Raw genomic sequence first — 72,089 nt, 5'->3', positions numbered from 1 at the left:
GCAAGCTTTTGTACCAGCCTTGACTGACCCTCAAAGCACAGAATTCAAAACACTATCAGTAACCATTACTACAATTGTAAGTCCTCGAAATCCAGATATGACCATTCATTTGTGTCTATATTGATGTGGTTATTGACTTTACCTAAGGCTCAAGTGACAATGACTTTATGCTTAATGATCGGTGAGCTACGGGAATAAGGGATTGTTAAAATATATAGGCCTAATAATGTTATATATATATATATTATGTTTGTAAGATCTCTCATACTATTTGATAGTCTATTAAAGTTGACTCTTCTCTCCCCTACTTCTTACAGTGTGACACAATCTTCCGAGAAAGATATGGGCTTAGTTTCGTTCAGACGACTGTTACTCAATTCAGGTAATATTGTATTCTATTTTTAAACCATTTTCTTTAATTTAAACAATAAAGTCTTTAGAACCTAAAAAGCCTTATTTTTAGCACAACTTTACTTTTTCAGTCACCTTTTGAATTGACCCTGACCTATGAACTTTTTGACCCTCTGCAGACCTGTGCCTCGTCTCGGTCAGGATCCTAACACAGAGGTGGATTTGGAACTGGAGTTCAATGCGACCTCCACAGTACCTATCCCCAAGGGCAGTGACATTGTTGAAACATTGAAAGAGGCTGTGACCAATCCAAACTCTAACTTCAACTTATCTTTGGATCTGAACTCCATCACTGTGATAAGTAAGCAAACCCAATCAATAGGTGCTCCAATAATATCCATTGACAAGTAATGTTCAGTTGTAGAACCTTTGAAGTTAAATCCCGTTGCGGAACTGATCAACCAATTGCGGCTAAATCAGCAAAATCTCACTGTCCTCCCTCCAACATCCCACGTTATCAAGTTGTACACACTAGTACATCACCAGTACAGTTTAAGCACACGTTGCATTTGGAGCACATTTCGAATTCTAAAAGAGTGCAATGTTTTATTAATTTCAGATGCCCCTGCTACAACAACTGTTCCTGCTACAACTGCCATAACAACGGCACCTCCTCCAGTGGTGGAATTACAGGTCACCTTGCAGCAAGCTTTTGTACCAGCCTTGACTGACCCTCAAAGCACAGAATTCAAAACACTATCAGTAACCATTACTACAATTGTAAGTCCTCGAAATCCAGATATGACCATTCATTTGTGTCTATGTTGATGTGGTTATTGACTTTACCTAAGGCTCAAGTGACAATGACTTTATGCTTAATGATCGGTGAGCTACGGGAATAAGGGATTGTTAAAATATATAGGCCTAATAATGTTATATATATATATATATTATGTTTGTAAGATCTCTCATACTATTTGATAGTCTATTAAAGTTGACTCTTCTCTCCCCTACTTCTTACAGTGTGACACAATCTTCCGAGAAAGATATGGGCTTAGTTTCGTTCAGACGACTGTTACTCAATTCAGGTAATATTGTATTCTATTTTTAAACCATTTTCTTTAATTTAAACAATAAAGTCTTTAGAACCTAAAAAGCCTTATTTTTAGCACAACTTTACTTTTTCAGTCACCTTTTGAATTGACCCTGACCTATGAACTTTTTGACCCTCTGCAGACCTGTGCCTCGTCTCGGTCAGGATCCTAACACAGAGGTGGATTTGGAACTGGAGTTCAATGCGACCTCCACAGTACCTATCCCCAAGGGCAGTGGCATTGTTGAAACATTGAAAGAGGCTGTGACCAATCCAAACTCTAACTTCAACTTATCTTTGGATCTGAACTCCATCACTGTGATAAGTAAGCAAACCAAATCAATAGGTGCTCCAATAATATCCATTGACAAGTAATGTTTAGTTGTAGAACCTTTGAAGATAAATCCCGTTGCGGAATTGATCAACCAATTGCGGCTACATCAGCAACATTTCACTGTCCTCCCTCCAACATCCCACGTTATCAAGTTGTACACACTAGTACATCACCAGTACAGTTTAAGCACACGTTGCATTTGGAGCACCTTTCAAATTCTAAAAGAGTGCAATGTTTTATTAATTTCAGATGCCCCTGCTACAACAACTGTTCCTGCTACAACTGCCATAACAACGGCACCTCCTCCAGTGGTGGAATTACAAGTCACCTTGCAGCAAGCTTTTGTACCAGCCTTGACTGACCCTCAAAGCACAGAATTCAAAACACTATCAGTTACCATTACTACAATTGTAAGTCCTCGAAATCCAGATATGACCATTAATTTGTGTCTATGTTGATGTGGTTATTGACTTTACCTAAGGCTCAAGTGACAATGACTTTAGGCTTAATGATCGGTGAGCTACGGGAATAAGGGATTGTTAAAATATATAGGCCTAATAATGTTATATATATATTATGTTTGTAAAATCTCTCATACTATTTGATAGTCTATTAAAGTTGACTCTTCTCTCCCCTACTTCTTACAGTGTGACACAATCTTCCGAGAAAGATATGGGCTTAGTTTCGTTCAGACGACTGTTACTCAATTCAGGTAATATTGTATTCTACTTTTAAACCATTTTCTTTAATTTAGACAATAAAGTCTTTAGAACCTAAAAAGCCTTATTTTTAGCACAACTTTACTTTTTCAGTCACCTTTTGACTTGACCCTGACCTATGAACTTTTTGACCCTCTGCAGACCTGTGCCTCGTCTCGGTCAGGATCCTAACACAGAGGTGGATTTGGAACTGGAGTTCAATGCGACCTCCACAGTACCTATCCCCAAGGGCAGTGACATTGTTGAAACATTGAAAGAGGCTGTGACCAATCCAAACTCTAACTTCAACTTATCTTTGGATCTGAACTCCATCACTGTGATAAGTAAGCAAACCCAATCAATAGGTGCTCCAATAATATCCATTGACAAGTAATGTTCAGTTGTAGAACCTTTGAAGTTAAATCCCGTTGCGGAATTGATCAACCAATTGCGGCTAAATGAGCAACATTTCATTGTCCTCCCTCCAACATCCCACGTTATCAAGTTGTACACCCTAGTACATCACCAGTACAGTTTAAGCACACGTTGCATTTGGAGCACATTTCAAATTCTAAAAGATTGCAATGTTTTATTAATTTCAGATGCCCCTGCTACAACAACTGTTCCTGCTACAACTGCCATAACAACGGCACCTCCTCCAGTGGTGGAATTACAAGTCACCTTGCAGCAAGCTTTTGTACAAGCCTTGACTGACCCTCAAAGCACAGAATTCAAAACACTATCAGTAACCATTACTACAATTGTAAGTCCTCGAAATCCAGATATGACCATTCATTTGTGTCTATGTTGATGTGGTTATTGACTTTACCTAAGGCTCAAGTGACAATGACTTTAGGCTTAATGATCGGTGAGCTACGGGAATAAGGGATTGTTAAAATATATAGGCCTAATAATGTTATATATATATTATGTTTGTAAGATCTCTCATACTATTTGATAGTCTATTAAAGTTGACTCTTCTCTCCTATACTCCTTACAGTGTGACACAATATTCCGAGAAAGATATGGACTTAGTTTCGTTCAGACGACTGTTACTCAATTCAGGTAATATTGTATTCTACTTTTAAACCATTTTCTTTAATTTAGACAATAAAGTCTTTAGAACCTAAAAAGCCTTATTTTTAGTACAACTTTACTTTTTCAGTCACCTTTTGACTTGACCCTGACCTATGAACTTTTTGACCCTCTGCAGACCTGTGCCTCGTCTCGGTCAGGATCCTAACACAGAGGTGGACTTGGAACTGGAGTTCAATGCGACCTCCACAGTACCTATCCCCAAGGGCAGTGACATTGTTGAAACATTGAAAGAGGCTGTGACCAATCCAAACTCTAACTTCAACTTATCTTTGGATCTGAACTCCATCACTGTGATAAGTAAGCAAACCCAATCAATAGGTGCTCCAATAATATCCATTGACAAGTAATGTTCAGTTGTAGAACCTTTGAAGTTAAATCCCGTTGCGGAATTGATCAACCAATTGCGGCTACATCAGCAACATTTCACTGTCCTCCCTCCAACATCCCACGTTATCAAGTTGTACACACTAGTACATCACCAGTACAGTTTAAGCACACGTTGCATTTGGAGCACATTTCGAATTCTAAAAGAGTGCAATGTTTTATTAATTTCAGATGCCCCTGCTACAACAACTGTTCCTGCTACAACTGCCATAACAACGGCACCTCCTCCAGTGGTGGAATTACAAGTCACCTTGCAGCAAGCTTTTGTACCAGCCTTGACTGACCCTCAAAGCACAGAATTCAAAACACTATCAGTAACCATTACTACAATTGTAAGTCCTCGAAATCCAGATATGACCATTCATTTGTGTCTATGTTGATGTGGTTATTGACTTTACCTAAGGCTCAAGTGACAATGACTTTATGCTTAATGATCGGTGAGCTACGGGAATAAGGGATTGTTAAAATATATAGGCCTAATAATGTTATATATATATATATTATGTTTGTAAGATCTCTCATACTATTTGATAGTCTATTAAAGTTGACTCTTCTCTCCCCTACTTCTTACAGTGTGACACAATCTTCCGAGAAAGATATGGGCTTAGTTTCGTTCAGACGACTGTTACTCAATTCAGGTAATATTGTATTCTACTTTTAAACCATTTTCTTTAATTTAGACAATAAAGTCTTTAGAACCTAAAAAGCCTTATTTTTAGCACAACTTTACTTGTTCAGTCACCTTTTGACTTGACCCTGACCTATGAACTTTTTGACCCTCTGCAGACCTGTGCCTCGTCTCGGTCAGGATCCTAACACAGAGGTGGATTTGGAACTGGAGTTCAATGCGACCTCCACAGTACCTATCCCCAAGGGCAGTGACATTGTTGAAACATTGAAAGAGGCTGTGACCAATCCAAACTCTAACTTCAACTTATCTTTGGATCTGAACTCCATCACTGTGATAAGTAAGCAAACCCAATCAATAGGTGCTCCAATAATATCCATTGACAAGTAATGTTCAGTTGTAGAACCTTTGAAGTTAAATCCCGTTGCGGAACTGATCAACCAATTGCGGCTAAATCAGCAAAATCTCACTGTCCTCCCTCCAACATCCCACGTTATCAAGTTGTACACACTAGTACATCACCAGTACAGTTTAAGCACACGTTGCATTTGGAGCACATTTCGAATTCTAAAAGAGTGCAATGTTTTATTAATTTCAGATGCCCCTGCTACAACAACTGTTCCTGCTACAACTGCCATAACAACGGCACCTCCTCCAGTGGTGGAATTACAAGTCACCTTGCAGCAAGCTTTTGTACCAGCCTTGACTGACCCTCAAAGCACAGAATTCAAAACACTATCAGTAACCATTACTACAATTGTAAGTCCTCGAAATCCAGATATGACCATTCATTTGTGTCTATGTTGATGTGGTTATTGACTTTACCTAAGGCTCAAGTGACAATGACTTTATGCTTAATGATCGGTGAGCTACGGGAATAAGGGATTGTTAAAATATATAGGCCTAATAATGTTATATATATATATATTATGTTTGTAAGATCTCTCATACTATTTGATAGTCTATTAAAGTTGACTCTTCTCTCCCCTACTTCTTACAGTGTGACACAATCTTCCGAGAAAGATATGGGCTTAGTTTCGTTCAGACGACTGTTACTCAATTCAGGTAATATTGTATTCTATTTTTAAACCATTTTCTTTAATTTAAACAATAAAGTCTTTAGAACCTAAAAAGCCTTATTTTTAGCACAACTTTACTTTTTCAGTCACCTTTTGAATTGACCCTGACCTATGAACTTTTTGACCCTCTGCAGACCTGTGCCTCGTCTCGGTCAGGATCCTAACACAGAGGTGGATTTGGAACTGGAGTTCAATGCGACCTCCACAGTACCTATCCCCAAGGGCAGTGACATTGTTGAAACATTGAAAGAGGCTGTGACCAATCCAAACTCTAACTTCAACTTATCTTTGGATCTGAACTCCATCACTGTGATAAGTAAGCAAACCAAATCAATAGGTGCTCCAATAATATCCATTGACAAGTAATGTTTAGTTGTAGAACCTTTGAAGATAAATCCCGTTGCGGAATTGATCAACCAATTGCGGCTACATCAGCAACATTTCACTGTCCTCCCTCCAACATCCCACGTTATCAAGTTGTACACACTAGTACATCACCAGTACAGTTTAAGCACACGTTGCATTTGGAGCACCTTTCAAATTCTAAAAGAGTGCAATGTTTTATTAATTTCAGATGCCCCTGCTACAACAACTGTTCCTGCTACAACTGCCATAACAACGGCACCTCCTCCAGTGGTGGAATTACAAGTCACCTTGCAGCAAGCTTTTGTACCAGCCTTGACTGACCCTCAAAGCACAGAATTCAAAACACTATCAGTTACCATTACTACAATTGTAAGTCCTCGAAATCCAGATATGACCATTAATTTGTGTCTATGTTGATGTGGTTATTGACTTTACCTAAGGCTCAAGTGACAATGACTTTAGGCTTAATGATCGGTGAGCTACGGGAATAAGGGATTGTTAAAATATATAGGCCTAATAATGTTATATATATATTATGTTTGTAAAATCTCTCATACTATTTGATAGTCTATTAAAGTTGACTCTTCTCTCCCCTACTTCTTACAGTGTGACACAATCTTCCGAGAAAGATATGGGCTTAGTTTCGTTCAGACGACTGTTACTCAATTCAGGTAATATTGTATTCTACTTTTAAACCATTTTCTTTAATTTAGACAATAAAGTCTTTAGAACCTAAAAAGCCTTATTTTTAGCACAACTTTACTTTTTCAGTCACCTTTTGACTTGACCCTGACCTATGAACTTTTTGACCCTCTGCAGACCTGTGCCTCGTCTCGGTCAGGATCCTAACACAGAGGTGGATTTGGAACTGGAGTTCAATGCGACCTCCACAGTACCTATCCCCAAGGGCAGTGACATTGTTGAAACATTGAAAGAGGCTGTGACCAATCCAAACTCTAACTTCAACTTATCTTTGGATCTGAACTCCATCACTGTGATAAGTAAGCAAACCCAATCAATAGGTGCTCCAATAATATCCATTGACAAGTAATGTTCAGTTGTAGAACCTTTGAAGTTAAATCCCGTTGCGGAATTGATCAACCAATTGCGGCTAAATGAGCAACATTTCATTGTCCTCCCTCCAACATCCCACGTTATCAAGTTGTACACACTAGTACATCACCAGTACAGTTTAAGCACACGTTGCATTTGGAGCACATTTCAAATTCTAAAAGATTGCAATGTTTTATTAATTTCAGATGCCCCTGCTACAACAACTGTTCCTGCTACAACTGCCATAACAACGGCACCTCCTCCAGTGGTGGAATTACAAGTCACCTTGCAGCAAGCTTTTGTACAAGCCTTGACTGACCCTCAAAGCACAGAATTCAAAACACTATCAGTAACCATTACTACAATTGTAAGTCCTCGAAATCCAGATATGACCATTCATTTGTGTCTATGTTGATGTGGTTATTGACTTTACCTAAGGCTCAAGTGACAATGACTTTAGGCTTAATGATCGGTGAGCTACGGGAATAAGGGATTGTTAAAATATATAGGCCTAATAATGTTATATATATATTATGTTTGTAAGATCTCTCATACTATTTGATAGTCTATTAAAGTTGACTCTTCTCTCCTATACTCCTTACAGTGTGACACAATATTCCGAGAAAGATATGGACTTAGTTTCGTTCAGACGACTGTTACTCAATTCAGGTAATATTGTATTCTACTTTTAAACCATTTTCTTTAATTTAGACAATAAAGTCTTTAGAACCTAAAAAGCCTTATTTTTAGTACAACTTTACTTTTTCAGTCACCTTTTGACTTGACCCTGACCTATGAACTTTTTGACCCTCTGCAGACCTGTGCCTCGTCTCGGTCAGGATCCTAACACAGAGGTGGACTTGGAACTGGAGTTCAATGCGACCTCCACAGTACCTATCCCCAAGGGCAGTGACATTGTTGAAACATTGAAAGAGGCTGTGACCAATCCAAACTCTAACTTCAACTTATCTTTGGATCTGAACTCCATCACTGTGATAAGTAAGCAAACCCAATCAATAGGTGCTCCAATAATATCCATTGACAAGTAATGTTCAGTTGTAGAACCTTTGAAGTTAAATCCCGTTGCGGAATTGATCAACCAATTGCGGCTAAATCAGCAACATTTCACTGTCCTCCCTCCAACATCCCACGTTATCAAGTTGTACACGCTAGTACATCACCAGTACAGTTTAAGCACACGTTGCATTTGGAGCACCTTTCGAATTCTAAAAGAGTGCAATGTTTTATTAATTTCAGATGCCCCTGCTACAACAACTGTTCCTGCTACAACTGCCATAACAACGGCACCTCCTCCAGTGGTGGAATTACAAGTCACCTTGCAGCAAGCTTTTGTACCAGCCTTGACTGACCCTCAAAGCACAGAATTCAAAACACTATCAGTAACCATTACTACAATTGTAAGTCCTCGAAATCCAGATATGACCATTCATTTGTGTCGATGTTGATGTGGTTATTGACTTTACCTAAGGCTCAAGTGACAATGACTTTAGGCTTAATGATCGGTAAGCTACGGGAATAAGGGATTGTTAAAATATATAGGCCTAATAATGTTATATATATTATGTTTGTAAAATCTCTCATACTATTTGATAGTCTATTAAAGTTGACTCTTATCTCCCCTACTTCTTACAGTGTGACACAATCTTCCGAGAAAGATATGGGCTTAGTTTCGTTCAGACGACTGTTACTCAATTCAGGTAATATTGTATTCTACTTTTAAACCATTTTCTTTCATTTAGACAATAAAGTCTTTAGAACCTAAAAAGCCTTATTTTTAGCACAACTTTACTTTTTCAGTCACCTTTTGACTTGACCCTGACCTATGAACTTTTTGACCCTCTGCAGACCTGTGCCTCGTCTCGGTCAGGATCCTAACACAGAGGTGGATTTGGAACTGGAGTTCAATGCGACCTCCACAGTACCTATCCCCAAGGGCAGTGACATTGTTGAAACATTGAAAGAGGCTGTGACCAATCCAAACTCTAACTTCAACTTATCTTTGGATCTGAACTCCATCACTGTGATAAGTAAGCAAACCCAATCAATAGGTGCTCCAAAAATATCCTTTGACAAGTAATGTTCAGTTGTAGAACCTTTGAAGTTAAATCACGTTGCGGAATTGATCAACCAATTGCGGCTACATCAGCAACATTTCACTGTCCTCCCTCCAACATCCCACGTTATCAAGTTGTACATCACCAGTACAGTTTAAGCACACGATGCATTTGGAGCACATTTCAAATTCTAAGAGTGTAATGTTTTATTAATTTCAGATGCCCCTGCTACAACAACTGTTCCTGCTACAACTGCCATAACAACGGCACCTCCTCCAGTGGTGGAATTACAAGTCACCTTGCAGCAAGCTTTTGTACCAGCCTTGACTGACCCTCAAAGCACAGAATTCAAAACACTATCAGTAACCATTACTACAATTGTAAGTCCTCGAAATCGAGATATGACCATTCATTTGTGTCTATGTTGATGTGGTTATTGACTCTACCTAAGGCTCAAGTGATAATGACTTTAGGCTTAATGATCGGTGAGCTACGGGAATAAGGGATTGTTAAAATATATAGGCCTAATAATATAATATATATATTATGTTTGTAAAATCTCTCATACTATTTGATAGTCTATTAAAGTTGACTCTTCTCTCCCCTACTTCTTACAGTGTGACACAATCTTCCGAGAAAGATATGGGCTTAGTTTCGTTCAGACGACTGTTACTCAATTCAGGTAATATTGTATTCTACTTTTAAACCATTTTCTTTCATTTAGACAATAAAGTCTTTAGAACCTAAAAAGCCTTATTTTTAGCACAACTTTACTTTTTCAGTCACCTTTTGACTTGACCCTGACCTATGAACTTTTTGACCCTCTGCAGACCTGTGCCTCGTCTCGGTCAGGATCCTAACACAGAGGTGGATTTGGAACTGGAGTTCAATGCGACCTCCACAGTACCTATCCCCAAGGGCAGTGACATTGTTGAAACATTGAAAGAGGCTGTGACCAATCCAAACTCTAACTTCAACTTATCTTTGGATCTGAACTCCATCACTGTGATAAGTAAGCAAACCCAATCAATAGGTGCTCCAAAAATATCCATTGACAAGTAATGTTCAGTTGTAGAACCTTTGAAGTTAAATCACGTTGCGGAATTGATCAACCAATTGCGGCTGCATCAGCAACATTTCACTGTCCTCCCTCCAACATCCCACGTTATCAAGTTGTACACACTAGTACATCACCAGTACAGTTTAAGCACACGTTGCATTTGGAGCACATTTCAAATTCTAAAAGAGTGTAATGTTTTATTAATTTCAGATGCCCCTGCTACAACAACTGTTCCTGCTACAACTGCCATAACAACGGCACCTCCTCCAGTGGTGGAATTACAAGTCACCTTGCAGCAAGCTTTTGTACCAGCCTTGACTGACCCTCAAAGCACAGAATTCAAAACACTATCAGTAACCATTACTACAATTGTAAGTCCTCGAAATCCAGATATGACCATTCATTTGTGTTTATGTTGATGTGGTTATTGACTTTACCTAAGGTCCAAGTGACAATGACTTTAGGCTTAATGATCGGTGAGCTACGGGAATAAGGGATTGTTAAAATATATAGGCCTAATAATGTTATATATATTATGTTTGTAAAATCTCTCATACTATTTGATAGTCTATTAAAGTTGACTCTTCTCTCCCCTACTTCTTACAGTGTGACACAATCTTCCGAGAAAGATATGGGCTTAGTTTCGTTCAGACGACTGTTACTCAATTCAGGTAATATTGTATTCTACTTTTAAACCATTTTCTTTCATTTAGACAATAAAGTCTTTAGAACCTAAAAAGCCTTATTTTCAGCACAACTTTACTTTTTCAGTCACCTTTTGACTTGACCCTGACCTATGAACTTTTTGACCCTCTGCAGACCTGTGCCTCGTCTCGGTCAGGATCCTAACACAGAGGTGGACTTGGAACTGGAGTTCAATGCGACCTCCACAGTACCTATCCCCAAGGGCAGTGATATTGTTGAAACATTGAAAGAGGCTGTGACCAATCCAAACTCTAACTTCAACTTATCTTTGGATCTGAACTCCATCACTGTGATAAGTAAGCAAACCCAATCAATAGGTGCTCCAATAATATCCATTGACAAGTAATGTTCAGTTGTAGAACCTTTGAAGTTAAATCACGTTGCGGAATTGATCAACCAATTGCGGCTAAATAAGCAAAATTTCACTGTCCTCCCTCCAACATCCCACGTTATCAAGTTGTACACACTAGTACATCACCAGTACAGTTTAAGCACACGTTGCATTTGGAGCACCTTTCAAATTCTAAAAGAGTGCAATGTTTTATTAATTTCAGATGCCCCTGCTACAACAACTGTTCCTGCTACAACTGCCATAACAACGGCACCTCCTCCAGTGGTGGAATTACAAGTCACCTTGCAGCAAGCTTTTGTACCAGCCTTGACTGACCCTCAAAGCACAGAATTCAAAACACTATCAGTAACCATTACTACAATTGTAAGTCCTCGAAATCGAGATATGACCATTCATTTGTGTCTATGTTGATGTGGTTATTGACTTTACCTAAGGCTCAAGTGACAATGACTTTAGGCTTAATGATCGGTGAGCTACGGGAATAAGGGATTGTTAAAATATATAGGCCTAATAATGTAATATATATATTATGTTTGGAAAATCTCTCATACTATTTGATAGTCTATTAAAGTTGACTCTTCTCTCCCCTACTTCTTACAGTGTGACACAATCTTCCGAGAAAGATATGGGCTTAGTTTCGTTCAGACGACTGTTACTCAATTCAGGTAATATTGTATTCTACTTTTAAACCATTTTCTTTCATTTAGACAATAAAGTCTTTAGAACCTAAAAAGCCTTATTTTTAGCACAACTTTACTTTTTCAGTTACCTTTTGACTTGACCCTGACCTAAGAACTTTTTGACCCTCTGCAGACCTGTGCCTCGTCTCGGTCAGGATCCTAACACAGAGGTGGATTTGGAACTGGAGTTCAATGCGACCTCCACAGTACCTATCCCCAAGGGCAGTGACATTGTTGAAACATTGAAAGAGGCTGTGACCAATCCAAACTCTAACTTCAACTTATCTTTGGATCTGAACTCCATCGCTGTGATAAGTAAGCAAACCCAATCAATAGGTGCTCCAAAAATATCCATAGACAAGTAATGTTCAGTTGTAGAACCTTTGAAGTTAAATCACGTTGCGGAATTGATCAACCAATTGCGGCTAAATCAGCAACATTTCACTGTCCTCCCTCCAACATCCCACGTTATCAAGTTGTACACACTAGTACATCACCAGTACAGTTTAAGCACACGTTGCATTTGCAGCACCTTTCAAATTCTAAAAGAGTGTAATGTTTTGTTAATTTCAGATGCCCCTGCTACAACAACTGTTCCTGCTACAACTGCCATAACAACGGCACCTCCTCCAGTGGTGGAATTACAAGTCACCTTGCAGCAAGCTTTTGTACCAGCCTTGACTGAACCTCAAAGCACAGAATTCAAAACACTATCAGTAACCATTACTACAATTGTAAGTCCTCGAAATCCAGATATGACCATTAATTTGTGTCTATGTTGATGTGGTTATTGACTTTACCTAAGGTCCAAGTGACAATGACTTTAGGCTTAATGATCGGTGAGCTACGGGAATAAGGGATTGTTAAAATATATAGGCCTAATAATGTTATATATATTATGTTTGTAAAATCTCTCATACTATTTGATAGTCTATTAAAGTTGACTCTTCTCTCCCCTACTTCTTACAGTGTGACACAATCTTCCGAGAAAGATATGGGCTTAGTTTCGTTCAGACGACTGTTACTCAATTCAGGTAATATTGTATTCTACTTTTAAACCATTTTCTTTCATTTAGACAATAAAGTCTTTAGAACCTAAAAAGCCTTATTTTTAGCACAACTTTACTTTTTCAGTCACCTTTTGACTTGACCCTGACCTATGAACTTTTTGACCCTCTGCAGACCTGTGCCTCGTCTCGGTCAGGATCCTAACACAGAGGTGGATTTGGAACTGGAGTTCAATGCGACCTCCACAGTACCTATCCCCAAGGGCAGTGACATTGTTGAAACATTGAAAGAGGCTGTGACCAATCCAAACTCTAACTTCAACTTATCTTTGGATCTGAACTCCATCGCTGTGATAAGTAAGCAAACCCAATCAATAGGTGCTCCAAAAATATCCATAGACAAGTAATGTTCAGTTGTAGAACCTTTGAAGTTAAATCACGTTGCGGAATTGATCAACCAATTGCGGCTGCATCAGCAACATTTCACTGTCCTCCCTCCAACATCCCACGTTATCAAGTTGTACACACTAGTACATCACCAGTACAGTTTAAGCACACGTTGCATTTGCAGCACCTTTCAAATTCTAAAAGAGTGTAATGTTTTGTTAATTTCAGATGCCCCTGCTACAACAACTGTTCCTGCTACAACTGCCATAACAACGGCACCTCCTCCAGTGGTGGAATTACAAGTCACCTTGCAGCAAGCTTTTGTACCAGCCTTGACTGAACCTCAAAGCACAGAATTCAAAACACTATCAGTAACCATTACTACAATTGTAAGTCCTCGAAATCCAGATATGACCATTAATTTGTGTCTATGTTGATGTGGTTATTGACTTTACCTAAGGTCCAAGTGACAATGACTTTAGGCTTAATGATCGGTGAGCTACGGGAATAAGGGATTGTTAAAATATATAGGCCTAATAATGTTATATATATTATGTTTGTAAAATCTCTCATACTATTTGATAGTCTATTAAAGTTGACTCTTCTCTCCCCTACTTCTTACAGTGTGACACAATCTTCCGAGAAAGATATGGGCTTAGTTTCGTTCAGACGACTGTTACTCAATTCAGGTAATATTGTATTCTACTTTTAAACCATTTTCTTTCATTTAGACAATAAAGTCTTTAGAACCTAAAAAGCCTTATTTTTAGCACAACTTTACTTTTTCAGTCACCTTTTGACTTGACCCTGACCTATGAACTTTTTGACCCTCTGCAGACCTGTGCCTCGTCTCGGTCAGGATCCTAACACAGAGGTGGATTTGGAACTGGAGTTCAATGCGACCTCCACAGTACCTATCCCCAAGGGCAGTGACATTGTTGAAACATTGAAAGAGGCTGTGACCAATCCAAACTCTAACTTCAACTTATCTTTGGATCTGAACTCCATCACTGTGATAAGTAAGCAAAACCAATCAATAGGTGCTCCAAAAATATCCATTGACAAGTAATGTTCAGTTGTAGAACCTTTGAAGTTAAATCCCGTTGCGGAATTGATCAACCAATTGCGGCTACATCAGCAACATTTCACTGTCCTCCCTCCAACATCCCACGTTATCAAGTTGTACACACTAGTACATCACCAGTACAGTTTAAGCACACGTTGCATTTGCAGCACCTTTCAAATTCTAAAAGAGCGTAATGTTTTATTAATTTCAGATGCCCCTGCTACAACAACTGTTCCTGCTACAACTGCCATAACAACGGCACCTCCTCCAGTGGTGGAATTACAAGTCACCTTGCAGCAAGCTTTTGTACCAGCCTTGACTGACCCTCAAAGCACAGAATTCAAAACACTATCAGTAACCATTACTACAATTGTAAGTCCTCGAAATCCAGATATGACCATTAATTTGTGTCTATGTTGATGTGGTTATTGACTTTACCTAAGGTCCAAGTGACAATGACTTTAGGCTTAATGATCGGTGAGCTACGGGAATAAGGGATTGTTAAAATATATAGGCCTAATAATGTTATATATATTATGTTTGTAAAATCTCTCATACTATTTGATAGTCTATTAAAGTTGACTCTTCTCTCCCCTACTTCTTACAGTGTGACACAATCTTCCGAGAAAGATATGGGCTTAGTTTCGTTCAGACGACTGTTACTCATTTCAGGTAATATTGTATTCTACTTTTAAACCATTTTCTTTCATTTAGACAATAAAGTCTTTAGAACCTAAAAAGCCTTATTTTTAGCACAACTTTACTTTTTCAGTCACCTTTTGACTTGACCCTGACCTATGAACTTTTTGACACTCTGCAGACCTGTGCCTCGTCTCGGTCAGGATCCTAACACAGAGGTGGATTTGGAACTGGAGTTCAATGTGACCTCCACAGTACCTATCCCCAAGGGCAGTGACATTGTTGAAACATTGAAAGAGGCTGTGACCAATCCAAACTCTAACTTCAACTTATCTTTGGATCTGAACTCCATCACTGTCATAAGTAAGCAAACCCAATCAATAGGTGCTCCAAAAATATCCTTTGACAAGTAATGTTCAGTTGTAGAACCTTTGAAGTTAAATCCCGTTGCGGAATTGATCAACCAATTGCGGCTACATCAGCAACATTTCACTGTCCTCCCTCCAACATCCCACGTTATCAAGTTGTACACACTAGTACATCACCAGTACAGTTTAAGCACACGTTGCATTTGGAGCACCTTTCAAATTCTAAAAGAGTGTAATGTTTTATTAATTTCAGATGCCCCTGCTACAACAACTGTTCCTGCTACAACTGCCATAACAACGGCACCTCCTCCAGTGGTGGAATTACAAGTCACCTTGCAGCAAGCTTTTGTACCAGCCTTGACTGACCCTCAAAGCACAGAATTCAAAACACTATCAGTAACCATTACTACAATTGTAAGTCCTCGAAATCCAGATATGACCATTCATTTGTGTCTATGTTGATGTGGTTATTGACTTTACCTAAGGCTCAAGTGACAATGACTTTAGGCTTAATGATCTGTGAGCTACGGGAATAAGGGATTGTTAAAATATATAGGCCTAATAATGTTATATATATTATGTTTGTAAGACCTCTCATACTATTTGATAGTATATTAAAGTTGACTCTTCTCTCCCCTACTCCTTACAGTGTGACACAATCTTCCGACAAAGATATGGGCTTAGTTTCGTTCAGACGACTGCTACTCAATTCAGGTAATATTGTATTCTACTTTTAAACCATTTTCTTTCATTTAGACAATAAAGTCTTTAGAACCTACAAAGCCTTATTTTTAGCACAACTTTACTTTTTCAGTCACCTTTTGACTTGACCCTGACCTATGAACTTTTTGACACTCTGCAGACCTGTGCCTCGTCTCGGTCAGGATCCTAACACAGAGGTGGATTTGGAACTGGAGTTCAATGTGACCTCCACAGTACCTATCCCCAAGGGCAGTGACATTGTTGAAACATTGAAAGAGGCTGTGACCAATCCAAACTCTAACTTCAACTTATCTTTGGATCTGAACTCCATCACTGTCATAAGTAAGCAAACCCAATCAATAGGTGCTCCAAAAATATCCTTTGACAAGTAATGTTCAGTTGTAGAACCTTTGAAGTTAAATCCCGTTGCGGAATTGATCAACCAATTGCGGCTACATCAGCAACATTTCACTGTCCTCCCTCCAACATCCCACGTTATCAAGTTGTACACACTAGTACATCACCAGTACAGTTTAAGCACACGTTGCATTTGGAGCACCTTTCAAATTCTAAAAGAGTGTAATGTTTTATTAATTTCAGATGCCCCTGCTACAACAACTGTTCCTGCTACAACTGCCATAACAACGGCACCTCCTCCAGTGGTGGAATTACAAGTCACCTTGCAGCAAGCTTTTGTACCAGCCTTGACTGACCCTCAAAGCACAGAATTCAAAACACTATCAGTAACCATTACTACAATTGTAAGTCCTCGAAATCCAGATATGACCATTCATTTGTGTCTATGTTGATGTGGTTATTGACATTACCTAAGGCTCAAGTGACAATGACTTTAGGCTTAATGATCGGTGAGCTACGGGAATAAGGGATTGTTAAAATATATAGGCCTAATAATGTTATATATATATTATGTTTGTAAAATCTCTCATACTATTTGATAGTCTATTAAAGATGACTCTTCTCTCCCCTACTCCTTACAGTGTGACACAATCTTCCGACAAAGATATGGGCTTAGTTTCGTTCAGACGACTGCTACTCAATTCAGGTAATATTGTATTCTACTTTTAAACCATTTTCTTTCATTTAGACAATAAAGTCTTTAGAACCTACAAAGCCTTATTTTTAGCACAACTTTACTTTTTCAGTCACCTTTTGACTTGACCCTGACCTATGAACTTTTTGACACTCTGCAGACCTGTGCCTCGTCTCGGTCAGGATCCTAACACAGAGGTGGATTTGGAACTGGAGTTCAATGTGACCTCCACAGTACCTATCCCCAAGGGCAGTGACATTGTTGAAACATTGAAAGAGGCTGTGACCAATCCAAACTCTAACTTCAACTTATCTTTGGATCTGAACTCCATCACTGTCATAAGTAAGCAAACCCAATCAATAGGTGCTCCAAAAATATCCTTTGACAAGTAATGTTCAGTTGTAGAACCTTTGAAGTTAAATCCCGTTGCGGAATTGATCAACCAATTGCGGCTACATCAGCAACATTTCACTGTCCTCCCTCCAACATCCCACGTTATCAAGTTGTACACACTAGTACATCACCAGTACAGTTTAAGCACACGTTGCATTTGGAGCACCTTTCAAATTCTAAAAGAGTGTAATGTTTTATTAATTTCAGATGCCCCTGCTACAACAACTGTTCCTGCTACAACTGCCATAACAACGGCACCTCCTCCAGTGGTGGAATTACAAGTCACCTTGCAGCAAGCTTTTGTACCAGCCTTGACTGACCCTCAAAGCACAGAATTCAAAACACTATCAGTAACCATTACTACAATTGTAAGTCCTCGAAATCCAGATATGACCATTCATTTGTGTCTATGTTGATGTGGTTATTGACATTACCTAAGGCTCAAGTGACAATGACTTTAGGCTTAATGATCGGTGAGCTACGGGAATAAGGGATTGTTAAAATATATAGGCCTAATAATGTTATATATATATTATGTTTGTAAAATCTCTCATACTATTTGATAGTCTATTAAAGATGACTCTTCTCTCCCCTACTCCTTACAGTGTGACACAATCTTCCGACAAAGATATGGGCTTAGTTTCGTTCAGACGACTGTTACTCAATTCAGGTAATATTGTATTCTACTTTTAAACCATTTTCTTTAATTTAGACAATAAAGTCTTTAGAACCTAAAAAGCCTTAGTTTTAGCACTACTTTACTTTTTAAGTCACCTTTTGACTTGACCCTGACCTATGAACTTTTTGACCCTCTGCAGACCTGTGCCTCGTCTCGGTCAGGATCCTAACACAGAGGTGGATTTGGAACTGGAGTTCAATGCGACCTCCACAGTACCTATCCCCAAGGGCAGTGACATTGTTGAAACATTGAAAGAGGCTGTGACCAATCCAAACTCTAACTTCAACTTATCTTTGGATCTGAACTCCATCACTGTGATAAGTAAGCAAACCCAATCAATAGGTGCTCCAAAAATATCCATTGACAAGTAATGTTCAGTTGTAGAACCTTTGAAGTTAAATCCCGTTGCGGAATTGATCAACCAATTGTGGCTACATCAGCAATATTTCACTGTCCTCCCTCCAACATCCCACGTTATCAAGTTGTACACACTAGTACATCACCAGTACAGTTTAAGCACACGTTGCATTTGGAGCACCTTTCAAATTCTAAAATAGTGTAATGTTTTATTAATTTCAGATGCCCCTGCTACAACAACTGTTCCTGCTACAACTGCCATAACAACGGCACCTCCTCCAGTGGTGGAATTACAAGTCACCTTGCAGCAAGCTTTTGTACCAGCCTTGACTGACCCTCAAAGCACAGAATTCAAAACACTATCAGTAACCATTACTACAATTGTAAGTCCTCGAAATCCAGATATGACCATTAATTTGTGTCTATGTTGATGTGGTTATTGACTTTACCTAAGGTCCAAGTGACAATGACTTTAGGCTTAATGATCTGTGAGCTACGGGAATAAGGGATTGTTAAAATATATAGGCCTAATAATGTTATATATATTATGTTTGTAAAATCTCTCATACTATTTGATAGTCTATTAAAGTTGACTCTTCTCTCCCCTACTTCTTACAGTGTGACACAATCTTCCGAGAAAGATATGGGCTTAGTTTCGTTCAGACGACTGTTACTCAATTCAGGTAATATTGTATTCTACTTTTAAACCATTTTCTTTAATTTAGACAATAAAGTCTTTAGAACCTAAAAAGCCTTATTTTTAGCACAACTTTACTTTTTCAGTCACCTTTTGACTTGACCCTGACCTATGAACTTTTTGACCCTCTGCAGACCTGTGCCTCGTCTCGGTCAGGATCCTAACACAGAGGTGGATTTGGAACTGGAGTTCAATGCGACCTCCACAGTACCTATCCCCAAGGGCAGTGACATTGTTGAAACATTGAAAGAGGCTGTGACCAATCCAAACTCTAACTTCAACTTATCTTTGGATCTGAACTCCATCACTGTGATAAGTAAGCAAACCCAATCAATAGGTGCTCCAAAAATATCCATTGACAAGTAATGTTCAGTTGTAGAACCTTTGAAGTTAAATCACGTTGCGGAATTGATCAACCAATTGCGGCTGCATCAGCAACATTTCACTGTCCTCCCTCCAACATCCCACGTTATCATGTTGTACACACTAGTACATCACCAGTACAGTTTAAGCACACGTTGCATTTGGAGCACATTTCAAATTCTAAAAGAGTGTAATGTTTTATTAATTTCAGATGCCCCTGCTACAACAACTGTTCCTGCTACAACTGCCATAACAACGGCACCTCCTCCAGTGGTGGAATTACAAGTCACCTTGCAGCAAGCTTTTGTACCAGCCTTGACTGACCCTCAAAGCACAGAATTCAAAACACTATCAGTAACCATTACTACAATTGTAAGTCCTCGAAATCCAGATATGACCATTAATTTGTGTCTATGTTGATGTGGTTATTGACTTTACCTAAGGCTCAAGTGACAATGACTTTAGGCTTAATGATCTGTGAGCTACGGGAATAAGGGATTGTTAAAATATATAGGCCTAAAATTGTTACATATATTATGTTTGTAAAATCTCTCATACTATTTGATAGTCTATTAAAGATGACTCTTCTCTCCCCTACTCCTTACAGTGTGACACAATCTTCCGACAAAGATATGGGCTTAGTTTCGTTCAGACGACTGTTACTCAATTCAGGTAATATTGTATTCTACTTTTAAACCATTTTCTTTAATTTAGACAATAAAGTCTTTAGAACCTAAAAAGCCTTAGTTTTAGCACTACTTTACTTTTTAAGTCACCTTTTGACTTGACACTGACCTATGAACTTTTTGACCCTCTGCAGACCTGTGCCTCGTCTCGGTCAGGATCCTAACACAGAGGTGGATTTGGAACTGGAGTTCAATGCGACCTCCACAGTACCTATCCCCAAGGGCAGTGACATTGTTGAAACATTGAAAGAGGCTGTGACCAATCCAAACTCTAACTTCAACTTATCTTTGGATCTGAACTCCATCACTGTGATAAGTAAGCAAACCCAATCAATAGGTGCTCCAAAAATATCCATTGACAAGTAATGTTCAGTTGTAGAACCTTTGAAGTTAAATCCCGTTGCGGAATTGATCAACCAATTGTGGCTACATCAGCAATATTTCACTGTCCTCCCTCCAACATCCCACGTTATCAAGTTGTACACACTAGTACATCACCAGTACAGTTTAAGCACACGTTGCATTTGGAGCACCTTTCAAATTCTAAAATAGTGTAATGTTTTATTAATTTCAGATGCCCCTGCTACAACAACTGTTCCTGCTACAACTGCCATAACAACGGCACCTCCTCCAGTGGTGGAATTACAAGTCACCTTGCAGCAAGCTTTTGTACCAGCCTTGACTGACCCTCAAAGCACAGAATTCAAAACACTATCAGTAACCATTACTACAATTGTAAGTCCTCGAAATCCAGATATGACCATTAATTTGTGTCTATGTTGATGTGGTTATTGACTTTACCTAAGGCTCAAGTGACAATGACTTTAGGCTTAATGATCGGTGAGCTACGGGAATAAGGGATTGTTAAAATATATAGGCCTAAAATTGTTACATATATTATGTTTGTAAAATCTCTCATACTATTTGATAGTCTATTAAAGTTGACTCTTCTCTCCCCTACTCCTTACAGTGTGACACAATCTTCCGACAAAGATATGGGCTTAGTTTCGTTCAGACGACTGTTACTCAATTCAGGTAATATTGTATTCTACTTTTAAACCATTTTCTTTAATTTAGACAATAAAGTCTTTAGAACCTAAAAAGCCTTAGTTTTAGCACTACTTTACTTTTTAAGTCACCTTTTGACTTGACCCTGACCTATGAACTTTTTGACCCTCTGCAGACCTGTGCCTCGTCTCGGTCAGGATCCTAACACAGAGGTGGATTTGGAACTGGAGTTCAATGCGACCTCCACAGTACCTATCCCCAAGGGCAGTGACATTGTTGAAACATTGAAAGAGGCTGTGACCAATCCAAACTCTAACTTCAACTTATCTTTGGATCTGAACTCCATCACTGTGATAAGTAAGCAAACCCAATCAATAGGTGCTCCAAAAATATCCATTGACAAGTAATGTTCAGTTGTAGAACCTTTGAAGTTAAATCCCGTTGCGGAATTGATCAACCAATTGTGGCTACATCAGCAATATTTCACTGTCCTCCCTCCAACATCCCACGTTATCAAGTTGTACACACTAGTACATCACCAGTACAGTTTAAGCACACGTTGCATTTGGAGCACCTTTCAAATTCTAAAATAGTGTAATGTTTTATTAATTTCAGATGCCCCTGCTACAACAACTGTTCCTGCTACAACTGCCATAACAACGGCACCTCCTCCAGTGGTGGAATTACAAGTCACCTTGCAGCAAGCTTTTGTACCAGCCTTGACTGACCCTCAAAGCACAGAATTCAAAACACTATCAGTAACCATTACTACAATTGTAAGTCCTCGAAATCCAGATATGACCATTCATTTGTGTCTATGTTGATGTTGTTATTGACTTTACCTAAGGCTCAAGTGACAATGACTTTAGGCTTAATGATCGGTGAGCTACGGGAATAAGGGATTGTTAAAATATATAGGCCTAAAATTGTTGCATATATTATGTTTGTAAAATCTCTCATACTATTTGATAGTCTATTAAAGTTGACTCTTCTCTCCCCTACTCCTTACAGTGTGACACAATCTTCCGACAAAGATATGGGCTTAGTTTCGTTCAGACGACTGTTACTCAATTCAGGTAATATTGTATTCTACTTTAAACCATTTTCTTTAATTTAGACAATAAAGTCTTTAGAACCTAAAAAGCCTTATTTTTAGCACAACTTTACTTTTTCAGTCACCTTTTGACTTGACCCTGACCTATGAACTTTTTGACCCTCTGCAGACCTGTGCCTCGTCTCGGTCAGGATCCTAACACAGAGGTGGATTTGGAACTGGAGTTCAATGCGACCTCCACAGTACCTATCCCCAAGGGCAGTGACATTGTTGAAACATTGAAAGAGGCTGTGACCAATCCAAACTCTAACTTCAACTTATCTTTGGATCTGAACTCCATCACTGTGATAAGTACGCAAACCCAATCAATAGGTGCTCCAAAAATATCCATTGACAAGTAATGTTCAGTTGTAGAACCTTTGAAGTTAAATCCCGTTGCGGAATTGATCAACCAATTGTGGCTACATCAGCAATATTTCACTGTCCTCCCTCCAACATCCCACGTTATCAAGTTGTACACACTAGTACATCACCAGTACAGTTTAAGCACACGTTGCATTTGGAGCACCTTTCAAATTCTAAAATAGTGTAATGTTTTATTAATTTCAGATGCCCCTGCTACAACAACTGTTCCTGCTACAACTGCCATAACAACGGCACCTCCTCCAGTGGTGGAATTACAAGTCACCTTGCAGCAAGCTTTTGTACCAGCCTTGACTGACCCTCAAAGCACAGAATTCAAAACACTATCAGTAACCATTACTACAATTGTAAGTCCTCGAAATCCAGATATGACCATTAATTTGTGTCTATGTTGATGTGGTTATTGACTTTACCTAAGGCTCAAGTGACAATGACTTTAGGCTTAATGATCTGTGAGCTACGGGAATAAGGGATTGTTAAAATATATAGGCCTAAAATTGTTACATATATTATGTTTGTAAAATCTCTCATACTATTTGATAGTCTATTAAAGTTGACTCTTCTCTCCCCTACTCCTTACAGTGTGACACAATCTTCCGACAAAGATATGGGCTTAGTTTCGTTCAGACGACTGTTACTCAATTCAGGTAATATTGTATTCTACTTTTAAACCATTTTCTTTAATTTAGACAATAAAGTCTTTAGAACCTAAAAAGCCTTAGTTTTAGCACTACTTTACTTTTTAAGTCACCTTTTGACTTGACCCTGACCTATGAACTTTTTGACCCTCTGCAGACCTGTGCCTCGTCTCGGTCAGGATCCTAACACAGAGGTGGATTTGGAACTGGAGTTCAATGCGACCTCCACAGTACCTATCCCCAAGGGCAGTGACATTGTTGAAACATTGAAAGAGGCTGTGACCAATCCAAACTCTAACTTCAACTTATCTTTGGATCTGAACTCCATCACTGTGATAAGTAAGCAAACCCAATCAATAGGTGCTCCAAAAATATCCATTGACAAGTAATGTTCAGTTGTAGAACCTTTGAAGTTAAATCCCGTTGCGGAATTGATCAACCAATTGTGGCTACATCAGCAATATTTCACTGTCCTCCCTCCAACATCCCACGTTATCAAGTTGTACACACTAGTACATCACCAGTACAGTTTAAGCACACGTTGCATTTGGAGCACCTTTCAAATTCTAAAATAGTGTAATGTTTTATTAATTTCAGATGCCCCTGCTACAACAACTGTTCCTGCTACAACTGCCATAACAACGGCACCTCCTCCAGTGGTGGAATTACAAGTCACCTTGCAGCAAGCTTTTGTACCAGCCTTGACTGACCCTCAAAGCACAGAATTCAAAACACTATCAGTAACCATTACTACAATTGTAAGTCCTCGAAATCCAGATATGACCATTCATTTGTGTCTATGTTGATGTTGTTATTGACTTTACCTAAGGCTCAAGTGACAATGACTTTAGGCTTAATGATCGGTGAGCTACGGGAATAAGGGATTGTTAAAATATATAGGCCTAAAATTGTTGCATATATTATGTTTGTAAAATCTCTCATACTATTTGATAGTCTATTAAAGTTGACTCTTCTCTCCCCTACTCCTTACAGTGTGACACAATCTTCCGACAAAGATATGGGCTTAGTTTCGTTCAGACGACTGTTACTCAATTCAGGTAATATTGTATTCTACTTTAAACCATTTTCTTTAATTTAGACAATAAAGTCTTTAGAACCTAAAAAGCCTTATTTTTAGCACAACTTTACTTTTTCAGTCACCTTTTGACTTGACCCTGACCTATGAACTTTTTGACCCTCTGCAGACCTGTGCCTCGTCTCGGTCAGGATCCTAACACAGAGGTGGATTTGGAACTGGAGTTCAATGCGACCTCCACAGTACCTATCCCCAAGGGCAGTGACATTGTTGAAACATTGAAAGAGGCTGTGACCAATCCAAACTCTAACTTCAACTTATCTTTGGATCTGAACTCCATCACTGTGATAAGTACGCAAACCCAATCAATAGGTGCTCCAAAAATATCCATTGACAAGTAATGTTCAGTTGTAGAACCTTTGAAGTTAAATCCCGTTGCGGAATTGATCAACCAATTGTGGCTACATCAGCAATATTTCACTGTCCTCCCTCCAACATCCCACGTTATCAAGTTGTACACACTAGTACATCACCAGTACAGTTTAAGCACACGTTGCATTTGGAGCACCTTTCAAATTCTAAAATAGTGTAATGTTTTATTAATTTCAGATGCCCCTGCTACAACAACTGTTCCTGCTACAACTGCCATAACAACGGCACCTCCTCCAGTGGTGGAATTACAAGTCACCTTGCAGCAAGCTTTTGTACCAGCCTTGACTGACCCTCAAAGCACAGAATTCAAAACACTATCAGTAACCATTACTACAATTGTAAGTCCTCGAAATCCAGATATGACCATTCATTTGTGTCTATGTTGATGTTGTCATTGACTTTACCTAAGGCTCAAGTGACAATGACTTTAGGCTTAATGATCGGTGAGCTACGGGAATAAGGGATTGTTAAAATATATAGGCCTAAAATTGTTACATATATTATGTTTGTAAAATCTCTCATACTATTTGATAGTCTATTAAAGATGACTCTTCTCTCCCCTACTCCTTACAGTGTGACACAATCTTCCGACAAAGATATGGGCTTAGTTTCGTTCAGACGACTGTTACTCAATTCAGGTAATATTGTATTCTACTTTTAAACCATTTTCTTTAATTTAGACAATAAAGTCTTTAGAACCTAAAAAGCCTTAGTTTTAGCACTACTTTACTTTTTAAGTCACCTTTTGACTTGACCCTGACCTATGAACTTTTTGACCCTCTGCAGACCTGTGCCTCGTCTCGGTCAGGATCCTAACACAGAGGTGGATTTGGAACTGGAGTTCAATGCGACCTCCACAGTACCTATCCCTAAGGGCAGTGACATTGTTGAAACATTGAAAGAGGCTGTGACCAATCCAAACTCTAACTTCAACTTATCTTTGGATCTGAACTCCATCACTGTGATAAGTAAGCAAACCCAATCAATAGGTGCTCCAAAAATATCCATTGACAAGTAATGTTCAGTTGTAGAACCTTTGAAGTTAAATCCTGTTGCGGAATTGATCAACCAATTGTGGCTACATCAGCAATATTTCACTGTCCTCCCTCCAACATCCCACGTTATCAAGTTGTACACACTAGTACATCACCAGTACAGTTTAAGCACACGTTGCATTTGGAGCACCTTTCAAATTCTAAAATAGTGTAATGTTTTATTAATTTCAGATGCCCCTGCTACAACAACTGTTCCTGCTACAACTGCCATAACAACGGCACCTCCTCCAGTGGTGGAATTACAAGTCACCTTGCAGCAAGCTTTTGTACCAGCCTTGACTGACCCTCAAAGCACAGAATTCAAAACACTATCAGTAACCATTACTACAATTGTAAGTCCTCGAAATCCAGATATGACCATTAATTTGTGTCTATGTTGATGTGGTTATTGACTTTACCTAAGGCTCAAGTGACAATGACTTTAGGCTTAATGATCGGTGAGCTACGGGAATAAGGGATTGTTAAAATATATAGGCCTAAAATTGTTACATATATTATGTTTGTAAAATCTCTCATACTATTTGATAGTCTATTAAAGTTGACTCTTCTCTCCCCTACTCCTTACAGTGTGACACAATCTTCCGACAAAGATATGGGCTTAGTTTCGTTCAGACGACTGTTACTCAATTCAGGTAATATTGCATTCTACTTTTAAACCATTTTCTTTAATTTAGACAATAAAGTCTTTAGAACCTAAAAAGCCTTAGTTTTAGCACTACTTTACTTTTTAAGTCACCTTTTGACTTGACCCTGACCTATGAACTTTTTGACCCTCTGCAGACCTGTGCCTCGTCTCGGTCAGGATCCTAACACAGAGGTGGATTTGGAACTGGAGTTCAATGCGACCTCCACAGTACCTATCCCCAAGGGCAGTGACATTGTTGAAACATTGAAAGAGGCTGTGACCAATCCAAACTCTAACTTCAACTTATCTTTGGATCTGAACTCCATCACTGTGATAAGTAAGCAAACCCAATCAATAGGTGCTCCAAAAATATCCATTGACAAGTAATGTTCAGTTGTAGAACCTTTGAAGTTAAATCCCGTTGCGGAATTGATCAACCAATTGTGGCTACATCAGCAATATTTCACTGTCCTCCCTCCAACATCCCACGTTATCAAGTTGTACACACTAGTACATCACCAGTACAGTTTAAGCACACGTTGCATTTGGAGCACCTTTCAAATTCTAAAATAGTGTAATGTTTTATTAATTTCAGATGCCCCTGCTACAACAACTGTTCCTGCTACAACTGCCATAACAACGGCACCTCCTCCAGTGGTGGAATTACAAGTCACCTTGCAGCAAGCTTTTGTACCAGCCTTGACTGACCCTCAAAGCACAGAATTCAAAACACTATCAGTAACCATTACTACAATTGTAAGTCCTCGAAATCCAGATATGACCATTCATTTGTGTCTATGTTGATGTTGTTATTGACTTTACCTAAGGCTCAAGTGACAATGACTTTAGGCTTAATGATCGGTGAGCTACGGGAATAAGGGATTGTTAAAATATATAGGCCTAAAATTGTTGCATATATTATGTTTGTAAAATCTCTCATACTATTTGATAGTCTATTAAAGTTGACTCTTCTCTCCCCTACTCCTTACAGTGTGACACAATCTTCCGACAAAGATATGGGCTTAGTTTCGTTCAGACGACTGTTACTCAATTCAGGTAATATTGTATTCTACTTTAAACCATTTTCTTTAATTTAGACAATAAAGTCTTTAGAACCTAAAAAGCCTTATTTTTAGCACAACTTTACTTTTTCAGTCACCTTTTGACTTGACCCTGACCTATGAACTTTTTGACCCTCTGCAGACCTGTGCCTCGTCTCGGTCAGGATCCTAACACAGAGGTGGATTTGGAACTGGAGTTCAATGCGACCTCCACAGTACCTATCCCCAAGGGCAGTGACATTGTTGAAACATTGAAAGAGGCTGTGACCAATCCAAACTCTAACTTCAACTTATCTTTGGATCTGAACTCCATCACTGTGATAAGTACGCAAACCCAATCAATAGGTGCTCCAAAAATATCCATTGACAAGTAATGTTCAGTTGTAGAACCTTTGAAGTTAAATCCCGTTGCGGAATTGATCAACCAATTGCGGCTACATCAGCAACATTTCACTGTCCTCCCTCCAACATCCCACGTTATCAAGTTGTACACACTAGTACATCACCAGTACAGTTTAAGCACACGTTGCATTTGGAGCACCTTTCAAATTCTAAAATAGTGTAATGTTTTATTAATTTCAGATGCCCCTGCTACAACAACTGTTCCTGCTACAACTGCCATAACAACGGCACCTCCTCCAGTGGTGGAATTACAAGTCACCTTGCAGCAAGCTTTTGTACCAGCCTTGACTGACCCTCAAAGCACAGAATTCAAAACACTATCAGTAACCATTACTACAATTGTAAGTCCTCGAAATCCAGATATGACCATTCATTTGTGTCTATGTTGATGTTGTCATTGACTTTACCTAAGGCTCAAGTGACAATGACTTTAGGCTTAATGATCGGTGAGCTACGGGAATAAGGGATTGTTAAAATATATAGGCCTAAAATTGTTACATATATTATGTTTGTAAAATCTCTCATACTATTTGATAGTCTATTAAAGTTGACTCTTCTCTCCCCTACTCCTTACAGTGTGACACAATCTTCCGACAAAGATATGGGCTTAGTTTCGTTCAGACGACTGTTACTCAATTCAGGTAATATTGTATTCTACTTTTAAACCATTTTCTTTAATTTAGACAATAAAGTCTTTAGAACCTAAAAAGCCTTAGTTTTAGCACTACTTTACTTTTTAAGTCACCTTTTGACTTGACCCTGACCTATGAACTTTTTGACCCTCTGCAGACCTGTGCCTCGTCTCGGTCAGGATCCTAACACAGAGGTGGATTTGGAACTGGAGTTCAATGCGACCTCCACAGTACCTATCCCCAAGGGCAGTGACATTGTTGAAACATTGAAAGAGGCTGTGACCAATCCAAACTCTAACTTCAACTTATCTTTGGATCTGAACTCCATCACTGTGATAAGTAAGCAAACCCAATCAATAGGTGCTCCAAAAATATCCATTGACAAGTAATGTTCAGTTGTAGAACCTTTGAAGTTAAATCCCGTTGCGGAATTGATCAACCAATTGCGGCTACATCAGCAACATTTCACTGTCCTCCCTCCAACATCCCACGTTATCAAGTTGTACACACTAGTACATCACCAGTACAGTTTAAGCACACGTTGCATTTGGAGCACCTTTCAAATTCTAAAATAGTGTAATGTTTTATTAATTTCAGATGCCCCTGCTACAACAACTGTTCCTGCTACAACTGCCATAACAACGGCACCTCCTCCAGTGGTGGAATTACAAGTCACCTTGCAGCAAGCTTTTGTACCAGCCTTGACTGACCCTCAAAGCACAGAATTCAAAACACTATCAGTAACCATTACTACAATTGTAAGTCCTCGAAATCCAGATATGACCATTAATTTGTGTCTATGTTGATGTGGTTATTGACTTTACCTAAGGTCCAAGTGACAATGACTTTAGGCTTAATGATCTGTGAGCTACGGGAATAAGGGATTGTTAAAATATATAGGCCTAATAATGTTATATATATTATGTTTGTAAAATCTCTCATACTATTTGATAGTCTATTAAAGTTGACTCTTCTCTCCCCTACTTCTTACAGTGTGACACAATCTTCCGAGAAAGATATGGGCTTAGTTTCGTTCAGACGACTGTTACTCAATTCAGGTAATATTGTATTCTACTTTTAAACCATTTTCTTTAATTTAGACAATAAAGTCTTTAGAACCTAAAAAGCCTTATTTTTAGCACAACTTTACTTTTTCAGTCACCTTTTGACTTGACCCTGACCTATGAACTTTTTGACCCTCTGCAGACCTGTGCCTCGTCTCGGTCAGGATCCTAACACAGAGGTGGATTTGGAACTGGAGTTCAATGCGACCTCCACAGTACCTATCCCCAAGGGCAGTGACATTGTTGAAACATTGAAAGAGGCTGTGACCAATCCAAACTCTAACTTCAACTTATCTTTGGATCTGAACTCCATCACTGTGATAAGTAAGCAAACCCAATCAATAGGTGCTCCAAAAATATCCATTGACAAGTAATGTTCAGTTGTAGAACCTTTGAAGTTAAGTCACGTTGCGGAATTGATCAACCAATTGCGGCTGCATCAGCAACATTTCACTGTCCTCCCTCCAACATCCCACGTTATCATGTTGTACACACTAGTACATCACCAGTACAGTTTAAGCACACGTTGCATTTGGAGCACATTTCAAATTCTAAAAGAGTGTAATGTTTTATTAATTTCAGATGCCCCTGCTACAACAACTGTTCCTGCTACAACTGCCATAACAACGGCACCTCCTCCAGTGGTGGAATTACAAGTCACCTTGCAGCAAGCTTTTGTACCAGCCTTGACTGACCCTCAAAGCACAGAATTCAAAACACTATCAGTAACCATTACTACAATTGTAAGTCCTCGAAATCCAGATATGACCATTAATTTGTGTCTATGTTGATGTGGTTATTGACTTTACCTAAGGTCCAAGTGACAATGACTTTAGGCTTAATGATCTGTGAGCTACGGGAATAAGGGATTGTTAAAATATATAGGCCTAATAATGTTATATATATTATGTTTGTAAAATCTCTCATACTATTTGATAGTCTATTAAAGTTGACTCTTCTCTCCCCTACTTCTTACAGTGTGACACAATCTTCCGAGAAAGATATGGGCTTAGTTTCGTTCAGACGACTGTTACTCAATTCAGGTAATATTGTATTCTACTTTTAAACCATTTTCTTTAATTTAGACAATAAAGTCTTTAGAACCTAAAAAGCCTTATTTTTAGCACAACTTTACTTTTTCAGTCACCTTTTGACTTGACCCTGACCTATGAACTTTTTGACCCTCTGCAGACCTGTGCCTCGTCTCGGTCAGGATCCTAACACAGAGGTGGATTTGGAACTGGAGTTCAATGCGACCTCCACAGTACCTATCCCCAAGGGCAGTGACATTGTTGAAACATTGAAAGAGGCTGTGACCAATCCAAACTCTAACTTCAACTTATCTTTGGATCTGAACTCCATCACTGTGATAAGTAAGCAAACCCAATCAATAGGTGCTCCAAAAATATCCATTGACAAGTAATGTTCAGTTGTAGAACCTTTGAAGTTAAGTCACGTTGCGGAATTGATCAACCAATTGCGGCTGCATCAGCAACATTTCACTGTCCTCCCTCCAACATCCCACGTTATCAAAATGTACACACTAGTACATCACCAGTACAGTTTAAGCACACGTTGCATTTGGAGCACATTTCAAATTCTAAAAGAGTGTAATGTTTTATTAATTTCAGATGCCCCTGCTACAACAACTGTTCCTGCTACAACTGCCATAACAACGGCACCTCCTCCAGTGGTGGAATTACAAGTCACCTTGCAGCAAGCTTTTGTACCAGCCTTGACTGACCCTCAAAGCACAGAATTCAAAACACTATCAGTAACCATTACTACAATTGTAAGTCCTCGAAATCCAGATATGACCATTCATTTGTGTCTATGTTGATGTTGTCATTGACTTTACCTAAGGCTCAAGTGACAATGACTTTAGGCTTAATGATCGGTGAGCTACGGGAATAAGGGATTGTTAAAATATATAGGCCTAAAATTGTTACATATATTATGTTTGTAAAATCTCTCATACTATTTGATAGTCTATTAAAGTTGACTCTTCTCTCCCCTACTCCTTACAGTGTGACACAATCTTCCGACAAAGATATGGGCTTAGTTTCGTTCAGACGACTGTTACTCAATTCAGGTAATATTGTATTCTACTTTTAAACCATTTTCTTTCATTTAGACAATAAAGTCTTTAGAACCTAAAAAGCCTTAGTTTTAGCACTACTTTACTTTTTAAGTCACCTTTTGACTTGACCCTGACCTATGAACTTTTTGACCCTCTGCAGACCTGTGCCTCGTCTCGGTCAGGATCCTAACACAGAGGTGGATTTGGAACTGGAGTTCAATGCGACCTCCACAGTACCTATCCCCAAGGGCAGTGACATTGTTGAAACATTGAAAGAGGCTGTGACCAATCCAAACTCTAACTTCAACTTATCTTTGGATCTGAACTCCATCACTGTGATAAGTAAGCAAACCCAATCAATAGGTGCTCCAAAAATATCCATTGACAAGTAATGTTCAGTTGTAGAACCTTTGAAGTTAAATCCCGTTGCGGAATTGATCAACCAATTGTGGCTACATCAGCAATATTTCACTGTCCTCCCTCCAACATCCCACGTTATCAAGTTGTACACACTAGTACATCACCAGTACAGTTTAAGCACACGTTGCATTTGGAGCACCTTTCAAATTCTAAAATAGTGTAATGTTTTATTAATTTCAGATGCCCCTGCTACAACAACTGTTCCTGCTACAACTGCCATAACAACGGCACCTCCTCCAGTGGTGGAATTACAAGTCACCTTGCAGCAAGCTTTTGTACCAGCCTTGACTGACCCTCAAAGCACAGAATTCAAAACACTATCAGTAACCATTACTACAATTGTAAGTCCTCGAAATCCAGATATGACCATTAATTTGTGTCTATGTTGATGTGGTTATTGACTTTACCTAAGGTCCAAGTGACAATGACTTTAGGCTTAATGATCTGTGAGCTACGGGAATAAGGGATTGTTAAAATATATAGGCCTAATAATGTTATATATATTATGTTTGTAAAATCTCTCATACTATTTGATAGTCTATTAAAGTTGACTCTTCTCTCCCCTACTTCTTACAGTGTGACACAATCTTCCGAGAAAGATATGGGCTTAGTTTCGTTCAGACGACTGTTACTCAATTCAGGTAATATTGTATTCTACTTTTAAACCATTTTCTTTAATTTAGACAATAAAGTCTTTAGATCCTAAAAAGCCTTATTTTTAGCACAACTTTACTTTTTCAGTCACCTTTTGACTTGACCCTGACCTATGAACTTTTTGACCCTCTGCAGACCTGTGCCTCGTCTCGGTCAGGATCCTAACACAGAGGTGGATTTGGAACTGGAGTTCAATGCGACCTCCACAGTACCTATCCCCAAGGGCAGTGACATTGTTGAAACATTGAAAGAGGCTGTGACCAATCCAAACTCTAACTTCAACTTATCTTTGGATCTGAACTCCATCACTGTGATAAGTAAGCAAACCCAATCAATAGGTGCTCCAAAAATATCCATTGACAAGTAATGTTCAGTTGTAGAACCTTTGAAGTTAAATCACGTTGCGGAATTGATCAACCAATTGCGGCTGCATCAGCAACATTTCACTGTCCTCCCTCCAACATCCCACGTTATCAAAATGTACACACTAGTACATCACCAGTACAGTTTAAGCACACGTTGCATTTGGAGCACATTTCAAATTCTAAAAGAGTGTAATGTTTTATTAATTTCAGATGCCCCTGCTACAACAACTGTTCCTGCTACAACTGCCATAACAACGGCACCTCCTCCAGTGGTGGAATTACAAGTCACCTTGCAGCAAGCTTTTGTACCAGCCTTGACTGACCCTCAAAGCACAGAATTCAAAACACTATCAGTAACCATTACTACAATTGTAAGTCCTCGAAATCCAGATATGACCATTAATTTGTGTCTATGTTGATGTGGTTATTGACTTTACCTAAGGCTCAAGTGACAATGACTTTAGGCTTAATGATCGGTGAGCTACGGGAATAAGGGATTGTTAAAATATATAGGCCTAATAATGTTATATATATTATGTCTGTAAAATCTCTCATACTATTTGATAGTCTATTAAAGTTGACTCTTCTCTCCCCTACTCCTTACAGTGTGACACAATCTTCCGACAAAGATATGGGCTTAGTTTCGTTCAGACGACTGTTACTCAATTCAGGTAATATTGTATTCTACTTTAAACCATTTTCTTTAATTTAGACAATAAAGTCTTTAGAACCTAAAAAGCCTTATTTTTAGCACAACTTTACTTTTTCAGTCACCTTTTGACTTGACCCTGACCTATGAACTTTTTGACCCTCTGCAGACCTGTGCCTCGTCTCGGTCAGGATCCTAACACAGAGGTGGATTTGGAACTGGAGTTCAATGCGACCTCCACAGTACCTATCCCCAAGGGCAGTGACATTGTTGAAACATTGAAAGAGGCTGTGACCAATCCAAACTCTAACTTCAACTTATCTTTGGATCTGAACTCCATCACTGTGATAAGTAAGCAAACCCAATCAATAGGTGCTCCAAAAATATCCATTGACAAGTAATGTTCAGTTGTAGAACCTTTGAAGTTAAATCCCGTTGCGGAATTGATCAACCAATTGCGGCTACATCAGCAACATTTCACTGTCCTCCCTCCAACATCCCACGTTATCAAGTTGTACACACTAGTACATCACCAGTACAGTTTAAGCACACGTTGCATTTGGAGCACCTTTCAAATTCTAAAATAGTGTAATGTTTTATTAATTTCAGATGCCCCTGCTACAACAACTGTTCCTGCTACAACTGCCATAACAACGGCACCCCCTCCAGTGGTGGAATTACAAGTCACCTTGCAGCAAGCTTTTGTACCAGCCTTGACTGACCCTCAAAGCACAGAATTCAAAACACTATCAGTAACCATTACTACAATTGTAAGTCCTCGAAATCCAGATATGACCATTCATTTGTGTCTATGTTGATGTTGTCATTGACTTTACCTAAGGCTCAAGTGACAATGACTTTAGGCTTAATGATCGGTGAGCTACGGGAATAAGGGATTGTTAAAATATATAGGCCTAAAATTGTTACATATATTATGTTTGTAAAATCTCTCATACTATTTGATAGTCTATTAAAGTTGACTCTTCTCTCCCCTACTCCTTACAGTGTGACACAATCTTCCGACAAAGATATGGGCTTAGTTTCGTTCAGACGACTGTTACTCAATTCAGGTAATATTGTATTCTACTTTTAAACCATTTTCTTTAATTTAGACAATAAAGTCTTTAGAACCTAAAAAGCCTTAGTTTTAGCACTACTTTACTTTTTAAGTCACCTTTTGACTTGACCCTGACCTATGAACTTTTTGACCCTCTGCAGACCTGTGCCTCGTCTCGGTCAGGATCCTAACACAGAGGTGGATTTGGAACTGGAGTTCAATGCGACCTCCACAGTACCTATCCCCAAGGGCAGTGACATTGTTGAAACATTGAAAGAGGCTGTGACCAATCCAAACTCTAACTTCAACTTATCTTTGGATCTGAACTCCATCACTGTGATAAGTAAGCAAACCCAATCAATAGGTGCTCCAAAAATATCCATTGACAAGTAATGTTCAGTTGTAGAACCTTTGAAGTTAAATCCCGTTGCGGAATTGATCAACCAATTGTGGCTACATCAGCAATATTTCACTGTCCTCCCTCCAACATCCCACGTTATCAAGTTGTACACACTAGTACATCACCAGTACAGTTTAAGCACACGTTGCATTTGCAGCACCTTTCAAATTCTAAAATAGTGTAATGTTTTATTAATTTCAGATGCCCCTGCTACAACAACTGTTCCTGCTACAACTGCCATAACAACGGCACCTCCTCCAGTGGTGGAATTACAAGTCACCTTGCAGCAAGCTTTTGTACCAGCCTTGACTGACCCTCAAAGCACAGAATTCAAAACACTATCAGTAACCATTACTACAATTGTAAGTCCTCGAAATCCAGATATGACCATTCATTTGTGTCTATGTTGATGTTGTCATTGACTTTACCTAAGGCTCAAGTGACAATGACTTTAGGCTTAATGATCGGTGAGCTACGGGAATAAGGGATTGTTAAAATATATAGGCCTAAAATTGTTACATATATTATGTTTGTAAAATCTCTCATACTATTTGATAGTCTATTAAAGTTGACTCTTCTCTCCCCTACTCCTTACAGTGTGACACAATCTTCCGACAAAGATATGGGCTTAGTTTCGTTCAGACGACTGTTACTCAATTCAGGTAATATTGTATTCTACTTTTAAACCATTTTCTTTAATTTAGACAATAAAGTCTTTAGAACCTAAAAAGCCTTAGTTTTAGCACTACTTTACTTTTTAAGTCACCTTTTGACTTGACCCTGACCTATGAACTTTTTGACCCTCTGCAGACCTGTGCCTCGTCTCGGTCAGGATCCTAACACAGAGGTGGATTTGGAACTGGAGTTCAATGCGACCTCCACAGTACCTATCCCCAAGGGCAGTGACATTGTTGAAACATTGAAAGAGGCTGTGACCAATCCAAACTCTAACTTCAACTTATCTTTGGATCTGAACTCCATCACTGTGATAAGTAAGCAAACCCAATCAATAGGTGCTCCAAAAATATCCATTGACAAGTAATGTTCAGTTGTAGAACCTTTGAAGTTAAATCCCGTTGCGGAATTGATCAACCAATTGTGGCTACATCAGCAATATTTCACTGTCCTCCCTCCAACATCCCACGTTATCAAGTTGTACACACTAGTACATCACCAGTACAGTTTAAGCACACGTTGCATTTGGAGCACCTTTCAAATTCTAAAATAGTGTAATGTTTTATTAATTTCAGATGCCCCTGCTACAACAACTGTTCCTGCTACAACTGCCATAACAACGGCACCTCCTCCAGTGGTGGAATTACAAGTCACCTTGCAGCAAGCTTTTGTACCAGCCTTGACTGACCCTCAAAGCACAGAATTCAAAACACTATCAGTAACCATTACTACAATTGTAAGTCCTCGAAATCCAGATATGACCATTCATTTGTGTCTATGTTGATGTGGTTATTGACTTTACCTAAGGCTCAAGTGACAATGACTTTAGGCTTAATGATCGGTGAGCTACGGGAATAAGGGATTGTTAAAATATATAGGCCTAAAATTGTTACATATTATGTTTGTAAAATCTCTCATACTATTTGATAGTCTATTAAAGTTGACTATTCTCTCCCCTACTCCTTACAGTGTGACACAATCTTCCGACAAAGATATGGGCTTAGTTTCGTTCAGACGACTGTTACTCAATTCAGGTAATATTGTATTCTACTTTTAAACCATTTTCTTTAATTTAGACAATAAAGTCTTTAGAACCTAAAAAGCCTTATTTTTAGCACAACTTTACTTTTTCAGTCACCTTTTGACTTGACCCTGACCTATGAACTTTTTGACCCTCTGCAGACCTGTGCCTCGTCTCGGTCAGGATCCTAACACAGAGGTGGATTTGGAACTGGAGTTCAATGCGACCTCCACAGTACCTATCCCCAAGGGCAGTGACATTGTTGAAACATTGAAAGAGGCTGTGACCAATCCAAACTCTAACTTCAACTTATCTTTGGATCTGAACTCCATCACTGTGATAAGTAAGCAAACCCAATCAATAGGTGCTCCAAAAATATCCATTGACAAGTAATGTTCAGTTGTAGAACCTTTGAAGTTAAATCCCGTTGCGGAATTGATCAACCAATTGCGGCTACATCAGCAACATTTCACTGTCCTCCCTCCAACATCCCACGTTATCAAGTTGTACACACTAGTACATCACCAGTACAGTTTAAGCACACGTTGCATTTGGAGCACCTTTCAAATTCTAAAAGAGTGTAATGTTTTATTATTTTCAGATGCCCCTGCTACAACAACTGTTCCTGCTACAACTGCCATAACAACGGCACCTCCTCCAGTGGTGGAATTACAAGTCACCTTGCAGCAAGCTTTTGTACCAGCCTTGACTGACCCTCAAAGCACAGAATTCAAAACACTATCAGTAACCATTACTACAATTGTAAGTCCTCGAAATCCAGATATGACCATTAATTTGTGTCTATGTTGATGTGGTTATTGACATTACCTAAGGCTCAAGTGACAATGACTTTAGGCTTAATGATCGGTGAGCTACGGGAATAAGGGATTGTTAAAATATATAGGCCTAATAATGTTATATATATTATGTTTGTAAAATCTCTCATACTATTTGATAGTCTATTAAAGATGACTCTTCTCTCCCCTACTCCTTACAGTGTGACACAATCTTCCGACAAAGATATGGGCTTAGTTTCGTTCAGACGACTGTTACTCAATTCAGGTAATATTGTATTCTACTTTTAAACCATTTTCTTTAATTTAGACAATAAAGTCTTTAGAACCTAAAAAGCCTTAGTTTTAGCACTACTTTACTTTTTAAGTCACCTTTTGACTTGACCCTGACCTATGAACTTTTTGACCCTCTGCAGACCTGTGCCTCGTCTCGGTCAGGATCCTAACACAGAGGTGGATTTGGAACTGGAGTTCAATGCGACCTCCACAGTACCTATCCCCAAGGGCAGTGACATTGTTGAAACATTGAAAGAGGCTGTGACCAATCCAAACTCTAACTTCAACTTATCTTTGGATCTGAACTCCATCACTGTGATAAGTAAGCAAACCCAATCAATAGGTGCTCCAAAAATATCCATTGACAAGTAATGTTCAGTTGTAGAACCTTTGAAGTTAAATCCCGTTGCGGAATTGATCAACCAATTGTGGCTACATCAGCAACATTTCACTGTCCTCCCTCCAACATCCCACGTTATCAAGTTGTACACACTAGTACATCACCAGTACAGTTTAAGCACACGTTGCATTTGGAGCACCTTTCAAATTCTAAAATAGTGTAATGTTTTATTAATTTCAGATGCCCCTGCTACAACAACTGTTCCTGCTACAACTGCCATAACAACGGCACCTCCTCCAGTGGTGGAATTACAAGTCACCTTGCAGCAAGCTTTTGTACCAGCCTTGACTGACCCTCAAAGCACAGAATTCAAAACACTATCAGTAACCATTACTACAATTGTAAGTCCTCGAAATCCAGATATGACCATTCATTTGTGTCTATGTTGATGTGGTTATTGACTTTACCTAAGGCTCAAGTGACAATGACTTTAGGCTTAATGATCGGTGAGCTACGGGAATAAGGGATTGTTAAAATATATAGGCCTAAAATTGTTACATATATTATGTTTGTAAAATCTCTCATACTATTTGATAGTCTATTAAAGTTGACTCTTCTCTCCCCTACTCCTTACAGTGTGACACAATCTTCCGACAAAGATATGGGCTTAGTTTCGTTCAGACGACTGTTACTCAATTCAGGTAATATTGTATTCTACTTTTAAACCATTTTCTTTAATTTAGACAATAAAGTCTTTAGAACCTAAAAAGCCTTATTTTTAGCACAACTTTACTTTTTCAGTCACCTTTTGACTTGACCCTGACCTATGAACTTTTTGACCCTCTGCAGACCTGTGCCTCGTCTCGGTCAGGATCCTAACACAGAGGTGGATTTGGAACTGGAGTTCAATGCGACCTCCACAGTACCTATCCCCAAGGGCAGTGACATTGTTGAAACATTGAAAGAGGCTGTGACCAATCCAAACTCTAACTTCAACTTATCTTTGGATCTGAACTCCATCACTGTGATAAGTAAGCAAACCCAATCAATAGGTGCTCCAAAAATATCCATTGACAAGTAATGTTCAGTTGTAGAAACTTTGAAGTTAAATCCCGTTGCGGAATTGATCAACCAATTGTGGCTACATCAGCAATATTTCACTGTCCTCCCTCCAACATCCCACGTTATCAAGTTGTACACACTAGTACATCACCAGTACAGTTTAAGCACACGTTGCATTTGGAGCACCTTTCAAATTCTAAAATAGTGTAATGTTTTATTAATTTCAGATGCCCCTGCTACAACAACTGTTCCTGCTACAACTGCCATAACAACGGCACCTCCTCCAGTGGTGGAATTACAAGTCACCTTGCAGCAAGCTTTTGTACCAGCCTTGACTGACCCTCAAAGCACAGAATTCAAAACACTATCAGTAACCATTACTACAATTGTAAGTCCTCGAAATCCAGATATGACCATTCATTTGTGTCTATGTTGATGTGGTTATTGACTTTACCTAAGGCTCAAGTGACAATGACTTTAGGCTTAATGATCGGTGAGCTACGGGAATAAGGGATTGTTAAAATATATAGGCCTAATAATGTTATATATATTATGTCTGTAAGACCTTTCATACTATTTGATAGTATATTAAAGTTGCCTCTTCTCTCCCCTACTCCTTACAGTGTGACACAATCTTCCGACAAAGATATGGGCTTAGTTTCGTTCAGACGACTGTTACTCAATTCAGGTAATATTGTATTCTACTTTTAAACCATTTTCTTTCATTTAGACAATAAAGTCTTTAGAACCTAAAAAGCCTTATTTTTAGCACAACTTTACTTTTTCAGTCACCTTTTGACTTGACCCTGACCTATGAACTTTTTGGGCCTCTGCAGACCTGTGCCTCGTCTCGGTCAGGATCCTAACACAGAGGTGGATTTGGAACTGGAGTTCAATGCGACCTCCACAGTACCTATCCCCAAGGGCAGTGACATTGTTGAAACATTGAAAGAGGCTGTGACCAATCCAAACTCTAACTTCAACTTATCTTTGGATCTGAACTCCATCACTGTGATAAGTAAGCAAACCCAATCAATAGGTGCTCCAAAAATATCCATTGACAAGTAATGTTCAGTTGTAGAACCTTTGAAGTTAAATCCCGTTGCGGAATTGATCAACCAATTGCGGCTACATCAGCAACATTTCACTGTCCTCCCTCCAACATCCCACGTTATCAAGTTGTACACACTAGTACATCACCAGTACAGTTTAAGCACACGTTGCATTTGGAGCACCTTTCAAATTCTAAAATAGTGTAATGTTTTATTAATTTCAGATGCCCCTGCTACAACAACTGTTCCTGCTACAACTGCCATAACAACGGCACCTCCTCCAGTGGTGGAATTACAAGTCACCTTGCAGCAAGCTTTTGTACCAGCCTTGACTGACCCTCAAAGCACAGAATTCAAAACACTATCAGTAACCATTACTACAATTGTAAGTCCTCGAAATCCAGATATGACCATTCATTTGTGTCTATGTTGATGTTGTCATTGACTTTACCTAAGGCTCAAGTGACAATGACTTTAGGCTTAATGATCGGTGAGCTACGGGAATAAGGGATTGTTAAAATATATAGGCCTAAAATTGTTACATATATTATGTTTGTAAAATCTCTCATACTATTTGATAGTCTATTAAAGTTGACTCTTCTCTCCCCTACTCCTTACAGTGTGACACAATCTTCCGACAAAGATATGGGCTTAGTTTCGTTCAGACGACTGTTACTCAATTCAGGTAATATTGTATTCTACTTTTAAACCATTTTCTTTAATTTAGACAATAAAGTCTTTAGAACCTAAAAAGCCTTAGTTTTAGCACTACTTTACTTTTTAAGTCACCTTTTGACTTGACCCTGACCTATGAACTTTTTGACCCTCTGCAGACCTGTGCCTCGTCTCGGTCAGGATCCTAACACAGAGGTGGATTTGGAACTGGAGTTCAATGCGACCTCCACAGTACCTATCCCCAAGGGCAGTGACATTGTTGAAACATTGAAAGAGGCTGTGACCAATCCAAACTCTAACTTCAACTTATCTTTGGATCTGAACTCCATCACTGTGATAAGTAAGCAAACCCAATCAATAGGTGCTCCAAAAATATCCATTGACAAGTAATGTTCAGTTGTAGAACCTTTGAAGTTAAATCCCGTTGCGGAATTGATCAACCAATTGTGGCTACATCAGCAACATTTCACTGTCCTCCCTCCAACATCCCACGTTATCAAGTTGTACACACTAGTACATCACCAGTACAGTTTAAGCACACGTTGCATTTGGAGCACCTTTCAAATTCTAAAATAGTGTAATGTTTTATTAATTTCAGATGCCCCTGCTACAACAACTGTTCCTGCTACAACTGCCATAACAACGGCACCTCCTCCAGTGGTGGAATTACAAGTCACCTTGCAGCAAGCTTTTGTACCAGCCTTGACTGACCCTCAAAGCACAGAATTCAAAACACTATCAGTAACCATTACTACAATTGTAAGTCCTCGAAATCCAGATATGACCATTCATTTGTGTCTATGTTGATGTTGTTATTGACTTTACCTAAGGCTCAAGTGACAATGACTTTAGGCTTAATGATCGGTGAGCTACGGGAATAAGGGATTGTTAAAATATATAGGCCTAAAATTGTTACATATATTATGTTTGTAAAATCTCTCATACTATTTGATAGTCTATTAAAGATGACTCTTCTCTCCCCTACTCCTTACAGTGTGACACAATCTTCCGACAAAGATATGGGCTTAGTTTCGTTCAGACGACTGTTACTCAATTCAGGTAATATTGTATTCTACTTTTAAACCATTTTCTTTAATTTAGACAATAAAGTCTTTAGAACCTAAAAAGCCTTAGTTTTAGCACTACTTTACTTTTTAAGTCACCTTTTGACTTGACCCTGACCTATGAACTTTTTGACCCTCTGCAGACCTGTGCCTCGTCTCGGTCAGGATCCTAACACAGAGGTGGATTTGGAACTGGAGTTCAATGCGACCTCCACAGTACCTATCCCCAAGGGCAGTGACATTGTTGAAACATTGAAAGAGGCTGTGACCAATCCAAACTCTAACTTCAACTTATCTTTGGATCTGAACTCCATCACTGTGATAAGTAAGCAAACCCAATCAATAGGTGCTCCAAAAATATCCATTGACAAGTAATGTTCAGTTGTAGAACCTTTGAAGTTAAATCCCGTTGCGGAATTGATCAACCAATTGCGGCTACATCAGCAACATTTCACTGTCCTCCCTCCAACATCCCACGTTATCAAGTTGTACACACTAGTACATCACCAGTACAGTTTAAGCACACGTTGCATTTGGAGCACCTTTCAAATTCTAAAAGAGTGTAATGTTTTATTATTTTCAGATGCCCCTGCTACAACAACTGTTCCTGCTACAACTGCCATAACAACGGCACCTCCTCCAGTGGTGGAATTACAAGTCACCTTGCAGCAAGCTTTTGTACCAGCCTTGACTGACCCTCAAAGCACAGAATTCAAAACACTATCAGTAACCATTACTACAATTGTAAGTCCTCGAAATCCAGATATGACCATTAATTTGTGTCTATGTTGATGTGGTTATTGACATTACCTAAGGCTCAAGTGACAATGACTTTAGGCTTAATGATCGGTGAGCTACGGGAATAAGGGATTGTTAAAATATATAGGCCTAATAATGTTATATATATTATGTTTGTAAAATCTCTCATACTATTTGATAGTCTATTAAAGTTGACTCTTCTCTCCCCTACTCCTTACAGTGTGACACAATCTTCCGACAAAGATATGGGCTTAGTTTCGTTCAGACGACTGTTACTCAATTCAGGTAATATTGTATTCTACTTTTAAACCATTTTCTTTAATTTAGACAATAAAGTCTTTAGAACCTAAAAAGCCTTATTTTTATCACAACTTTACTTTTTCAGTCACCTTTTGACTTGACCCTGACCTATGAACTTTTTGACCCTCTGCAGACCTGTGCCTCGTCTCGGTCAGGATCCTAACACAGAGGTGGATTTGGAACTGGAGTTCAATGCGACCTCCACAGTACCTATCCCCAAGGGCAGTGACATTGTTGAAACATTGAAAGAGGCTGTGACCAATCCAAACTCTAACTTCAACTTATCTTTGGATCTGAACTCCATCACTGTGATAAGTAAGCAAACCCAATCAATAGGTGCTCCAAAAATATCCATTGACAAGTAATGTTCAGTTGTAGAACCTTTGAAGTTAAATCCCGTTGCGGAATTGATCAACCAATTGTGGCTACATCAGCAATATTTCACTGTCCTCCCTCCAACATCCCACGTTATCAAGTTGTACACACTAGTACATCACCAGTACAGTTTAAGCACACGTTGCATTTGGAGCACCTTTCAAATTCTAAAATAGTGTAATGTTTTATTAATTTCAGATGCCCCTGCTACAACAACTGTTCCTGCTACAACTGCCATAACAACGGCACCTCCTCCAGTGGTGGAATTACAAGTCACCTTGCAGCAAGCTTTTGTACCAGCCTTGACTGACCCTCAAAGCACAGAATTCAAAACACTATCAGTAACCATTACTACAATTGTAAGTCCTCGAAATCCAGATATGACCATTCATTTGTGTCTATGTTGATGTGGTTATTGACTTTACCTAAGGCTCAAGTGACAATGACTTTAGGCTTAATGATCGGTGAGCTACGGGAATAAGGGATTGTTAAAATATATAGGCCTAAAATTGTTACATATATTATGTTTGTAAAATCTCTCATACTATTTGATAGTCTATTAAAGTTGACTCTTCTCTCCCCTACTCCTTACAGTGTGACACAATCTTCCGACAAAGATATGGGCTTAGTTTCGTTCAGACGACTGTTACTCAATTCAGGTAATATTGTATTCTACTTTTAAACCATTTTCTTTCATTTAGACAATAAAGTCTTTAGAACCTAAAAAGCCTTAGTTTTAGCACTACTTTACTTTTTAAGTCACCTTTTGACTTGACCCTGACCTATGAACTTTTTGACCCTCTGCAGACCTGTGCCTCGTCTCGGTCAGGATCCTAACACAGAGGTGGATTTGGAACTGGAGTTCAATGCGACCTCCACAGTACCTATCCCCAAGGGCAGTGACATTGTTGAAACATTGAAAGAGGCTGTGACCAATCCAAACTCTAACTTCAACTTATCTTTGGATCTGAACTCCATCACTGTGATAAGTAAGCAAACCCAATCAATAGGTGCTCCAAAAATATCCATTGACAAGTAATGTTCAGTTGTAGAACCTTTGAAGTTAAATCCCGTTGCGGAATTGATCAACCAATTGCGGCTACATCAGCAATATTTCACTGTCCTCCCTCCAACATCCCACGTTATCAAGTTGTACACACTAGTACATCACCAGTACAGTTTAAGCACACGTTGCATTTGGAGCACCTTTCAAATTCTAAAATAGTGTAATGTTTTATTAATTTCAGATGCCCCTGCTACAACAACTGTTCCTGCTACAACTGCCATAACAACGGCACCTCCTCCAGTGGTGGAATTACAAGTCACCTTGCAGCAAGCTTTTGTACCAGCCTTGACTGACCCTCAAAGCACAGAATTCAAAACACTATCAGTAACCATTACTACAATTGTAAGTCCTCGAAATCCAGATATGACCATTCATTTGTGTCTATGTTGATGTGGTTATTGACTTTACCTAAGGCTCAAGTGACAATGACTTTAGGCTTAATGATCGGTGAGCTACGGGAATAAGGGATTGTTAAAATATATAGGCCTAAAATTGTTACATATATTATGTTTGTAAAATCTCTCATACTATTTGATAGTCTATTAAAGTTGACTCTTCTCTCCCCTACTCCTTACAGTGTGACACAATCTTCCGACAAAGATATGGGCTTAGTTTCGTTCAGACGACTGTTACTCAATTCAGGTAATATTGTATTCTACTTTTAAACCATTTTCTTTAATTTAGACAATAAAGTCTTTAGAACCTAAAAAGCCTTAGTTTTAGCACTACTTTACTTTTTAAGTCACCTTTTGACTTGACCCTGACCTATGAACTTTTTGACCCTCTGCAGACCTGTGACTCGTCTCGGTCAGGATCCTAACACAGAGGTGGATTTGGAACTGGAGTTCAATGCGACCTCCACAGTACCTATCCCCAAGGGCAGTGACATTGTTGAAACATTGAAAGAGGCTGTGACCAATCCAAACTCTAACTTCAACTTATCTTTGGATCTGAACTCCATCACTGTGATAAGTAAGCAAACCCAATCAATAGGTGCTCCAAAAATATCCATTGACAAGTAATGTTCAGTTGTAGAACCTTTGAAGTTAAATCCCGTTGCGGAATTGATCAACCAATTGCGGCTACATCAGCAATATTTCACTGTCCTCCCTCCAACATCCCACGTTATCAAGTTGTACACACTAGTACATCACCAGTACAGTTTAAGCACACGTTGCATTTGGAGCACCTTTCAAATTCTAAAATAGTGTAATGTTTTATTAATTTCAGATGCCCCTGCTACAACAACTGTTCCTGCTACAACTGCCATAACAACGGCACCTCCTCCAGTGGTGGAATTACAAGTCACCTTGCAGCAAGCTTTTGTACCAGCCTTGACTGACCCTCAAAGCACAGAATTCAAAACACTATCAGTAACCATTACTACAATTGTAAGTCCTCGAAATCCAGATATGACCATTCATTTGTGTCTATGTTGATGTGGTTATTGACTTTACCTAAGGCTCAAGTGACAATGACTTTAGGCTTAATGATCGGTGAGCTACGGGAATAAGGGATTGTTAAAATATATAGGCCTAATAATGTTATATATTTCATGTTTGTAAAATCTCTCATACTATTTGATAGTCTATTAAAGATGACTCTTCTCTCCCCTACTCCTTACAGTGTGACACAATCTTCCGACAAAGATATGGGCTTAGTTTCGTTCAGACGACTGTTACTCAATTCAGGTAATATTGTATTCTACTTTTAAACCATTTTCTTTAATTTAGACAATAAAGTCTTTAGAACCTAAAAAGCCTTAGTTTTAGCACTACTTTACTTTTTAAGTCACCTTTTGACTTGACCCTGACCTATGAACTTTTTGACCCTCTGCAGACCTGTGCCTCGTCTCGGTCAGGATCCTAACACAGAGGTGGATTTGGAACTGGAGTTCAATGCGACCTCCACAGTACCTATCCCCAAGGGCAGTGACATTGTTGAAACATTGAAAGAGGCTGTGACCAATCCAAACTCTAACTTCAACTTATCTTTGGATCTGAACTCCATCACTGTGATAAGTAAGCAAACCCAATCAATAGGTGCTCCAAAAATATCCATTGACAAGTAATGTTCAGTTGTAGAACCTTTGAAGTTAAATCCCGTTGCGGAATTGATCAACCAATTGTGGCTACATCAGCAATATTTCACTGTCCTCCCTCCAACATCCCACGTTATCAAGTTGTACACACTAGTACATCACCAGTACAGTTTAAGCACACGTTGCATTTGGAGCACCTTTCAAATTCTAAAATAGTGTAATGTTTTATTAATTTCAGATGCCCCTGCTACAACAACTGTTCCTGCTACAACTGCCATAACAACGGCACCTCCTCCAGTGGTGGAATTACAAGTCACCTTGCAGCAAGCTTTTGTACCAGCCTTGACTGACCCTCAAAGCACAGAATTCAAAACACTATCAGTAACCATTACTACAATTGTAAGTCCTCGAAATCCAGATATGACCATTCATTTGTGTCTATGTTGATGTGGTTATTGACTTTACCTAAGGCTCAAGTGACAATGACTTTAGGCTTAATGATCGGTGAGCTACGGGAATAAGGGATTGTTAAAATATATAGGCCTAATAATGTTATATATATATTATGTTTGTAAAATCTCTCATACTATTTGATAGTCTATTAAAGTTGACTCTTCTCTCCCCTACTCCTTACAGTGTGACACAATCTTCCGACAAAGATATGGGCTTAGTTTCGTTCAGACGACTGTTACTCAATTCAGGTAATATTGTATTCTACTTTTAAACCATTTTCTTTAATTTAGACAATAAAGTCTTTAGTACCTAAAAAGCCTTATTTTTAGCAAATCTTTACATTTTCAGTCACCTTTTGACTTGACCCTGACCTATGAACTTTTTGACCTTCTGCAGACCTGTGCCTCGTCTCGGTCAGGATCCTAACACAGAGGTGGATTTGGAACTGGAGTTCATTGCGACCTCCACAGTACCTATCCCCAAGGGCAGTGACATTGTTGAAACATTGAAAGAGGCTGTGACCAATCCAAACTCTAACTTCAACTTATCTTTGGATCTGAACTCCATCACTGTGATAAGTAAGCAAACCCAATCAATAGGTGCTCCAAAAATATCCATTGACAAGTAATGTTCAGTTGTAGAACCTTTGAAGTTAAATCACGTTGCGGAATTGATCAACCAATTGCGGCTACATCAGCAACATTTCACTGTCCTCCCTCCAACATCCCACGTTATCAAGTTGTACACACTAGTACATCACCAGTACAGTTTAAGCACACGTTGCATTTGGAGCACCTTTCAAATTCTAAAAGAGTGTAATGTTTTATTAATTTCAGATGCCCCTGCTACAACAACTGTTCCTGCTACAACTGCCATAACAACGGCACCTCCTCCAGTGGTGGAATTACAAGTCACCTTGCAGCAAGCTTTTGTACCAGCCTTGACTGACCCTCAAAGCACAGAATTCAAAACACTATCAGTAACCATTACTACAATTGTAAGTCCTCGAAATCCAGATATGACCATTCATTTGTGTCTATGTTGATGTGGTTATTGACTTTACCTAAGGCTCAAGTGACAATGACTTTAGGTTTAATGATCGGTGAGCTACGGGAATAAGGGATTGTTAAAATATATAGGCCTAATAATGTTATATATATTATGTTTGTAAAATCTCTCATACTATTTGATAGTCTATTAAAGATGACTCTTCTCTCCCCTACTCCTTACAGTGTGACACAATCTTCCGACAAAGATATGGGCTTAGTTTCGTTCAGACGACTGTTACTCAATTCAGGTAATATTGTATTCTACTTTTAAACCATTTTCTTTAATTTAGACAATAAAGTCTTTAGAACCTAAAAAGCCTTAGTTTTAGCACTACTTTACTTTTTAAGTCACCTTTTGACTTGACCCTGACCTATGAACTTTTTGACCCTCTGCAGACCTGTGCCTCGTCTCGGTCAGGATCCTAACACAGAGGTGGATTTGGAACTGGAGTTCAATGCGACCTCCACAGTACCTATCCCCAAGGGCAGTGACATTGTTGAAACATTGAAAGAGGCTGTGACCAATCCAAACTCTAACTTCAACTTATCTTTGGATCTGAACTCCATCACTGTGATAAGTAAGCAAACCCAATCAATAGGTGCTCCAAAAATATCCATTGACAAGTAATGTTCAGTTGTAGAACCTTTGAAGTTAAATCCCGTTGCGGAATTGATCAACCAATTGTGGCTACATCAGCAACATTTCACTGTCCTCCCTCCAACATCCCACGTTATCAAGTTGTACACACTAGTACATCACCAGTACAGTTTAAGCACACGTTGCATTTGGAGCACCTTTCAAATTCTAAAATAGTGTAATGTTTTATTAATTTCAGATGCCCCTGCTACAACAACTGTTCCTGCTACAACTGCCATAACAACGGCACCTCCTCCAGTGGTGGAATTACAAGTCACCTTGCAGCAAGCTTTTGTACCAGCCTTGACTGACCCTCAAAGCACAGAATTCAAAACACTATCAGTAACCATTACTACAATTGTAAGTCCTCGAAATCCAGATATGACCATTCATTTGTGTCTATGTTGATGTGGTTATTGACTTTACCTAAGGCTCAAGTGACAATGACTTTAGGCTTAATGATCGGTGAGCTACGGGAATAAGGGATTGTTAAAATATATAGGCCTAATAATGTTATATATATATTATGTTTGTAAAATCTCTCATACTATTTGATAGTCTATTAAAGTTGACTCTTCTCTCCCCTACTCCTTACAGTGTGACACAATCTTCCGACAAAGATATGGGCTTAGTTTCGTTCAGACGACTGTTACTCAATTCAGGTAATATTGTATTCTACATTTAAACCATTTTCTTTAATTTAGACAATAAAGTCTTTAGAACCTAAAAAGCCTTATTTTTAGCACAACTTTACTTTTTAAGTCACCTTTTGACTTGACCCTGACCTATGAACTTTTTGACCCTCTGCAGACCTGTGCCTCGTCTCGGTCAGGATCCTAACACAGAGGTGGATTTGGAACTGGAGTTCAATGCGACCTCCACAGTACCTATCCCCAAGGGCAGTGACATTGTTGAAACATTGAAAGAGGCTGTGACCAATCCAAACTCTAACTTCAACTTATCTTTGGATCTGAACTCCATCACTGTGATAAGTAAGCAAACCCAATCAATAGGTGCTCCAAAAATATCCATTGACAAGTAATGTTCAGTTGTAGAACCTTTGAAGTTAAATCACGTTGCAGAATTGATCAACCAATTGCGGCTACATCAGCAACATTTCACTGTCCTCCCTCCAACATCCCATGTTATCATGTAGCCCACCAAAATCGGTGAAATTTCGTACAATGTATTCTCGGTTACTGGTATTACTGGTATTTTCTCTTCACAGGGACCTCAAGCACAGCCACAGATGTCTCGACAAATACAACAGCTACACCTGTTGCAACATCAACAACAAAAGGAATCACAACCACTACATTCATCTCAGTCGGTTGGTGATATGTTATGCAGCTGCACATATTTCAGAGAATATTACTTTAAAGGCACACACTAGGATTTCACCAGTACAGCTTAAGCACAAGTTTCAATTGAAGCATCTTTCAAATAGTAATAGAGTGTCCTTTTTTCCCCAACTGCCCCTGCAACAACAGCTGTTCCTGTTGCCACAGTACCTGGTTCTGCCATCACAATACCAACTGGAGAACCCGTCACTGTTCCTGTTACTGGTTCTACAACTACAACCACATCTGTGGCCCCCTCAACTACTGTTTCAAGCACAGCACCAACATTGGCTATGACAACTACCAGCACAACTCCAACAACTACTTCTACTACTACGACAACAACTACCACAACGACTGCACATCTTGCAGTGGTTACATTACAACTCACCATACAAGAGGTTTTTGTACCAGCTTTGAGTAATCCTCAAAGCACAGAATTTCAAACACTTGCGGTAACCATTACTTCAGTGGTAAGTCCTGTGATCATATCTTTCTTGTATTTATTTGTTTTGATTATTACTGAGAATATGGTCGACGTACTGGGACAGAGTTACTTTTTTTTACCTCATATCAAGCTTAAATAAAGTGACAGAAAATAAAAAAACAGAAATGTAGTTTTTTTGTATGTAGAACATTATTCATTCTATTCTATAGTCCATGAATGTTGTCTGTTCTTTTCTCAAACAGTGTGACGTGATCTATCGAGCAAAATATGGGATTTTTTTCATCCGGACGATTGTCATTTCATTCATGTAATATTCTATTCTATTCTACCTCTAAAGTAGCTTGATTCAATTTATCCAATAGCTTGAAAAAGTATTTCTCAAAATAATATTTTAAGCATTATATTGCATTTAAAAACATTCACCAGTCAACATTCTTGTCATCAGGATATTTTCTATGTTGATTCCATTGTGATGATATTGTTATGACCTTAGGTGCAAGCTGGACATGCATGACTGTCCACTTTCCAGTCAGCTTTTGATTTGACCCTTGACATCTGAAATTTGTGCCCTTTGCAGACCAGTGTTCCGTTCTCGTATGGCAGCAGACACACAGGTGGAGCTGGAAGTGGTGTTCAATGAGACCGCCATTGCAACTATCACTAATGCAACTATGCCCAAGGACATTGACATTAAAGACACACTGAAAGAGGCTGTGACCAATCCAAACTCTACCTTCAACCTCTCTGTGGTTCCAAACTCCATCACTATTATCAGTAAGTAAACCTATGAAATGGATTCACCAAAATGATCCGTTGACATACAGTGGGGTCCGGAATTATTGGATCCCTTGAAAAACAATAAGCAAAAAGACTATGTAAAATAAATTACACAAATACGGACCTTTATTGTGTGATCAAAGACATTTTACAAATGATATTATTTGACACAATTGTTTTGAACAAGTAATGAAAAAATATCTCTAATAGATACGATCCCCTGTTTCAATACTCCAGCAACCTGAATCTCAAAAACAACACTTAGACTTTTTCTAAAATGTTTTATTAGACTGAAGAACACATTGGGAGGGATCTTGACCATTCCTTCATACAGAATCTTTCCAGATCCTAGTACCCTTTGGTCTGCGCTTATGGACTGCCTTCTTTAATTCAAACCTTAGGTTTTCAATGGGGTTCAAGTCCGGAGACTGATATGGACATTGCAAAATATAGATTTTGTGGTCAATTAACCATTTCTTTTTGTATGTTGATGTGTGTTTGGAGTTATTGTTTTGCTGGAAGATTCACTTGTTGCCAAGTTAAAGCCTTCTGGCAGAGGTAACCAGGTTTTTTTGCTAAAATGTCCTGGTAAAGTTCATGATGCCATTCACCTTTAAAAAGGATCTCAGGACCAGTGGAAGCAAAATAGCCCCATAACATCAAAGATCCACCATCAGATTTTACAGTAGGGATGAGATACCTTCTGGATATACATCGTTCTTTTGAAGGCCAAAGCCACCATTGGTGTACGTGGCCAAAGTGCTCTATTGTCATGTCATCTGACCATAGGTACAAGTGCAAAAACAATAGATCTGTGACAAAAGGGCTGTGTATATTAAAAAAACATTGAATTTACATAAATAGTTAAATGTCAAAATATGCAGTGATTCACACATTCGCAATACAATTGTGGAGCAATTTAGGCAAGACACCAACAAAGGTAGCTAAACTTGAAAGTGACTGGTAACAGTACTCAAATTTGTCAAATAAGGGAAATAAGGCCCTAAAAAGTGCTGTAGCTCAGCCACCTTCCACCGCTAATGCGGAAGGCCAACATAAGCGGATGCGGTGGATTGGCACAAATCTCTAGTTTAAACTGATGGATTTTGATGGGGATTTTTTTATGATGTTACTTAGATTGACGAACGGCTGCCTCAGTAGACTCTTAAGGATTAATAATAAGAGATCATTTTATTTCAGGTGGTCCTACATCTGCTGTTCCTACTATAACTACAGTTGAGTTGTTGCTAGATAGAACTTCCAGAAGTGCATTTCAAACTGTTGGATTACATTTTTTTATTTTTATATAAATACACTGGAAAGCAATACTATAAATGCCTGGTGAAGGGTTTCTTTCTCAATAACCTGTTGTTTCATATAATATACATTAAACATTGCAATCTGTTGCGTTTCTTAAACCTATGATTGCATTTAGGATAATATTCTAATTTGAGCGGCAAGTATATTGCACCAAATAAGAGACAATCCTGGAGAGACATCCCACGTTATCAAGTTGTACACAGTAGTACATCACAAGTACATTTTAACTTCAAATCTTTCTAAAAAAGTTTTGATATTAAAATGTCTAATTCAAATTTGACAGTTCTAAAAAACAAACTGTCAGGTCATACACAAAGTTCACATTTCGTTCATTTTCTGTTCACAGGGGTCCCAAATACATCCACAGGTGCCACCACAATTACAACGGCTACTCCTGTCATCACAACCGTTGTCCCAGCTGCTCCAACCACTACAACTGCTGCTGCCACCACTACCTCTGTGGCCACAAATACACTCACTACAGTGTCTGTGGAGTTCACGTCCAAAGGAGAAACATTTATCTCCGACCTATCAACCTCATCCTCTCAGGCCTTTCAAACTCGAGCATCACTGATTAAAACACAGGTGAGCCTCCTGATGGAATGAGAAGAACACAAATGTGGGAAGGTCGTGATGAGAGGGGTAGAATACAGTAATAATCACCTTTCAGTTGACTCTTATTGTGATTGCTAAATACTGCATAATTTAAACACTTTCCCCCCAATCCCCCCTTCCCCAAAACACGTGTAAATATTTGACTATAAATTGCACCTTCGTCTATTATACTTATGCTAATATTATACTCTAGAGAGCAATTATCTTTTATTATTTCTTATTATTATTACATTGTCGAGAAGGAACCTGCAAGTACGCATTTGGTTGGATGGTGTATACCATGTGTATCTCCTACATACGACTAGTATGTATGAAATACCGAGTGGTTCAGCGGTCTAAGGCACTGCATCTCAGTGCTAGAGGTGTCACTACAGACCCTGGTTTGATTCCAAGCTGTATCACAACCGGCCGTGATTGGGAGTCCCATAGGGAGGCGCACAATTGGCCCAGCGTCGTCTGGGTTAGGGTTTGGCCGGTTAGACAATCATTGTAAATAAGAATTTGTTCTTAACTGACTTGCTTAGTTAAATAAAGGTTAAAAAAATGTACTTGAAACTTGTTGATCTAAACTTTACATGTTTTTGCATTCCAGCTTGAACCTTTCTATCGATCAGCTTTCGCCTCTTTCAACAGTTTGACAGTAATAAAATTCAGGTGATTTGTTTGCATTCAATTGATTATGTTGATTTTAATTAATTGAATTCTACAGCCAAAGAACCGTATACAGATTTCATGAAAAATGGATATAAACATGCTACATCATTAAACAAAAGGAAGAAATAAATAATTGATCAAAAAAGTATACCTCATATAATTCCTTTTTAAAGTAAATAAATATTTAATTATGAAAATATATTGTAGTTCTGCATTGCAAGGCTCAACTGTCATTAAAACAATCTCTCATTTTTTCCCAGAAATGGATCAATCATTAACACCATGAAGTTAGCATTTAGCTCCTCCGCTGTGCCAAATTCCAAGGAAATTGGCACCGTTTTGATAAAGGCTGCACAAAACATCACAGCTTTCAACATCAACCCCACGTCAGTTACTGTCAGCGGTGAAGGTAAAAAAATATTGTTCATGCTTTATGGTAAATTCATATTTTGTATGCCATTATCTAGGGTTCTATATGGTGAAAACAAGGTTATTGTAACAGTATTTGTATTTATTATGGATCCCCATCAGCAGCTACTCTTCCTGGGGTCCAACAAAATAAAGGCAGTTTATACAATTTAAAAAAACATTACAATACATTCACAGATTTCACAACATACTGTGTCCTCAGGCCCCTACTCCAACACTACCACATATCTACAGTACTAAATCCATGTGTATGTGTGTGTAAATATTTAACAGTAAATATGTACAGGCCTTATTCACAATAATCATGTAACAGGTTGGCAAATACATATTTCCCTTTCATGTTCACTTTCTCTCTCTTTATCTATGCAGTTGTGACCTCAAGTGGAATAAGCAGCAAGACCAGTCTCTTCACTGCTTCCTGTCTGGTGGTGTTGTCGCTGCTGCTGTCAAGCTAGTCTCAGCAGCAAGCAGCAGTATGAAATATCTTAACTTTGAAAATGTCATGTCCCCCACTCCCATCATATGTAATGGCAACCTATTTAATCAGTATTTGTTAACCTAAGTTGATTCTCATTATAGTTATAGTTATTATACTCATTATTCAAATTGAAATAAACCTATTCTAAACAATTGGAGCTTATTGCTGTGGTACATTTACTTTGTCTTACATTACATTGAAAAGTTTATTTTCCAACCAAATGAGGATTAGCAGATTATAATTTAATGTCTTTAATGATTTAGAAGTGCATCCCAGTCATTTTGTACTCATTTGTACTCCTCAGTGGCAGAAAATGTATTGAAATGTAAGAGTTGATGTTCTTCCATGATCAGATATTCTTTGGTTTTGGGGCAAAATAAAAAAAAATGTAGATGCTTGCCAGCAAACCCACTATACAACACAACACTAAACAATACATTAATTGCACTGTAATGGTGACAAATGGTGCCCACACACTGTTAGGTCCTACATAAAACATTCCCAACAGCACAGTCCAAACAGCAGTCCCAACACTATCAGCAGAGCCTTGTCTAGCAGCGAAACAGTTCATTCAGCCTTGGGGCAGCAGGGTAGCCTAGTGGTTAGAGTGTTGGACTACAAGTTCAAACCCCCGAGCTGACAAGGTACAAATCTGTTGTTCTGCCCCTGAACAGGCAGTTAACCCACTGTTCCAATGCTGTCATTGAAAATAAGAATTTCGTCTTAACTGACTTGCCTAGTTAAATAAAGGTAAACAACATTTAAAAAAAATAAAAAAATTGAGTGCCTTTCAAAAACAAATTGCAGATATTGCTTAAACAAATGTGGTTTCTACTGACAATTGAGATGTACAAACTATGGCATAAGGGGACGATGAGTGGATAAGAGGCAATCCATAATTTTGATTATGACATTCATGAGAGCGCTAGGACGGATGTAGTCAATATAACAATTTGTTCAGCCCTATTAAAATGTACAGTAACAGAATTGAGAACATGGGCCGTTCTTACAGTATTCTCCTGCACACCAAGTCAGAACCGTAGGATAAATAGCAGGGGTATGTGAGCAGATAATGAAAGCTCTTACAATATTTGATGATTACCTTTCTCTAAAACAGGTTATAGGCTACATGTGCACCCCCTAGTCAGTACAGTAGGCAAAATTAGGAGGAGAAACTGGACCAAATTATTAGGGTGAGGCACATGGGCTACTAACAGCTTACTACACAACATACACTTATTATTATTTTCTTAGCTACACTATACATATCTCCCTGGCATAACCTAGTGTTCAGAGAATTGGGAAGGTTGCTGGATCGAATCCCCAAGCTCACAAGGTAAAATTCTGTCGTACTGCCCCTGAGCAAGGCAGTTAACCCACTGTTCCCCTGGCGTCGTGGATGTCGATTAAGGTAGCCCCCCGCGCCACTCTGACTCTGATTCTGAGGGGTTGGGTTAAATACGGAAGATACATTTTAGTTGAATACATTCAGTTGGACAACTGACTAGGTATCCTCCTTTCCCCATATTACATCATTTATGCAGCAGCATACAATACATGTTTGGACTCACCTAGTCATGTTTTTAAAAGCTTTCAAATCTCACAGTAGCAACTTTATTGTGCGATCCATTTGTTTTTAAAGTCTGTGGTACGAGGAAATTGTATAAACACGGTGATCTGAGCTATCTGATTGGCCAGCGGTAGTCCCATAGGTGCACTTGATTTGCTCTCTGGGACTGCCTGGTAGGCGGACTTCTACCTTCAGACACATTAAATGTTTTTTTTTTTAAAGTAAGACTTTGCCTTCCGGGAGCTAGGGCTGCTGCATCAAGTGCATCTACAGTAATGGCAAAAGCGCAAAACGATAAAAAAAAATAGGAACGAAAGGCTTTATCATTGGTTTTTTTACAGAAATATTTGGTGATTGACAGTAATGCCTCGACCGGTTTGTGACCACTGGTTTAGAATACAGAGAACTTACTTATGTTACTCCATGGGCCAGCGGGCCAAATTTCACACATCTGTCCACTTAGCGGTGGCAAAGTTTAACCTTTTACCTCAGTGGGCTAAACCAGGGTCACATAAAGTGTTATTTGGTAGTCTTAAACCTATCTACTTTGAAACAACAGTATAAGGTTATGGGCTTAAAAAAATCTAGAAAACACCTGTCACATATAGAGTTGAAATGGATTCTATTTTGAGTTTGCATCCCAATATTACACTTGATATACATCACAGAAGACTGAAACATGACAAAACCGCTTAACATAGAAACAATGTTTATTGATTATGAAAACTATTAATAACTTTCCACCCACGAGGCCACTAGCTCATTTGGCTGCAGGAAGGGCTACTGGTGATTTTCATTAAGGTCCATGAAAGGAATTTCCATGGGCAAGCAGCCATACACAAGCCTAAGATCACCATGTGCAATGACAAGCATCGGCTAGAGTGGTGTAAAGCTTGCCGTCATTGGACTCTGGAGCAGTGGAAACGCATTCTCTGGAGTGATGAATCACGTTTTACCATCTGGCAGTCTGACGGACTAATCTGGGTTTGGCCGATGCCAGGAGAACGCTACCTGCCGGAATGCATAGTGCCAACTGTAAAGTTTGGTGGAGGAGGAATAATGGTCTGGGGGTATTTTTCATGGTTTGGGCTAGGCCCCTTAGTTCCTGTGAAGGGAAATCTTAACGCTACAGCATACAATGACATTCTAGATGATTCTGTGCTTCCAACTTTGTGGCAACAGTTTGGGGAAGGCCCTTTCCAGTTTCAGCATGACAATGGCCCCATGCAAAAAGCGAGGTCCAAACATAAATGGTTTGTCGAGATCGGTGTGGAAGAACTTGACTGGCCTGCACAGAGGCCTGACCTCAACCCCATCGAACACATTTGGGATGAATTGGAACGCCGACTGCTAGCCAGGCCTAATCACCCTACATCAGTGCCGCTACTTACTAATGCTTGTGGCTGAATGGAAGCAAGTCCCCACAGCAATGTTCCAACATCTAGTGGAAAGCCTTCCCAGATGAGTGGAAGCTGTTATATTAATATATTAATAATATTAATGGCAATGATTTTGGAATGAGATGTTTGATGACCAGGTGTCCACATACTTTTGATATTGTAGTGTATGCCACTTAAACCCATAGTGTCTGCCATGATAAACCCCTTCTATATTTTTCCCTTAACTATGTTTTTTTTATACTGTTGCAGCTCAAGTGGAAAAAAAACTAATCCGATGAACCAGGAATTTGTTCAATGTAAAAATAAAAAAAGCAGAATTCCTCCAGCCGCGAGTGGAAGGCATTTCTGGAGCAGCAACTGGGCGAGATGACTGCATTAAAAAAGGTAGGTGACATTATTCCAAATTTGGAAGTCTGTTTCATTGCATATATTATATTTTGGTTTATGAGTTCTCTACAAATTTGCTATGAGGGAAAAACATTTACATTTCTTCAGTCAGTACATCAAATACCAACAAGACAAAAATATTCAGGTCTATAGCACAGTCTCCCACTGACGATACGCCCACATTCAGCAATTCCTCATACCATGAGTCCAGGACAAACCAAGATGATTCGTCCACATTACTTTTGCATGCGAGAAGCAGTAGCACATTTTGAAACATTGTAGGCGAGTGGTGACCTCAGGAGGAAGAAATGTGTCTTGTCACCCAAAACACTGACAAACTTTTACAGATGCTCAATCGAGAGCATCCTGTCGGGCTGTATCACAGCCTGGTACGGCAACTGCACCTCCCTCAATCGCAAGGCTCTCCAGAGGGTGGTGCGGTATGCATAACGCAAACTACCTGTCATCCAGGACACCTACAGCACCCTATGTCACAGGAAGGCCAAAAAGATCATCAAGGACAACCACCCAAGCCACTGCCTGTTCACACCGCTATCATCCAGAAGGCGAAGTTAGTACAGGTGTATCAAAGCTGGGACCGAGAGATTGAGAAACAGCTTCTATCTCAAGGCCATCAGACTGTTAAACAGCTATAATTAACTCAGAGAGGCTGCTGCCTCCATTGAGATCCAATCACTGGACACATTAATAAATGGATCACTAGTCTCTTTTTAAACAATGCCACTCTAAATAATGCCACTTTAATAATGTTTACAAACAGTTGAAGTCGGAAGTTTACATACACTTAGGTTGGAGTCATTAAAACTCTTTTTTTCAACCACACCACACATTTCTTGTTAACAAACTATAGTTTTGGAAAGTCGGTTAGGACATCTACTTTGTGCATGACAGAAGTAATTTTTCCAACAATTGTTTAAAAGATTATTTCACTTATAATTCACTGTAAAACAATTCCAGTGGGTCACAAGCTTACATACACTAAGTTGACTGTGCCTTTAAACAGCTTGGAAAATGACAGAAAATTATGTCATTGTCAGGATTTGGCCAGGGTTGTTCCGGTTTTGGTCACTAGATGCCCCCATTGTGCTTTTTGACCCTTTTGTTTTCCCTTGTTCCCAGTCATTATTTGCACCTGTGCCTCGTTTTCCTTGATTGTATTTAAACCCTTAGTTTTCCTCAGTTCTTTGCTCTGTGTTTGAATGTTAGCACCCAGCCCCAGTGATGCTGTGAACTTTTGTTGCGCCAGTAGGACTCTCTTGTGGTACTCTGTTTTTGTTCTCGGTTATTTATTTTTTGATTTTATTTTCAGGTTTTTTTCTGCTTTACCTATCACCTTGTGGATTTACCTTTTGATTTGGAGGATTACCTTTGTTCTCTTGGAATTACTTTTGACGTTGTGGATTTATATTTTTGCCTGAAGAACTTTCCTTTTTACTTTATTAAAACACCATCTCAAGTACTGCTGTGTCTGCCTCATCTTCTGGGCTCTGCTGACTATTAGTGGCTCAGTTTGCTAAGTGACTGTTTCTCACACCGGAGACCCGAGTTCGTAACCGGGTCCTGACAGTCATGGCTTTAGAAGCTTCTGTTAGGCTAATTGACATAATTTGAGTCAATTGGAGGTGTACCTGTGGATGTATTTCAAGGCCTACCTTCAAACTCAGTGCCTCTTTGCTTGACATCATGGGAAAATCAAAAGAAATCAGCCAAGACCTCAGAAAAAACATTGTAGACCTCCACAAGTCTGGTTCATCATTGGCATCAATTTCCAAACGCCTGAAGGTACCACATTCATCTGCACAAGCAGTAGAAACACCACACCATACGACCACAAAGTCGTCATACCGGTCAAGAAAGAGACTCATTCTGTCTCCTAGAAATGAACCTACTTTGGTGTGAAAAGGGCAAATCAACCCCAGAACAACGGCAAAGGAGCTTGTGAAGATGCTGGCGGAAACCGGTACAAAGTATCTATTTCCACAGTAAAACGAGTCCTATATCGACATAACCTGAAAGGCCGCTCAGCAAGGAAGAAGCCACTGCTCCAAATCCGCCATCAAAAAGCCAAACTGCACTGCACATGGGGACAAAGATCATACTTTTTGGAGAAATGTCCTCTGGTCTGATGAAACAAAAACAGAACTGTTTGGCTAAAATGACCAACTTAATGTTTGGAGGAAAAAGGGGGGGGGGGGGGGGGGCTTGCAAGTTGAACACCATTCCAACCGTGAAGCACGGGGGTGCAGCATCATGTTGTGGGGGCGCTTTGCCGGAGGAGGGACTGGTGCACTTCACAAAATAGATGGCATCATGAGGGAGACATTATGTGGATATATTGAATCAACATCTCAAGATATCAGTCAGGAAGTTAAAGCTTGATCGCAAATGGGTCTTCCAAATGGACAATGATCCCAAGCATACTTCCAAAGTTGTGGCAAAATGGCTTAAAGGCAAGAAAGTCAAGGTTTTGGAGTGGCCTTCACAAAGCCCTGACCTCAATCCCACAGAAAAGTTGTGGGCAGAACTGAAAAAGCGTGTGCGAGCAAGGAGGCCTACAAACACGACTCAGTTACACCAGCTCTGTCAGGAGGAATGGGACAAAATTCACCCAACTTATTGTGGAAGGCTACCCGAAACATTTGACCCAATTTTTGACCCAAGCATTGTAAAAGCGAGGTGATATACTGTTGAAATATCACTTACGGGCTACAGATATGGTGTTGAAATTCTGCTGATAGTTTACAGAGGGTTTGTAGAGCATCTATAGATGGACTATAGACTACCTTGTTGAACATGTTGAGATATACTGTTGAGTTGCTACTGAAAGTCTAAAGAGATGTTGCTGAAATGCTGCTGATAGTCTACAGTTAGTCTAACATCTGTAGATGAACTACAGACATGCAGTTGACATATTACTGATAGTCTGTACAGCATCTACAGATGGACTATCCAAATAAAGTGTTACCTTGTGTTAACATAAATACATTTGATGTGAAACCTGCCCCCCTGTATGAAATCCTACAGGAATGCATTACATCCAGCAAAGAGGTACAGGTAACCCATTTTTGCTAAACGTCTTCACAATGAGTGCACCAAATTTGACACGAAGCTAGAAATATGGCCGCCAACCAGCTCCATTGGTTTTAATTGGATTGGTCTGACATTGCCACAACTCTTCCAATAATAGGTGGAAAATGCCCAATGATAACTCAAATATGATTATAGTTATGCAGGTAACGCAACCAATTTAGCCAGGTCTGTAAAATACATCATCTTTGTGAAATATTAGCAAAAATGTTCACAACTTTTGCCAAAAACACATTGTTTTTGGTCAGTATTTGTATCACTCATTTATATATATAATTTTTTTTTTTTAATTAAAAACCATAATATTCCTAAAGGGATATTCCTGGTAGTGATTATAATGATATACAATATTATGCCATGTTAAATATAGAATCTATGTCTTGAATCATGTCATACACGCATTCCAAATATAAAATTATAACAAAACACCTGATAAGGGCATTAACTTACATAGCTGGTGAAGAGTATAAAAGCCTTAGGTTTACAGCCTTTATAGATGGTGTCAAGTTCCAGTATGAAACAAATGTATATTGTAGTGAAAATGTGAAATATGCATTGGTTGTTAAAATGACATGATGCACACCAGTAGTCATCAGTGTTGCATTCACTTGCGGTGGATGCTGCAGGCATTGATGTCTTGAAATGCATTCATGTTACCCCTCAAGCTATGGACTGGGGTCATTGTGACTCGAGAGGCATATTTATTTTATCACAACCCAAAGGTGGTTTATTAAATTCTTCAAATTCTTCATGACTTTGTCAATCAACTTGTTCTGTGTTTCTGTATCAATATGGACTTTAAAAAAGTTCCAAGTCCTTTGGGGTCATTTTGACCCGAGACAAAAACACCTAATTCTGTCTATAGTCATTTGATAAATCGGACCTTTATTTGAATGTAGGTTTCTCTGGAGACATAATTACAAGTTATCCATACCACTTGAGGGTGGAGGGGTACCTGTATCAGTGATTTTGACCAGGTAGACAGATCATCTGCAGAGATAAAGCACCCACAGAATTCACCTATACCAAGAATCATACGACTGGGTAAAAAAACTAAAGTACCTTCTTTTTGGGAATATAAAAATCTGCCAATAAAAGTCTGTCAGCGGTATGAACACTTGGTAGAACTGTAGTACAGAAACCAGCTACCCTCTAAATGTACACTGTGCTGTATTGGTGAAAATGTGTTATACTACTGAAAATGTTATATAAATATCAGAATTCCTATAATATCCTCCAATATTCTTTATGTGCAACTTGTTGTGCTATACCATTTGGTTTAAAGAAACTTCAAGCATTTAATGATGGCTGTGCAGTAAGTAAATAAAGAAAACTAAGCCATATTTTTGGTATTTTCAAATGTACTGCTTCCTATAATATCCTGCTCCTTCAATTTAAACGGCAGTAATTTATACCACAAATATTAAACAATTTATATTTTCTTAAAAATTCTAAAATCTAAATACTGTAATCAAATTATTGTACATCTTTGATGTTTTGACAAGAACTAAGTTGATATTTTGCTGTGATTGTTGATTAATTGTTACTTTTTCTTGTGGTCAAAATGAGCCCAGTTGGTAATCGATGTATGTAAAATACAGTACCAGTCAAAAGTTTGGACACGCATACTCATTTCAGGGTTTCTTTATTTTTTACTATATTGTAGAATAATAGTGAAGACATCAAAACTATGAAATATGAAATCATGTAGTAACCAAAAAAAGTATTAAACAAATCAAAATATAATTTATATTTGAGATTCTTCAAAGTAGCCACCATTTGCCTTGATGACAGCTTTGCACATTCTTGGAATTCTCTCAACAAGCTTCATGAGGTGGAATGCATTTCAATTAACAGGTTTTCCTTGTTAAAAGTTAAGGAAATAATTCCACAAATTAATGAGTTTGAGACAATCAGTTGTGTTGTGAAAAGGTAGGGGTGGTATACAGAAGATAGGTCTATTTGGTAAAAGACCAAGTCCATATTATGGCAAGAACAGCTCAAAATAGCAAAGCGAAACGACAGTCCATCATTCCTGTAAGACTTGAAGGTCAGTCAATCCAGAAAATTTGAAGAACTTTTAAAGTTTCTTCAAGTGCATTCGCAAAAACCATCAAGCACTATGATGAAAATGGCTCTCATGAGGACCGCCACATGAAAGGAAGACCCAGACTTACCTCTGCTGAAGAGGATAAGTTCATTAGAGTTAACTGCACCTCAGATTGCAGTCCAAATAAATGCTTCACAGAGTTCAAGTAACATACAAATCTCAACATCAACTGTTCAGAGGAGACTGTGTGAATAAGAAGAGACTTGCTTGGGCCAAGAAACACGCGCAACGGACATTAGACCATTGGAAATATGTCCTTTGTTCTGATGAGTCCAAATTTGAGATTTTTGGTTCCAACCGCTGTCTTTGTGAGATGCAGAGTAGGTGAACATATGATCTCCACATGTGTGGTTCCCACAGTGAAGCATGGAGGAGGCGGTGTGATGGTGCTTTGCTGGTGACAATGTCAGTGATTTATTTAGAATACAAGGACACTTAACCAGCACGTCTACCACAGCATTTTGCTGCGGGACGCCATCCCATCTGGTCTGCGCTTAGTGGGACTATCATTTGTTTTTCAACAGGACAATGACTCAAAACACACCTCCAGGCTGTGTAAGGGCTATTTGAGCAAGGAAAGTGATGGAGTGCTGCATCAGAGGGCCTGGCCTCCACAGTCACTCGACCTCAACCCAGTTGGGGTGGCAAGGGTTGATGTTGTGGTGGCACAGGCTGTCGTAGTGTGCTGGCAGCTGCTGTCATAGTGGTAGCTGCGTTAATGGTGGCAGGGACTATCGTAGTGGTAGATGCCATTGTTGTAGTGGCTGAAGTTGTTCTGGCAAGGGCTGTCGTTTTGGCATCTACAGTTGTGGTGATGGTGGCTACAGTTGTGGTAGCAGGGGCTGTTGTGGTGGCAGCTACAGTTGTGGCAGTAGCTGCTGTTGTCGTGGTAGCGGATGAAATTGAGGTGGCAGGGGCTGTCATAGTGGCGGCTGCAGTTGGGTTAGCCGCAGTTGTGGCAGCAGCAGTCGTGGCAGCGGCTGCTTTCATATTGGGAGCTGCAGTTGTGGTGGCAACGGCAGTGGTAGTAACGGCTGCAGTAGCGGCAGCTACAGTTATGGTAGTGGCAGCAGTAGTGGCGGCAGCAGTTGTGGTGGAAGCGGCTGCTGTTGTTGTAGCGGTTGAAGTTGTGGTGGCAGAGGCTGCCGTAGTGGCAGTTGTGGCGTTTACATTTGTGGTAGTGAATGCAGTTCTGTTGACAGCAGATGTGGTGGCATCAGCTGCTGTCGTAGTGGAAGCTGCAATTGTGATGGCAGCGGCTGTGAAGTGGTGGTTCCAGTTGTGGTGGCAGGGAATGTCATAGTTGAGTATGCAGTTGTGGTGGCAGGGGTTGTCGTAGTGGTGTCTGCATTTGTGGTGATAGTGGCTGTTATCGTAGTGGCAGCAGCAGTTGTGGTAGCTGTGGCTGATGTTATGGAAGTGGCTAAAGTTGTGGTGGCAGGGGTTGCCATAGTGGTGTCTGCAGTTGTGGTGGCATCGAATGTTGTAGTGGCGGCTGCACTTGTGGTTGCAGCTGCTGCTCTTGCGGTACCAGCTGGAGTTGTGGTGGCAGTGGCTGCTGTTGTAGTGGCTGCTTTAGTCGTAGTGGCGGCTACAGTTGTGCTGGTGGCTGCTGTTGCTGTGGTGGCAGAGAAGCGTAGTGGAAGCTGCAGTTGTGGTAGTAGTCACATTGGCGTTAGCCGTTGTGGTGGCAGGGTCTGTCGTAATTGCAGCTGCAGCTGTGGTGGCAGGGGCTAAAGTCGTCATGGCGGCAGCTGCAGTTGTGGTAGCAGCTGGCAGTTGTGGTTGCACTGGTTGCTGTTGTGGTAGCGGCAAAAGTTGTGGTGACAGGGGTAGTCTTGGTAGTGTCTGCAGTTGTGGTGGCAGGGGCTGTTGTAGTGGCATCCTTAGTTACAGTGGCAGGGGCTGCAGTAGTAGTGTAAGCGGATGTTGTCGTGGCGGTAGCTGCAGTTGCGGTGGCAGCGACTGTCATCGTAGGGGCAGCTGCAGTTGTGGTAGCAGCTGCACTTGTGATTGCAGTGGCTGCTGTTGTGGTAGTGGCTAAAGTTGTTGTGGCCTGGGTTGTCTTAGGGGTGTCTGCAGTTGTGGTGGCTGTCGTAGTGGGGCCCTTAGTTACGGTGGCAGGGGCTGCAGTAGTGGTGTAAGCTGCAGTTGTGGTGGCTGTCGTTGTAAGGACAGCTGCAGTTGTGGTAGCAGTGGCTGATGTTGTGGTAGCTGCTAAAGTTGTGGTGGCAGAGGTTATCTTTGTGGTGGTAGCGGGTGTTGTCCTAGTGGCAGCTATAGTTGTGGTGTCCATAACTGACGTAGTGGCGGCTGAAGTTGTGGTTGCAGTTACTGCTCTTGTGGTACCAGCTAGAGTTGTGGTGGCAGTGGCTGTCATAGTGACGTCTGCAGTTACGGTGGCAGGGGCTGCAATAGTGGTGGCAGCGGCTGCTGTCATGGTTGCAGCTGCAGTTGTGGTGGCAGCGGCTGTCGTCGTAGTAGCAGCTGCAGTTGTGGTTGCAGAGACTTGTGTTGTAGTAGCAAGAGCAGTTGTGTTAGCAGTCAAATTGGCAGAAGCTGTTGTGGTAGCAATTGTATTGGCGGCCGCAGTTCTGGTTGTAGATGCTGCTCTTGTGGTACCAGCTGGAGTTGTGGGGGCAGAGGCTGCTGTAGTTGTAGTTGCTGCTACAGTTGTGTGGCAGAGGTGGTGGCAGAGGGTGTCGTAGTGGAAGCTGCAGTATTGGTAGTAGTAGTAATGGCATCTGCAGTTGTGGTGGCAGGGTCAGTCATTATTGCAGCTGCAGTTGTGGTAGCATGTGCACTTGTGGTTGCAGTGGCTGCTGTTGTGGTAGCGGCTAAAGTTGTGGTGGCACAGATCGTCTTAGTGGTGTCTCCAATTGTGGTGGCAGGGGCTGTCATAGTGACGTCTACAGTTATGGTGGCAGGGGCTGCAGTAGTGTTGGCAGCGGCGGTTGTCATGGAGGCAGGGGTTGTCTTTGTAGTATCTACAGTTGTGGTGGTAGTAGCTGTTGTCGTAGTGGCTGTTTCAATTGTAGCGTCAGCGGCTGTCATCGTAATGGCAGCTGCAGTTGTGGTGGCAGCTGCAGTTGTGGTGGCAGCTGCATTTGTGGTTGCAGTGGCTGCCTTTGTTGTAGCGGATAAAGTTGTAGTGGGGTTGGGGGTTGTCTTGGTCGTGTCTGCAGTTGTGGTGGTAGCAGCTATTGCCAGAGTGGCAGCTGCACGCTTGGTTGCAGTGGCAGCTGTTATGGTAGCGGCTAAAGATGTGTTGGCAGGGGTTGTCTTAGTGGTGGCTCCAGTTGTGGTGGTAGCGGCTGTTGTTATAGTGGCAGCTGTAGTTGTAGTGGCAGAGGCTGTCGTCATAGTGGCAGCTGCACTCTTGGTTGCAGTGACAGCTGCAATGGTAGCGGCTAAAGTTGTGGTGGCAGGGGTTGTCTTAGTGGTTTCTGCAATTGCTACTGTTGTAGTTGCTGCTGTAATTGTACTGGCGACTACAGTTGTGGTGGCGGCTGCTGTTTCTTGTTGGCAGGTGCTGTCTTATTTGTGGCTGCTGATGTGGTGGCAGGGGATGTCGTAGCGACGTCTGTAGTTACGGTGGCAGGGGCTGGATTAGTGGTAGCGGCGGCTGCTGTCATAGTGGCAGATGCAGTTGTGATAGCACTGGCTGTCGTCGTAGTGGCAGCTGCAGTTGTGGTGGCAGCTGCAGTTGTGGTTGCAGTGGCTGCTGTTGTGGTAGCGGCTAAAGTTGTGGTGGCATGGGTTGTCTTAGTGGGGTCTCCAGTTGTGGTGGCAGGGGCTGTCGTAGAGGCACCTACAGTTATGGTGGCAGGGGCTACAGTACTGTTGGCAGTGGCTGCTGTCGTGGTGGCAGGGGTTGTCTTAGTGGTGTCTGCAGTTGTGGTAGTAGTGGCTGTTGTCGTAGTGGCAGCTGCAGTTGTAGTTTTAGTTGCTGCTGTTCTTGTAGTGGCTAAATGTGTGGTGGCAGGGGTTGTCTTATTGGTGTCTTTAGTTGTGGCGGTAACAGCTGTTGTTATAGTGGCAGCTGCAGTTGATGTAGCAGCTGCACTTGCGGCTGCAGTTGTTGTGGCAGGAGCTGTTGTATATGTGGCTGCAGTTGTGGTGGCAGAGGTCATTGTAGGGACGTCTGCAGTTACGGTGGCAGGGGCTGCAGTAGCGGTGGCAGCGGCTGTTGTCGTGGTGGCATCTGCAGTTGTGGTTGTGGTGGCAGCTGCTGTTGTGGTAGCAGTCGTAGTGGTGGCTGCAGTTGTGGTAGCAGTCGTAGTGGTGGCTGCAGTTGTGGTAGCAGTCGTAGTGGTGGCAAATGCAGTTGTGGTTGCAGATGCTGCTCTTGTGGTACCAGCTGGAGGTGTGGTGGCAGCGGCTGCTGTTGTAGTGGCTGCTGTAGTTGTAGTGGAATCTACAGTTGTGCTGGCGACTGTTGTTGCTATGGTGGCAGAGGCTGTCGTAGTGGCGTCTGCATTTGTGGTGGCGGCTGCTGTTGCTGTGATGGCAGGGGCTGTCGTATATGTGGCTGCAGTTGTGGTGGCAGGGGCTGTCGTAGGGACGTCTGAAGTTATGGTGGCAGGGGCTTCAGTAGTGGTGGCAGCGGCTGTTGTCGTGGTGGCATCTGCAGTTGTGGTGGCAGATGCTGTGGTTGTGGTGGCAGCTGCTGTTGTGGTAGCAGTCGTAGTGGTGGCTGCAGTTGTGGTAGCAGTCGTAGCGGTGGCAAATGCAGTTGTGGTTGCAGATGCTGCTCTTGTGGTACCAGCTGGAGGTGTGGTGGCAGCGGCTGCTGTTGTAGTGGCTGCTGTAGTTGTAGTGGAATCTACAGTTGTGCTGGCGACTGTTGTTGCTATGGTGGCAGAGGCTGTCGTAGTGGTGTCTGCATTTGTGGTGGCAGGGTCTGTCGTTATTACAGCTGTAGTTGTGATGGCAGTGGCTGCTGTTGTGGTCACGGCTAAAGGTGTGGTGGCATGGGTTGTCTTAGTTATGTCTCCAGTTGTGGTGGCAGGGGCTGTCATAGTGGCGTCCTTAATTACGGTGGCAGCAGCTGCAGTTGTAGTGGCAGAAGCTGTTGTCATAGTGGCAGCTGCAGTTGTGGCAGCAGCTGCACTTGTGGTTGCTGTGGCTGCTGTGGCTGCTGTTGTGGTAGCGGCTGAAGTTGTGGTGGCATGGGTTGTCTTAGTGGTGTCTCCAGTTGTGGTGGCAGGGGCTGCAGTAGTGGTGGCAGCGGCTGTTGTCATGTTGGCAGATGCAGTTGTGGTGGCAGCGGCTGTCATCATAGCGGCAGCTGCTGTTGTGGTAGCAGTCGTAGTGGTGGCAAATGCAGTTGTGGTGGCAGCGGCTGCTCTTGTGGTACCAGCTGGAGTTGTGGTGGCAGCGGCTGCTGTTGTAGTGGCTGTTGTAGCTGTAGTGGCAGCTACAGTTGTGCTGGCGACTGCTGTTGCTATGGTGGCAGAGGCTGTCATAGTGGAAGCTACAGTTGTGGTAGATGTCGTAGTGTCGTCTGCATTTGTGGTGGCAGGGGCTGTCGTATATGTGGCTGCAGTTGTGGTGGCAGGGGCTGTCGTATATGTGGCTGCAGTTGTGGTGGCAGGGGCTGTCGTATATGTGGCTGCAGTTGTGGTGGCAGGGGCTGTCGTAGGGACGTCTGCAGTTACGTTGGCAGCGGCTTCAGTAGTGGTGGCAGCGGCTGTTGTCGTGGTGGCAGCTGCAGTTGTGGTGGCAGCTTCTATCATCGTGGTGGCAGCTGCTGTTGTGGTAGCAGTCGTAGTGCCGGCTGCATCTGTGGTGGCAGGGTCTGTCTTTATTGCAGCTGGTGTTGTGGTAGCAGCTGCACTTGTGGTTGCAGTGGCTGCTGTGTTGGTAGCGACTAAAATTGTGGTGGCATGAGTTGTCTTAGTGGTGTCTCCAGTTGTGGTGGCAGGAGCTGCCGTAGTGGTGTCTGCAGTTATGCTGGTAGCGGCTGTTATCGTAGTGGCAGCTGCTGTCGTGGTGGCAGCTGCAGTCGTGGTGGCAGCTGCAGTCGTGGTGGCAGCTGCTGTCGTGGTGGCAGCTGCTGTCGTCGTGGTGGCAGATGCTGTTGTGCTAGCAGTCGTAGTGGTGGCTGCAGTTGCAGCTGCTGTTGTGGTAGCAGCTGCACTTGTGGCTGCTGTGTTGGTAGCGACTAAAATTGTGGTGGCATGAGTTGTCTTAGTGGTGTCTCCAGTTGTGGTGGCAGGGGCTGTCGTAGTGGTGTCTGCAGTTATGCTGGTAGCGGCTGTTATCGTAGTGGCAGCTGCAGTTGTGGTGGCAGCTGCACTTGTGGCTGCTGTTCTGATAGCGGCTAAAGTTGTGGTTGCAGCTGCTGTTGTCGTGGTGGCAGCTGCAGTTGTGGTGTCAGCTGCTGTGGTGGTGGCAGCTGCTGTGGTGGTGGCAGCTGCTGTGGTGGTGGCAACTGCTGTGGTGGTGGCAACTGCTGTGGTGGTGGCAGCTGCTGTGGTGGTGGCAGCTGATGTGGTGGTGGCAGCTGCAGTTGTGGTGGCAGCTGCTGTTGTGTTGGCAACTGCTGTCGTGGTGGCAGCTGCTGTCGTGGTGGCAGCTGATGTCGTGGTGGCAGCTGCAGTCGTGGTGGCAGCTGCTGTCGTGGTGGCAGCTGCTGTCGTGGTGGCAGCTGCTGTGGTGGTGGCAGCTGATGTCGTGGTGGCAGCTGCAGTTGTGGTGGCAGCTGCTGTTGTGGTGGCAGCTGCTGTTGTGTTGGCAACTGCTGTCGTGGTGGCAGCTGCTGTCGTGGTGGCAGCTGCTGTCGTGGTGGCAGCTGCAGTCGTGGTGGCAGCTGCTGTCGTGGTGGCAGCTGCTGTCGTGGTGGCAGCTGCAGTTGTGGTGGCAGCTGCAGTTGTGGTGGCAGCTGATGTCGTGGTGGCAGCAGCTGTCGTGGTGGCAGCTGCAGTCGTGGTGGCAGCTGCAGTCGTCGTGGTGGCAGCTGCAGTCGTCGTGGTGGCAGCTGCTGTCGTCGTGGTGGCAGCTGCTGTCGTCGTGGTGGCAGCTGCTGTCGTGGTGGCAGCTGCTGTCGTGGTGGCAGCTGATGTCGTGGTGGCAGCTGCAGTCGTGGTGGCAGCTGCAGTCGTGGTGGCAGCTGCTGTCGTGGTGGCAGCTGCAGTCGTGGTGGCAGCTGCAGTCGTGGTGGCAGCTGCTGTCGTGGTGGCAGCTGCTGTCGTGGTGGCAGCTGCTGTCGTCGTGGTGGCAGATGCTGTTGTGCTAGCAGTCGTAGTGGTAGCTGCAGTTGCAGCTGCTGTTGTGGTAGCAGCTGCACTTGTGGCTGCTGTGTTGGTAGCGACTAAAATTGTGGTGGCATGAGTTGTCTTAGTGGTGTCTCCAGTTGTGGTGGCAGGGGCTGTCGTAGTGGTGTCTGCAGTTATGCTGGTAGCGGCTGTTATCGTAGTGGCAGCTGCAGTTGTGGTGGCAGCTGCACTTGTGGCTGCTGTTCTGATAGCGGCTAAAGTTGTGGTTGCAGCTGCTGTTGTCGTGGTGGCAGCTGCAGTTGTGGTGTCAGCTGCTGTGGTGGTGGCAGCTGCTGTGGTGGTGGCAGCTGCTGTGGTGGTGGCAACTGCTGTGGTGGTGGCAACTGCTGTGGTGGTGGCAGCTGCTGTGGTGGTGGCAGCTGATGTCGTGGTGGCAGCTGCAGTTGTGGTGGCAGCTGCTGTTGTGGTGGCAGCTGCTGTTGTGGTGGCAACTGCTGTCGTGGTGGCAGCTGCTGTCGTGGTGGCAGCTGATGTCGTGGTGGCAGCTGCAGTTGTGGTGGCAGCTGCTGTCGTGGTGGCAGCTGCTGTCGTGGTGGCAGCTGCAGTCGTGGTGGCAGCTGCAGTTGTGGTGGCAGCTGATGTCGTGGTAGCAGCAGCTGTCGTGGTGGCAGCTGCAGTCGTGGTGGCAGCTGCAGTCGTCGTGGTGGCAGCTGCAGTCGTCGTGGTGGCAGCTGCTGTCGTCATGGTGGCAGCTGCTGTCGTGGTGGCAGCTGCTGTCGTGGTGGCAGCTGTTCTCGTGGTGGCAGCTGCTGTCGTGGTGGCAGCTGCAGTCGTGGTGGCAGCTGCAGTCGTCGTGGTGGCAGCTGCAGTCGTGGTGGCAGCTGCAGTCGTCGTGGTGGCAGCTGCTGTCGTCGTGGTGGCAGCTGCTGTCGTCGTGGTGGCAGCTGCTGTCGTGGTGGCAGCTGCTGTCGTGGTGGCAGCTGCAGTCGTGGTGGCAGATGCTGTCGTTGTGGTGGCAGATGCTGTCGTTGTGGTGGCAGATGCTGTTGTGCTAGCAGTCGTAGTGGTGGCTGCAGTTGCAGCTGCTGTTGTGGTAGCAGCTGCACTTGTGGCTGCTGTGTAGGTAGCGACTAAAGTTGTGGCATGAGTTGTCTTAGTGGTGTCTCCAGTTGTGGTGGCAGGGGCTGT

The 72,089-nt window shown here is 40.9% G+C and overlaps 1 protein-coding gene across 1 annotated transcript; it reads left to right on the top strand.

The window, feature by feature from the left end:
• Positions 1 to 47,761: 47,761 nt before the first annotated feature.
• Positions 47,762 to 55,258, top strand: LOC110496937 (uncharacterized). The gene is made up of 9 exons (XM_036951390.2): positions 47,762 to 47,937; positions 50,274 to 50,375; positions 50,536 to 50,858; positions 51,076 to 51,140; positions 51,411 to 51,607; positions 53,277 to 53,515; positions 54,138 to 54,199; positions 54,460 to 54,608; positions 54,998 to 55,258. The coding sequence occupies exons 3-9, from the start codon at positions 50,679 to 50,681 to the stop codon at positions 55,081 to 55,083; spliced, it is 978 nt and encodes a 325-aa protein (XP_036807285.2). The 5' UTR covers positions 47,762 to 47,937; positions 50,274 to 50,375; positions 50,536 to 50,678; the 3' UTR covers positions 55,084 to 55,258.
• The last annotated feature ends 16,831 nt before the right edge of the window (positions 55,259 to 72,089 follow it).

The sequence above is a fragment of the Oncorhynchus mykiss genome, chromosome 18, assembly GCF_057628025.1.
Source record: "Oncorhynchus mykiss isolate SJ-2025 chromosome 18, ASM5762802v1, whole genome shotgun sequence".
Taxonomy (NCBI): Eukaryota; Metazoa; Chordata; class Actinopteri; order Salmoniformes; family Salmonidae; genus Oncorhynchus; species Oncorhynchus mykiss.
The sequence above is the reverse complement of the archived record's forward strand: the minus strand, read 5'-3'. Positions and strand labels throughout refer to the sequence as shown.

Excerpts from the sequence above, each read along its gene's own strand:
- LOC110496937 (XM_036951390.2), top strand. The coding sequence starts at position 50,679 with ATGACAACTACCAGCACAACTCCAACAACTACTTCTACTACTACGACA. Across the intron at positions 51,608-53,276 it reads AAACTCCATCACTATTATCA|GGGTCCCAAATACATCCACA; the intron begins GTAAGTAAACCT and ends TTCTGTTCACAG. Across the intron at positions 53,516-54,137 it reads CATCACTGATTAAAACACAG|CTTGAACCTTTCTATCGATC; the intron begins GTGAGCCTCCTG and ends TTTGCATTCCAG.